The sequence below is a fragment of the Simochromis diagramma genome, unplaced genomic scaffold, assembly GCF_900408965.1.
Source record: "Simochromis diagramma unplaced genomic scaffold, fSimDia1.1 OVJJ01000176.1, whole genome shotgun sequence".
Taxonomy (NCBI): Eukaryota; Metazoa; Chordata; class Actinopteri; order Cichliformes; family Cichlidae; genus Simochromis; species Simochromis diagramma.
Genome location: NW_024386892.1, coordinates 2,401,024 through 2,471,626, shown reverse-complemented (window position 1 = coordinate 2,471,626; position 70,603 = coordinate 2,401,024). Strand labels below are relative to the sequence as shown.

The 70,603-nt window shown below is 43.3% G+C and overlaps 4 protein-coding genes across 9 annotated transcripts in view; 2 read left to right on the top strand and 2 right to left on the bottom strand.

The window, feature by feature from the left end:
* The window catches only part of slc2a15a (solute carrier family 2 member 15a), a 30,230-nt gene extending 9,215 nt beyond the window's left edge, over window positions 1–21,015 (bottom strand). The window contains exons 1-7 of one of the 2 annotated variants that reach the window (XM_040033906.1): window positions 20,148–21,015; window positions 16,550–16,648; window positions 10,234–10,394; window positions 8,322–8,446; window positions 7,880–8,025; window positions 7,451–7,583; window positions 4,710–4,906 (exon numbers count right to left, since the gene is read on the bottom strand). In XM_040033906.1, coding sequence (XP_039889840.1) covers window positions 4,710–4,906; window positions 7,451–7,583; window positions 7,880–8,025; window positions 8,322–8,446; window positions 10,234–10,394; window positions 16,550–16,648; window positions 20,148–20,192 — 906 coding nt within the window. In that variant the 5' untranslated portion in view covers window positions 20,193–21,015. The remainder of the gene's footprint in view (window positions 1–4,709; window positions 4,907–7,450; window positions 7,584–7,879; window positions 8,026–8,321; window positions 8,447–10,233; window positions 10,395–16,549; window positions 16,649–20,147) is intronic. The other variant, XM_040033907.1, reaches the window with a different exon arrangement.
* A 10,581-nt stretch (window positions 21,016–31,596) lies between these two features.
* nt5c2a (5'-nucleotidase, cytosolic IIa) lies at window positions 31,597–54,803 on the top strand. Of its 3 annotated transcripts, none has more exons than XM_040033900.1 (18): window positions 31,597–32,051; window positions 32,531–32,652; window positions 39,585–39,658; window positions 40,939–41,056; window positions 41,155–41,250; window positions 41,999–42,090; window positions 44,509–44,566; window positions 44,713–44,806; window positions 44,892–44,945; window positions 45,052–45,135; window positions 46,663–46,704; window positions 46,790–46,897; window positions 47,359–47,425; window positions 47,965–48,135; window positions 49,324–49,375; window positions 49,804–49,864; window positions 53,060–53,236; window positions 53,477–54,803. In XM_040033900.1, the coding sequence occupies exons 2-18, from the start codon at window positions 32,552–32,554 to the stop codon at window positions 53,702–53,704; spliced, it is 1,677 nt and encodes a 558-aa protein (XP_039889834.1). In that variant the 5' UTR covers window positions 31,597–32,051; window positions 32,531–32,551; the 3' UTR covers window positions 53,705–54,803. The 3 variants fall into 3 exon arrangements, with proteins under 3 accessions (XP_039889834.1, XP_039889835.1, XP_039889836.1); XM_040033901.1 differs by lacking the exon at window positions 31,597–32,051 and adding an exon at window positions 32,094–32,223; XM_040033902.1 differs by lacking the exon at window positions 31,597–32,051 and adding an exon at window positions 32,253–32,393.
* A 2,693-nt stretch (window positions 54,804–57,496) lies between these two features.
* On the bottom strand, window positions 57,497–61,394 carry borcs7 (BLOC-1 related complex subunit 7). Of its 3 annotated transcripts, none has more exons than XM_040033905.1 (5): window positions 61,125–61,394; window positions 58,207–58,269; window positions 58,004–58,047; window positions 57,897–57,913; window positions 57,497–57,808 (listed from the first exon to the last, which is right to left on the bottom strand). In XM_040033905.1, the coding sequence occupies exons 1-5, from the start codon at window positions 61,254–61,256 to the stop codon at window positions 57,774–57,776; spliced, it is 291 nt and encodes a 96-aa protein (XP_039889839.1). In that variant the 5' UTR covers window positions 61,257–61,394; the 3' UTR covers window positions 57,497–57,773. The 3 variants fall into 3 exon arrangements, with proteins under 3 accessions (XP_039889839.1, XP_039889837.1, XP_039889838.1); XM_040033903.1 differs by having other exon boundaries at window positions 57,897–57,917; window positions 61,125–61,305; XM_040033904.1 differs by lacking the exon at window positions 57,897–57,913 and having other exon boundaries at window positions 61,125–61,317.
* A 2,566-nt stretch (window positions 61,395–63,960) lies between these two features.
* LOC120734851 (steroid 17-alpha-hydroxylase/17,20 lyase) lies at window positions 63,961–69,570 on the top strand. Its single transcript, XM_040033899.1, has 8 exons — window positions 63,961–64,349; window positions 64,434–64,572; window positions 65,274–65,509; window positions 65,802–65,888; window positions 66,192–66,410; window positions 66,951–67,120; window positions 67,393–67,496; window positions 68,147–69,570. The coding sequence occupies exons 1-8, from the start codon at window positions 64,035–64,037 to the stop codon at window positions 68,425–68,427; spliced, it is 1,551 nt and encodes a 516-aa protein (XP_039889833.1). The 5' UTR covers window positions 63,961–64,034; the 3' UTR covers window positions 68,428–69,570.
* The last annotated feature ends 1,033 nt before the right edge of the window (window positions 69,571–70,603 follow it).

The following is a 70,603-nucleotide window of genomic DNA, read 5'->3' as shown; positions in this document are numbered from 1 at the left end:
CATCTTTAGTGTCTACAGTAAAGGCACTACAGAATATCAGTCATTTTGTTGAAGAAAAGCAAATGACAAAAGTAGTCCATGCAGTCAACTCGTTGTATGTTTTTTTTGTGTGGTTTATTAAAGAAAGGAAATTGGTCATTTTGATTAAAATTATATATATTATCAGGTTAATAATAATAATAATGATAATAATTTCTTAATAATAACTTCTGCTACAGAACTGCAATACAGTGCACAGAGAAACTCCAAGGGCTAAATCTCAGAGTTCTTGTTTTCAGTTCATAAATGTAAAATTTTAAAAAACAAAACTGAATATTTAGCTTTGAAAGAGTCACCAGAAAAAGCACTAACAGGAAAAAGAACATTGCAGTATGTTTTAGCTTTAGCTGCTGAACAAACCACAAAACCTCTGGAAAAATGTTGCTTGGACAGATGAGACCAAAGTGAAGATATGTGACAATAATGCACAATACACAGCAAAAACACCTCATAGTGCTTTGTAGCCACAAGACCCAGGCACTTTGTAGTCACTGAGTAATCCATAGGCTTGTCTGAATACCAGAGTATTGTAGAGTCAAAGGTGAAGTCATCTGTCCAACAGCTAAAGCTTGGCCAAAACTGAACAAAATAACAGGACAAACTCAACAGCAAATCTAAAACAGGACGGCTGAAAATGAAAAGAATCGAGGTGTTGCTATTGCAATAACACAACTTTTTCAGCTAATATTTTAAAATAAGTATCGAGTTATATATACACATTTTTGTTCATCTGAAGTTGTATTTACCTTATTTAAGTCCTTTAAGACCAGATTATGACTTTTTTATTAGAACTGGAATTTGCTTGTAAAAAAAAGGCAAAGCAGGCCATTAAGGTTATAATGACAATGGTTTTTAACATTTTTTTCTTTAAAAAATAAAATAAACATAATTCAACAACAACAAAAATCAACACTATTAACCATATAACCATTAACCTTTTTTATATATGTAAATTTTTATGTAAATTATTGACTCTCCTCATTTGTGCAGTTATTTACCTCTTTTTTTTAAACTTTTTTTTAGAAGAAGTACACACACACACACACACACACACACACACACACACACACACACACAACATATATACAAGGCATTTACCACTCTGATATCATTTTTTTTAACATTGGTGACCATTCATCCAGAGGCTGTTTTTAACTTTAGTCTTTCAGCAGTTTTTTCCACGACATAGACGGCCGTCAGACAGTTTTTTCACTCCTTCATTAAGATCACATTAAAATACATTACTAAATTAAAATACCTCCCCTCTGTAAATCTTTACCTTATCGTTGTAGAGGGGTATGTGTGTCCCTGGGATCCCAGGGGAATGTTGCTGGTGGGCGTTTTGCCCCCTGGTAGGTATCCCATGGGAAATTGGTCTTGGGTGAGAGACCAGACAAAGAGCGATTCAGAAAACCCTATGAGAGCCGTAAGGGAACAGTTCACACTGCCCAGGATGGGGTTACCGCGACCAGGGCACTGCCATGGAGCCAGGCCTGGGGGAGGGTGAGCACCTAGTGGCCAGGCCTTAGTCCATGGAGCCTGGCTGAGTGCAGCCCAAAGATGGGGCATGAGATCACACTCCTGTAGGTCCATCACCTGCAGGAGGCACCGTAGGAGTCAGGCACAGTGTGTGTTGGGAGTCGGACAAAGGCAGAGACCCTGGCGGACCAAAACCCAGCTTCAGAGGTTGGCAATGGGGACATAGAACCTGAAGGGGAAGGACCTGAACTAGTGTGAGAGGTGACAGATTGAGAGGTACTGGCTAGATATACTGTAGTTGGGCTCACCTCAACATAGAGCTTGGGCTCTGGAACCAATCTCCTGGAGAGTGGGATGGCTGGTTGAGGGTGCTCCACCTGGGGACTTCTTACTGGGAAACTTCAGTGCTCATGTGGGCAATGACAGTGAAAGCTGGAGGGTTGTGATTGGGAGGAACCAGTCGTACCTGATTCTTTGCACAGTTCTCTTCTGCAAACCACAGTTTGTCCATATTGCACACCATGGTCAAACAGAAAAGTGTCCATAAGTGTACATGGGACCAGACCCCCCCGGGCCGCACGTCGAGGATCAGCCATGGCTGCATGTTCTGGAGGCTCGGGTGAAGTGAGAGACTGAGCTGTCAGCTGATCACCACTTGTTGGTGAGTTGGATTAGGTGGCCAGTGGAGGACACTGGACAGACCTGGTGCACCCAAACATATACGGAGGGTGTTCTGAGAACTCCTAGCAGAGGCCCATGAGATCATCAACTCTCACCTCCGGCAGAGCTTTGACAGGATTCAGAGAATGAGGACACTGAGTGTCAATGGACCCTGTTCGACAGCTCCATGCCTGAGGCTGTTGCACTGAACTGTGACTATAAGCTGCTTGGTGCTTGTTGTGGTGGTAACCCCCGAACCAGCAGAAATTACATGCTTACTCACAGCAAAGTGGCTTTTCCCGGGCTTTCTCTCCTGCAATTGCTTTGCAATGCCTAATTAGTTCTTGGTATTTAAGAACCAGCTGTTTTCCACCAGATCCTTGTCACCATCATGGTGACCGTGATTCACAGTTTTTGTGTTTTTTGCTCCGTAGTACTCTGTTCTCATTCATTCCCTTGTTCCTTAGCAATTCCAAGCTCACTAACATGCATTCCTTGTAAAGTTTGAAGAGCACTGTCAGTTTAACTTAACTGAGTCAAACTGATAGCTGCCACTGCTTTAAAAACAAGGACACACCTGCTTTCCCACTTTCCACTGAACCACTCACCTTTCCTCTTGATTTCTGCCCATTCGCTGTAAACCCTCTGAAACATACTGTAAATCATGCAAGATACTGTCTCCAGTTTCACCATGGCCACAGTTAACTTCTCCTTTCATCTCCTACAGACACTCAGCTCTGCTCTGCAGATTGAGTTTTTTGGACAGAGAGGACAGCTGGTTTGAAAGAGGAGTGAAAGAAGCATCTATGTCCACTGTGAGCGACCATCTTTGAACAGAGGCGGGGCTTACGACACCAACTGTGTGCCATCTATAATCCAGTTTTGAGTTCCCTCCTCAGACGCCTTAACGCCCACTCACATCCTGGGCCATCTGACCTCAGGACATCACATGATAAGGTGGGGCCAGGTTTCACAATGAGCTCACCTGAAACCCTGGCTGATTGTGACCCACACCCAGTTTCACACCTTGGCCTGAAAATTCAGAGTTTTGTGTTGTGCAGGTTCACTCATTCACATCTTGGCGTTTACAGAGCCTGTGCCTGAGTCTGCCAACTTAAAGACTGTTAATTGTGCTCTTGGAACAGTCCTCTCAAAAAAAAAATTTTTTGTGTGAGCTGTGTGGAGGCTTTTGCTTCTCCCAGAGTCGAGTGCCCCACTAATCCCTGTCTGAGCCTGGGGCAGAGGTCTCCATGCAGCCAGCAGACTCTATGCTGTCAGCGTGTGAGTGCGAGCGCTTCAACGCCAGAGCCCGTTCCACATGGTCTCCACATTCCAAAGATTCCTCAGTCTGGGTCATTGTAGTCCCAGACTTCAGTGGACTCCACACTGCCAGGAATCCGCCCAATGGCAAGGGTTAAATGCCTTCCGCGTAAGATGAAAAAAGCAGACAGGACTACTGGGAAGTCAGCAAAGAGAGATGGCAAAGGAAAAGGTTTATGGGGAATTGTATGTGAGGCTGGACACAAAGAATAACAAAAGGATTTCTATTCAGTGGCTAGAGAGGGAGAGGTCAAGCTGGGTGTGCAGCAGGTCAGGGTAACACTGATTACATAGAAATGTACAAATGAGTACTTTGAAGATCTGATTATGAAAATGATGAAGACAGAGAGGAGAAGGAAGTGCAGAGGATTAGGGCAGCTAGGAAGAGGATGGAGGTCAAGCAGAAATCTGCACGGAGTATTATTTAATTCAATTACATTTCTATTAATTCAAATCAGAACAGCAGTCGCCTCATGGTGATATTTAGATATGTACTGTATTTATATTGTAAAGTAAAGAACCTATAATAATACAGAGAAAAGAGTGAATGCCAAGACATGATGTTCACAAATAACATCGTGATAAGTAGAGTAGGAAGCAGGTAGAAGAGAGCGAGTCAGTAGAAGTAATAAATAACACATGAAAATGACAGAGAGACAGGTGTAACAGTGTAGATGTAACATCATGTTGGGGCTGGTCCTAACAGCACTAGCTGCTTCAGGCTCTATTTGTGAAGAGCACATTAACTAAATAACAATGGTAGTAAGATAGTACTGCTGGGATGTCTTCTAACAAGCTAACATGAGCCTCATGAGTCATTTGACTTATTGCATTTTAAAAAAGGATTTAAATTAGGTTTTGTTGAGTGTTTAATGTTTTTTGTGTAAAACCCTTTTTTAATTAAATGATGGATGAATAATAATGTATTTAGAAATATTTATTTATAATTACACATATTATTTATTATTCATTAAATTCTCACATGATTAATTTAATGTGTCACTCCACAAATTACATTAAAAAGTCATTTGTAAATGAGTTTCATATTTTATATTCATATTTAACTGCAGACTTGCTGATCCATTCATAACATGCTTTATTTCAATGTGCGTGACTCTCTTGCTTCTCCATGCTTTAACACCTCAGCAGCTGTAAAAATGCAAAAAGGTTGATTTCTGCTACAACGTCTACATGTGTGTATAACTATTTACTGTTCTTACAGCGTCGATGCCAGACAGCTGCATGCCAATGTTGATGACCACCACACTCAGCACCTGCCATCGGACCGTGTCATCCAGCATCAGTTTCCATACTGACAGTGTTTCCACTGACAACAGGGAGCGCTGCTCCTCCTGCATCTCTTCAATCTCGGCCTGGATGTTACATTTAGCTCTGTACCACTTCAGAGCTAAGAGAAAAGAGTAGCGTGGTTATAGTGCATCGTTTAAAAATACACACACACCACATATACTTATATATATATATATATATATATATATATATATATAGTGAACTGGGGAGGAGGACTGTGGTCTGAGAAAAACTCCCTGGATTTATGAGATTTAAATATAAATAAAAAAATAACAATGTTTCTGTAATGATTGCAGACAGCTTTTGAACTCCTCTGGGTTTCCACCTCAACACCTGAGAACACTGGACTTTCCCTGGCCTCAGTCAAACCTAGAAATAAAATCTTGTTCCCTGCGACTCTGACTTCCTCATTAACATGCATGTTGCATTTCCTGTTTATTAGTGGAGTATTGGTGATCTGAATCTTATAAACAACGACAGCTGCACCTTTCAACCTGCCTGTATGTCTGAGTCACATGTTCTAACAGTTGTGTGACATTTTTGGTTGAGAAGTCTACGACACGTAACACTGGCTGGTTTTTAACATCTTTTTTTTTGATAAATAATATATACTGTAGCTAGGGCTGGATCAGGTGATGCTGAATCCTCTGTTACTTATGCTTCGAGGGGCTTCTTATTACGTCACATGACTAACATGCGTCAACGTTTTCGAAAGTCTCCGTTTTCACTGTCCACACTGCGACGCGAAAGCACCGTTTTCAAATGCGTGCGTTTTCGAGAGCGTTTTCCAAACGCTGCGTTTTCCTTGAGCAAAAACGGCGTCTCAGTGTGGACGGGCGGCCAAAACGGAGAGAAAACGTGTGGACGTAGCCTTCGTGTCATCTGCCCGTTGGTGAAGCGATTGGCCAGAAATGCAGTATTTGACATATTTGTTAGGGTTCATCACACCATCACTATCATGTGATTGTAGCTGCTACCTGAGCATCCCTCTCTGGCACGCCGGCTGCTGTACGTACCCGGGGCTTCGGTCACCTGACCTTCCTAGCTGTTACAGGTCACATCCATGCCGCTGCTACTTCAGTCTGAATATGGTTGTTGATTGAGGCTACTGGTCCTTTTGTTGTGATTGCCTGCAGATTATTTTCTCAGAAGCGTTTCCTCCATGGATTACTGGTATGTTCTTATTTTGTCCAATGAATTTAATTACTTTACTGGGGAGTAAACAGGTGAGTTTATAGGTCGTAGCTGCAGAAGCGTATCGTTGGCCGTTTTTTATCTGGGACTCGAGCAGAGCAATTTGATTGGTATATACTTTTGACTTGTCATGATCTTAGCATTACTTCTGTCACTATCATTTTTACTTTGAATGCAAATTTTACTACATATTGCAGGATGTTTGGGCCTCGGTGGGAGGCTCAGGCACAACCCACTGGATCTCTGTGGTGACCCAGAATGTTTAAGTCTTTGTAATCCCTCTTTTACGATTAGTTGATTTTGTGTTTTCTGTGGTATGCAGCTACTTTTGCACCCCTGGTTTAAGCTGCACCTTAGTGAGAGCTCATGTAAAGGTTGATGATTCTTCGGACGTCATCATCATCTGGCATCCCCACTAATAAGCCACAACTCTGAATCAATTACCAGTGTAGATGCAATTAAATTAACAACTTTTATTTGATGTCTGTTTTTTACGTAGCTGGCAATAAACTATTTATTTTACACCCTGAACCACATTTCTGTCTGAAGCATAACAGACCTGAGTGCCTACTAGCATAGTTTGAACTAGATATTCCCAGGGTGGCATTTTGTGGTGTCCTTGTGATTGTAAAGCCTTTAAGCTCCCAGTCACCACACCACCATCTCAGTGTGTGTAAATGTGCCGTGCTCATTGGTTTCTTTTCCTCATCACACCCCCTGGCCACACTAACAAAGTGGCCACAAAAGTGTATGCACAGTGGAGCTTACATTATCACGGCTTCATCATCACTGGTGTCCAATTCCAGCCTTCCACACTGTCAAACAGTCACACAGGTACCTTAGAGCTTTATGAAAATTTCCTGGCTGTAGATTTTAATCAAGACTGGTTGCCTTTTCTCAGTTTTAAATACACATGTTACTTGTTTAAAACTGCGAGACCACCTCAATCCAGGATTAAAACGGACTGATGAAAAGGAGGCTTTCTTTTCTTTTGAACTTCTCTCTCTGTCATGGAGGTACACGAAGCTTTAAAGCTTTTGGTCTTGATAAACTTGATCCTTATTTTCTTAAACTGGTTCAAGATTTTATAGTTGAGCCACTAACTGATATTTATAATCTTACCCCCATGAACAACAAGATTCCTGACATATGGAAAAATAGTTTTAAATACATAATTTTAATCTCATATATTCAGATTTTTTTTCTCAGAATATAGCACCCCTGTCCCAGCTCCATCATTTTTAAATCAGGTCAGCGTCTATTGCAGACCATTACTATAATACAATCAGCTCTACAGCTTTCTTTAAGCTGTCACACAAGCTGCTGAAGCACAGTAAAGAAATCAACGTCTCCACTGAACATTTCTGTAAGTCCAACCCTTCCTACAGACACGGTGCCACTGTTTCATCCTCCAACCTAAATAATGTTGAACTAAAACCAAACTGACCTCTGATGGTAGCGTGGATGTTGTGCTTCTCAATCAGCAGGTACCTAGGACTCTCTGGGAACCATGGCAACAACATCAGCTGGATGAAAGTGGGTACAGCAATCACTGAAAGAAAGAGGGGCCAGTGCTCCTCCTACAACAGTAACACAACAGTTATGCTTACCAACAGTAAGTGCTGAGAAAAACACCAGCAATAATTCATTAATAGCAACATTTTGGTTTGGCAACAAATCAGTCACAAGCCTTTGAATATGGGGGGACCATGTATAACATTGTCTTTGGTTCCTAAACAGTTTTTAGAGCACATTTTGTAAAACCTTCTGAACGTTTGAAATTGAAAGTCTTCAATCACATCTTGACTGTTTGATTTAAAGTATACTGTTAGCAGTGTATGCTGCAGTCCAGTCCGCACGCAGGTTGCTTGACTACCTTTCCTAGAAGCTCGTGTAGACCGAGGATTTGGGCAACAAAAACTCCAGTTCCAATGAAGATGCTCGGCACAAGGCCAAGGAAACCTCTCAAGTTCTTTGGTGCTATCTCACCCAAGTACATTGGTACCACACTTAGAGAGATGCCTGCAAGAATAAGAGCAAAGAAGAAGATTGTTATGATATTACTCTGATTCACTTTTAAACATTAATTTAATTGAAAAAATATATATAAAGAGTTGGGAATGAGGAGGTGTTTATTACAGAAGAGGATTAGGGCTACTGGGGAAAAAAGAGTTTTTTATCACGGTGCTTTGCCAATATTTCTTCCTCTGCACACAGGAAATGGCCTTCCTCAGACTGGTGTGTGTGTGTGTGTGTGTGTGTGTGTGTGTGTGTGTGTGTGTGTGTGTGTGTGTGTGTGTGTGTGTGTGTGTGTGTACCTGAGTGGATTCCTGTGATGAAACGGCCAATGATGATCATCTCAGGTGACCCACATATCCTGCTAAAGCCCATGAGTAAAGCAGCAATAAACACCAACACTGTTGTGTTTACCACTGTCCCCTTCCTGAAAGTACACGTACAAAGCACATAAAAGTCAGTGACCCAGAGGTTTATGAAACAGCAAGGGCAATAATGGAAACCCCATCCCCTGATACACACAGTCATAACCAACCCAGGATCATTGCAAAATGTTTAATAGACACACCGGTTCACTGCGTCGGTTTCACACTTTGCCTCTCAAAAGCATGAAATGGACATGCATGCAGAAGCTGCAGTAATAGCAGAGGGAGACACTTCATTTATTCAGTAATATAGGAATGTGTGTAAACAGGCATTGTTAGCACATGAACGTGTAAATACATATTAGCTGCCCAGATATTCTGGCAGTTCAGGACTCTGGAATGTAGTGATTTTTGTTCACTGCTGATTTCTTGGTTTTAAGGAGCTTTCTCTGCTGGAAATGCAACTCCTGCATGTGTGTTCACTTTGTCAGGGTTCCTGGGTCGCTGACGCTGCATTTTCAGTTCATGTTCACTGTTTGTTTTCCTCATGTTCCATTTCCGGATTCATTATGTTCAGCCGTGTACTCACCGGTCTCTCATTATCATCCTCGTGAGTCGCTGTATTTAAACCCTCAGTTTATCTCGGTTCAGCGTCAGTGTTGCTGTTAGGTTGTCGCCATATGCTCAGTTCATTCAGTCAGCCAGTCATTTCCTGTTCGTTCAATAAACACCAGCTTTCACCGCGAGTCCTGCATTTGGGTCATCTCTTCCTCTCCTCCACACACGAAACTCCCGACACATTTCATGCTTTGGATAGTGTGAAATGAACACGGTGGACCGGCGGGACTATTTCACGCTGATATCGGGTTGACACATGCAAAGCTGTTTAAGTCCCAAATAGCCACAAACTTTGCTCATACGCTGTGATTAACCATAAATCTGAAGAATGTGAATGAATGTGAAGAAATTGATCAGCTTATAAATATGATTTTATTTTCATTTAAATGTAGACTGACAGGAATGTGGAAAAAAGGAGAAATGTGTCACCAACCCATCATCAGAGATGGGCAGTAACGCGTAATCCGATTACTTTTTTCAAGTAACGAGTAAAGTAAGGGATTACTATTGCAAAAACGGTAATTAGATTACCGTTACTTTCCCGTAGGAACGCTGCGTTACTGCGTTACTAAAACCGTGATTTTTTTGCGAGAATGTCTCATGACAGTGACGTAAGCGAGTGCGCCGTTCGTGACAACAGCTGTGTGCAGATCAACAGTGGATCATATATCGAGTGCAGAGAGAGTATGAGCGTGCAGCGTTTAAAGCGTGGAAGCTACTGACCTTACTTTGAGTTTGATTCCATAAAAAGTGACAAAAACATTAGTGTCCGCTGTGCGTGGGAAGAAAACTTCTTTTTACAGCGAAAAAAACCCCTAAACTTCCAAACAAGCACCGAGTAGCTACGACGTAATGGGAAACTCACAGAGAAACTCGCGGATTCTTCCACTGACCGCGGCACACCTGCACCAGGGTAAACCTCCGCCACGTATTATGGTGTTTTTAAAATAATTTTGGGGGGATTTTTTATGGAATTATATTGTATGTTGCATATATGAAATTTCAGCCCACACATACCTGGACGGTGCTAATGCGTTGATGCCGTGCAGTCCCACGCACGGGCGATCCGCGCTAACTCGCTAATGGAGATTTGCCGCATTAATGCGGTTATGGCGTTAACGTCATTTTAACAAGATTAACACTGACAGCACTACTTATCATATGTACAGTAGAAACTGTTGTATACTTCTCAGTAATTAAGTTTTAAAAAAAATGAAGACGAGTGTTTTACCTGCCATAGCGTGTGACCAGCATCCCCACAATGAGTGAGCCCAGCAGACCTCCAACCGCAAATACAGACACAGTCAGAGAGTACATGAGGGTCAGGGTCTCCTCACTGAGTCCTGTTCCATTGCGTCCCACCACTGTCTTGTTGTAGAAGTCCTTGATGTACTGACAGTGTGAGGAAGAGCACAAATAGGATGCATTTAGATAACAGACATACAAATAAGATCAAATAAGAATAGAAACAAAAAAGTATGAAAGAAAGACATGCATCCACCCATCCATTCATCCATGACCTGTACAGCGTCGGCATCCTTCCAGCTGCTGTCTGCTGATCTCCCGCTCCCCTCACTCGTGAACAAGACCCAAAGATATTTAAAGTCCTCGCGTTAGGCAGTCACTTACCCCTGACCCGGAGTGGGCACTCTACCCTTTTCCGGCTGAGGGCAATGGCCTCTCCACCACTGATGAGAGCACGTTGGCATAAGAATTAAAACCTCTTCTTTCACTTTGAAACAAAGAGCCCTGACACAGCTGAGGCGCTTCCACCAGCCACTGCTCTCTCGTCTTCCAGGAACACCAGGTGAGGCAGGTGCTGAAAGCTGTGAACAGGAAAGCTGCTGGGCTGGACGGAGTACTTGGTAAAGTACTTTGTCCCTACGCTGACCAGCCAGAGGGAGTCCTGACCAGGATGTTTAACCTCTCACTGTCACAGTCCACTATCTCTCCACAACCATCATTCCTGTGCCAAAGTCATCTGCTCCAAAGTGCTCAGTGACTACACACCCACTGCCTTAATGTGTGTAGTCATGAAATGTTTAGAGAGGCTTATGCTGCTATCCGGTTGTTCAGTCTGACGTCACTAGCCGTGTCTGGGCCTAAACTCCGCTGCAGGTCCATATATCAAACGATCACTATGGCATTACTGAGAGTTGAAAAACTGTCTAAAGTCTTTCATCTTTAATAAAATGATCAGCGTTCTGCTCTACCAGGTGTAACAATTGAGTTTAACATCCAGGCATCCATGAAAATGGAATTTATGACATTTAACGGAGTTAGAAGTTAGCAGGAAGTTAGCTCGTTAGCTTCTATCTAAATACAATATAGCATGTCCTGACTGCGGGGTTTTGGAAACAAATTAAAACGTACAGCTCTGTTATCACTTCCAACATAAATGAAGACAGGAAACTAAACAGCAGTGACGTTTGTAGGGTTACTGAAGTTTGGCTAGCTGGTATATAATGATGTGCTACGTGACCGCTAGCGACACAGCTATGTTAGCATAATATAAACAAGCTAACTTTTTTTCCACTGGATAAAAGTTAACGTGAGTGTTCTCGGTGGTCAGGAACAAATGTAATCGCATGGCAGGATGCTGTAAAAGGACCAAACTTCAGCCAGGAGAACAACTGAGATAATCCATCCACAATACGAGGTTAGTCATTCATATACTGCTGCATGGGCTGGGCTGTAGTTACATCCTAAGGTTTTAAAAACTGAGCTTAAATAAATTAATAAATAGCGGTAATAAAAGCCGAGGGAGGTCAACAGTGATCACTGACTGTTTTAGGAGCTTTTTGAGATAAAATAGAAGAAAATACAAAACATTAAACATGTTAACAACACAAAAGCCATATTAAACACAGACTACTTTAGGCCCGGAAGTAGGATTCGTCACGTCATCACTTAATGACCGGATACATAAAGGCCTGTCTTCCACATAACCGGGACTCAGGGTAAAGTCAAATGGACAGGGGACACCATTCCCACAGCCCTGCACACATTCCAGAGCTTTTGTTGTATCTCTTTTTTTAGGTTAATCTTTTTGTTTATAGTAATCCTGCATTTTAATTTCTATTAGCTTTACTGTCTAGTTTCTGTTCGTGATTATTATGTGTATTGTGTTCTTTCCTTTAGCGTATCCTGCCTTCAGTGTTTCCCTGTTACCCTGTTGGTGTTCCCTGTTTAGTTATTTCCTGATAGTCATGTGTTCTTATGAATTGCATTCAGTTTTTGTCCCATTTGATTAGTCATAGCTGTGTCTCATCACTGCCTATTTAAGACTTTAGTTTGTCTGAATAAAAATGAATAAATCAATTCTATTACTGGCTGCCATTGCACAGTCTGCTCACGTAAATATTTTTTTGGGAATAGGTTTTTAAGGTCAGATTTTGTTACAGAAATAAAAATCATTTTAGAGCAGCTTGCTAAAGGTGGCCCAAAACATTCCAAGACCCCCTCAATATACTGAGGTGGTGTGGGATCATATTGACAACAAATGTTTGAGAACTATTCATGAAGTCTAAAAGAAATTACAAGAAAGCTTCCCAAAGGGTTCAGGCTGTGTTAAAAAACAAACGGGGGTAATACCAAATATTGAATCAAGCTTATTAGAACTGAACAGATTTAGCCTTGGATACTGTATTTCTGTGTATATTTGTACATTTCAATAAATAAATGCACAAATTTTCCATTTTCCATGCAAAATATAAGGAATCTATATATGTGTGAATTCATCAGATTCCTAAATACAATTCAGTAAAAAAAACCTGTGTTTGTATCATGTGGCTTCGACATCATGGTTACATAAGAGCAAGACAGACCTTCAGTTTTCACTCTGATAACAAGTCTTGTCTGACCTAAACCTCCTGATCATCAGTTTACATGTGCCAGCACGTGTTAGCGCTAACTTCAGTTTCCCCTGAACCATGTGTCACGTGCCGGGAAAACTGACAGACACATGCTGCTACTCGAGCATGAGCATGAGCAGCATGCCTGGTTTTTCAACAAAGAAGATCATTTTTATTTGAGATTTTCATTACCCCCGTGTGAACTGAGACCAGCCATGGACCAGCATTTTCAAACCGAATATTTACTTGTAACAGATACGAAAAGATCTCTCATGACTAGCAAGAGCACTCAAAGACCAAACTCCTTTGGGTTTCCTGATGATCATTATTATCAGATATATTTTTCAGTCAGTAAAAGCAGCAGTTTATTTTGTGAGAAATATACAGTTATCAGGTGCCAGCACCTACCCCTTTATGTGAACATTTATATTACTACATTCAGATAACTTTAGCTTGAGCAAGCAAGCTAACAGACTGAAGCTTCCTCTTCTTGACTGAGCTAACCACTGTTAGCTCAGATTCTTGGTTCTAACCCCAGCTGGGTTTATTCTCCTTTGGACCCTGACTTTTTTCCAAACGCCTACATTTTTGGATATCTAGTTTGTGTGTTTACATCAAGTTGAACAGTGCTGAATTAGCAAAACCAACCAGCTGCTATTGTATTTATATTTATATTTGTATTTGTATTTATTTCATCTCTCTAAATGTGACTATCCAGAGACCAGGAAACAGCTTCTCTCCTCCTGTTACCCCCCACCCCCCAAACAATTTAAACACTAAAACCCCCCACAAAGAAAGAACAATATAGTATCCACAACTGCACTAAAGAATAAAGCAGTGAAATGTGAATTAATAAACATTAGCTCTCTCTCTTCTAAGTCCCTGTTAGTGCCTGTGAATTAGCAATTATTTGCAAATTGATTTACTCTGCCTTCCAGAAACCTGGTTACAGCAGGATGATTAAGTTAGTTTAAATGAATCAACACCCCCGAGTCATTCTGATTGTCAGCTTCCTCAAAGCACAGGCCGAGTCTCTGATTTCTCAGACTTTTTATCTGATTTAGTTCTGAGCTCAGATAAAATAATTATTGTGGGTGATTTTAACATCCATGTAGATGCTAAAAATGACAGCCTCAACATGGCATTTAATCTGTTATTAGACTCAATTGGCTTCTCTCAAACTGTAAGAGAACCCACCCACCACTTTAATCACACTCTACAGGGTGGGCTGTTTATAGGGATACACCGTAATAACGTGGGAATGGTTGGTGATATTAAAGTCCTGTTTGTGGCACATTAGTATATGTGAGGGGGCAAACTCCTCAAGATGGGTGGTGACCATGGTGGCCATTTAGAAGTCGGCCATCTTGGATACAACTTTTGTTTTTTCAATAGGAAGAGGGTCATGTGACACATCAAACTTATTGGTAATGTCACAAGAAAAACAATGGTGTGCTTGGTTTCAACGTAACTTTATATAACATAACATTTACATTCACAATAATTGATTACACAGCAGTGGGGAGTAGACTTTATCACAGTAGATGTCTTCAATTAATTAATGCTTGAGTCTTAAATATGATCAACCTTTCTCTGTTAATGGGTTGTACCACAGGCCTTTACACACAGTAATTAAACCTTTACTTAAAAAGGCATTACTTGACCCAGTTTCTTAGCTAATTTAAAGCCACTCTCTAATCTGACTTTTGTCTGAAGATTTCTTGAAGGACAAGGCGTAAAACAGCAAACTGATCATCTGCAGAGAAATGCTTTATTTAAAGAGTCTCAGTCAGATGAAAGGCTACCAATGATCTTCTTATGGCCTATGTTTCTGAACAAAATCATTTTTAACTGCGCTGCTAATGTTCTTATATACAATACAAATTTGAAATTAAAACATACATTTAATTTATTGCTGGATGTTGTGATGCCCAACAATTATTGCAATGCAAATATTTCACGCAGAGATCATTCCTCGGGCTCTCTACTCGAAACTATTGGAAATCTTCACTGTTCACGCTTTCCAAATAAATGAACAGTTATAGTGGTAACGATCCCAGTCACATCTGCTTTCTTGGTGGAAAGCATTACTCAAGTTATCTGCCGCTAATCTTAGTATATCTTTAGTATATCACCTTTGCGAATTATTTTAATACTCTGGTTCCAAACCTTTGCACTGTGAAAGAGACACAAATCCAACAACTGGTACGTATCCCACAAATAAGTGTCCAGGCTGAAATATTTCTTTCTTCAATGATTTGGTTAGCTCGTTATACGTACAAAAGCTCTATGTGCTTACAGGTAGAGGATTAACCTTCAAATTCAACCTGGTCTTAGTGAGCGACAACGGATTCACAACAGATTCTTTCTTCACACATCAGGTGACCAAACAGCCACCACAGAAGCCAACGACTTCCACACCCAAATATTCCCTCTATCCTATCGCTGTGATTGTAACGTATGAAGTATTTACAAAACACTGGGAAAATAAAAAGAAGAGGACCGTTTTCATAACAAACTTTATCACAATGTTAAAATGAGGGACTTCTGCTTTTCTAATTTTTGTGCTTGTTGTTCAGCTGCCAAGTTTAATTTGAATTTTATTGAAATGATCGTTGCTTATTAATGATGGTGAGTCTTTCTACAGACAAGCAGCAAAGCCCCATCTCTGCATGTCTGGAAATCTTTCTTAGTGAATGCCATTGATGCGTTTTGACCTTTAATAAAAAATAATCACTGTTAAAATCCTGTTTTCAGAATTATGCCGTTCAGAGTGTGTTATTACAACTGTTCTTAATACATCTGCATTTTTAACAGAGTGTAACTTAAACATGTACAGAAGTAATTTCGACTTGATAGGATGACTTAACAGTCAGATGCCAGAACATACCTCTTCAATTTATTTAGATCCGCTGAGTCGGAGAAACAGTTTTCATGAAAACTGCGACATCAGAGTATGAGTCTTATTTTTATCTCGGGGTAACTGTGAGGGCACGTGCTCCCCTCCCTCAGACAAACTGTCGTTTTCAACAGAAAACACCAAAAATATATATATTTTTTTTACTAAATACCAATACTTTGTGTTTCAATAAAGAAAGAATTCCAAGTGCACCAATCACACATTTACACATAAATAAGCTAACCAATCAGCAGTTAAGGGGGTTGTACTGGCTGACTGGTTAAACCCAGTGGTTGTACCACAGCCCAAATGGACTGAACCACTACAGATTTAAAGGGGAAATGGCCCCAAACTTAGTTAAATATCAGAAGTGCACAGAAAAATGCAAACAAGTTAAAATTACACACAGCAATCACAGGAGCTATAAAAAAAATGAATAAGAAAAATCTTTGTCCTTTTCCATCTTGGAAGCTGTGCCAGAAATGTTTGGATATCTATGTTGGCCGAAAGCGGCAACTTTGAGTGGCTGTATGATTAATCGATATTATTGGGACCACAAATGGAAACTTAAACACACTGAAACCACAAAGCTTCCAAAACCAAATTCCTGGCACTTGCCAGGAGATCATGCAGATTCATATGCAATATCTGGCCATGCAAAATATAACGGCTGTTATAAACAAATGCACTTCAATAAGTTACTTTCCAGATGTGTGTGTGTGTGTGTGTGTGTGTGTGTGTGTGTGTGTGTGTGTGTGTGTGTGTGTGTGTGTGTGTGTGTGTGTGTGTCTTACCACAGCAGGGGAGTTTACCACAGCCAGATTGTACCCATAAAGCATAGAGCTCCCAAAGGAGGTAAGGAATGCCACTGCCAGCAAAGAGGCAGTGAGGTGCTGCAGACAGAGCAGGAGAGACGCATGCAGAATATGATGGTGAGCTCACAGCTTCTTAAAGTTAAGACAAAACATTTTATACGCTGTGTGAATAAAAAAATCAGTTAAGTTTTAAATTGTCATTTTTTCACCAACATTCACAAATCTCTGATTGTATGTCAAATAAGAAAGTTGGCATGTTTGTGTAAAGCAATCAGATTAAAAACATTACTGTGTGAAAGTCTTTCACACACACTTTCTTTATATTTAGCTCTAATGAGTCAGACTTTCTTGTACTTTCTGGAAGTCTTTCAGTGCTTTTCTTTGGACACCGGATACTTTTTATTCATTTTCAGTGCACTCATTGCACCTGACTATCTTATAGAGGACTGTGTGACTCTTAAGCTATTTAACACTGACTCTTGAATCGCTCAAGCACTGATAAGGCACCAAGCCTTTCCAAGGGAATGAACTGGTATGTCTATATGTAACAGACAACTCACCAAATTACTCATTTAAAATTGTATCTTCAGACTCTGTGTTTCTATATCATGTTGTAAAAAAATATATATAATGTATTACTGTCAGTTTGACAGGCATACAATTGTACTGTTGCACCAAGAGCAGTTAAATGAAAACTTGCATCAGCACGGTGTGTGGTGCACCTTAAAAGGTTATAGGGAATTGCACAAGTGGCGGACATTTAAAAAAACGATGATGAACATCATGATGAACAGAAAGTGATGGCCTTACATAATATTGCAAACGACAGATGCAGCACCAGAGAGATGCATTTGATCCATCTACTGTTCACCAAAGCTTGCTAAATTACACAAGAATTGACCTGAACATCAGTGCGATGGGTCTTATGGAGCGATCAGGTGCAAAAGTAGGTACGAGGTACAACAGATTGTCTACAACCATGTCTATAACATGATGCCGTGGCTGCTTTGAAGTTCACTGTTACTGAAGCAGTATAGGGTTATCTTAACAACAAATATAAAAATAGTCTGGAAACATGGAAAGAAGAGCTTTGGACTGTTCTTCAAGAAGCTTTTGTGTTTTGAGTCCTGGCTCCACCTGCTGCTGCACGGTGCTACATGACAAAAAGGGTTCAGACTGTGTTGAAAAATAAAGGTGGTCGTTCCAAATATTATCTTCCAAGCTGTTTTTCCCTGTACATTGTATTTCCATGTATCCTGACACATGCTTCAATCAACCACCATACCTTTCCCATTTTCCTAGCAAAATATTAAGAAATGAACAGTAGCTTATACACAATACTGTAAGTCTTAACAAGATGTACAAAATCTAAATATTTGCAAATGTCTTTAACTGTATATGAACTTAACACAAAAAGTAAAGGAATTTGTGTTTAGCTAATTATCTTGTTGTAACAATAGCTCTTGGCAATAAAACACATGTTTCAAAAACCTGCTTATTTCCCTTTAAATTTCCTCAGACACTGTGCAAACGAGCTGGCCCCAGTGTTTTCTGGCATTTTCAACTCCTCACTGCAGGCATGTCATGTGCCTGCCTGCTTCAAGTCCTCCACCATAATCCCTGTCCCCAAGAAACCTAGGATCACTGGACTAAATGACTACAGACCCGTGGCTCTGACATCTGTGGTCATGAAGTCATTTGAGCGCCTGGTTCTCTCCCATCTCAAGACCCTCACGGCCCCCCTCCTGGACCCCCTGCAGTTTGCATATAGAGCCAACAGGTCTGTAGACGACGCCATCAACATGGCCCTACACTTCATCCTGCAGCATCTGGACTCCCCAGGAACCTACGCCAGGATCCTGTTTGTGGACTTCAGCTCTGCCTTCAACACCATCCTTCCAGACCATCTCCGAGGCAAGCTTTCCCAGATGAATGTGCCTGATCCCATCTGCCGGTGGATCACTGACTTCCTGACGGACAGGAAGCAGCATGTGAGGCTGGGAAAGAATGTCTCGGACTCCCGGACCATCAGCACCGGCTCCCCTCAGGGCTGTGTTCTTTCTCCTCTGCTCTTCTCCCTGTACACCAACTGCTGCACCTCCACCCACCAGTCTGTCAAGCTAATCAAGTTCGCAGATGACACCACCGTTATTGGACTCATCTCGGACGGGGACGAGTCTGCCTACAGGAGGGAGGTTGAACGTCTGGTGTCCTGGTGCAACCACAACAACCTGGTGCTGAATGCCCAGAAGACAGTGGAGATTATTGTGGACTTCAGGAAGCACACAGCTCCACTCCCCCCCATCATCCTGACTGACACCCCCATCACCTCTGTGGACTCATTCTGCTTCCTAGGTACCACCATCACCCAGGACCTGAAGTGGGAGCCCACCATCACCTCCGTCATCAAGAAAGCCCAGCAGAGGATGTACTTCCTGAGGCAGCTGAAGAAATTCAACCTGCCAACACGGACGATGATGCAATTCTACACTGCAATCATCGAGTCCATCCTCACCTCCTCCATCACCGTGTGGTACGCTGGAGCCACTATCAGGGACAAACAGAGACTGCAGCGTGTTGTGCGCTCTGCTGAGAAGGTGATTGGCTGCAGACTCCCATCTCTGCAGGACCTGTACACCTCCAGGACACTGCGGCGTGCAGCTCGGATCTCAGCTGACCCTTCTCACCCTGGACACAGTCTGTTTGACCTGCTCCCCTCAGGCAGGAGGCTCCGGTCCATTCGCACCAGAACCTCTCGCCATAAGAACAGTTTCTTCCCCTCTGCTGTCGGACACATGAACAATAACCATATGACTGTCCCCGCAACTAACACATGACCCTACGCTGTGTTCACTGCATCATTCCATGTTTGGCACTGATCACCACCTGCACTCATGTATATATCATGTATATATCTATCCACTTAGCACTTTTAATTCTTATTCTTATTTTTATATTTTTATGACAGTATGTTGCACTGAAGCACCGCAGCAATTTCCTAATGTTGTAAACCCCCTCAACATCTGGCAATAAACCCATTCTGATTCTGAAAAAAAAAAAAAAAAAAATACAGCCACATTTGTAAGGACGATGACAATGTTAGTTTGAATTATGACCACCAGCCATAATAAATGGTTCGCTTTTTGTCAAAAATCCTGATTTTCCTTTGTCTGTGTTTGGGTCCCTAAAGCTTTATTTGGTGTAATATACAAATAAAAGTAAAAACAGATTCTTACAGCTGAGAGTTTTCATTGATTTTTTACGAATGTACACGACAAATTAAATTCAGAATGCTTTCTGTTCAGTTATTAAGCTCGACCCACTGAAAACATTATTTTGTTTACTCAGTTTCCACAAATGAGTAAATCGTGTAATAGCGATTTCTTTTTACCGCAATAAATTTGTTTCAACTTTCAACCTCACTTAAATAATAACACTAAATAAATTGTAAATAAGAAAGCAGAGGCCTCTTCTCAGTATTAAATGCTATTAGCTGCTATAATTAACGTCCAGCACAAGATGGGATCAGTCAGTTGATAGTTCTGCTTCTGTTTAGTGCCCGTCTGTCTGGACTTACCGAAGGGATTTTCCCCGACGGTGGAATTAAAACCTCCTCGGCCATTTAAGAAACGTGTCAGCTGGTCCCAAAAAGTAAAAAGAAAAATATGATTTCTCTACACTGCAAAGAATCTCATCTCCTTCGCAGCAGATGTGGTCAAACAGGCTCTCAACCACAGACTGAAGTATTCCAGGCTGTTTCTCCAATGAGCAGTCTGTTTGCCCCCAGTAACAAACCCACATCGTATCATCACATGACGGAGAGCAGCGTGACACAGTTGGAGAAAAGCCTGCTGGAAGCAATTAGCTCTAAGTCAATTCACTAAGAAAGAAATCGATGCTAGAGAGAGGGAAAGAAGAGGAGTAACAGAAAGGGAACACCAAGTCAAACAGGTTCCACATGTGAGACAAGACAGACGTCAAGAATGAAGGCAAAGAGGAAAGAGAAGATGAGAGACCGTTTAAGACAACATGCTTTCCAAAATAAACTCTGTGATCTGCAGTGCACGGCGTATATACTTATCGTGTCAGTAAAAGAGAACTGTCGGTATTTCTTCTGCATTTATAGGAACCACCACACAGTGAGACTGTTAATCTTTGAGTGCATTTGTCCTCAGTGAACCTTCCACCCCGCCCTACCCCCTGTAATCACAGTCATCATGTGCTCATAATTTTGGTTGTAGTTGAAAGAAGAGGGGCAGTGTTTACTGTGACCGTGAACAATCACCTGCTTTGCATTACACATTTCTTAATCCTGTGACTTTACCTCTATTGCTGTTCCTTGAAAAGCTGGTTTTGTTCTAAAATCCAGCCTCCTGGCACACACAAACTCTACTGCACTCGTTAACTGCGATACTGCTAGATATCTCTGAAATTTGCCCGAAAGTTAAAAGAAAATTTTTTTTGTGGTGTTGGATTAATAATAATGGATTGCATTTATATAGCACTTTTCGGGGCCCTCAAAGCGCTTTACAATTCCACTATTCATTCACTCTCACACACTGGTGGAGGCAGCTACAGTTGTAGCCACAGCTGCCCTGGGGCAGACTGACAGAGGCGAAGCTGCCATATCGCACCATCGGCCCCTCTGGCCAACACCAGGAGGCAGCAGGTGAAGTGTCTTGCCCAAGGACACAACAACCAAGACTGTCGGAGCCGGGGCTCGAACCGGCAACCTTCCGATTACAAGACGAACACCCAACTCTTGAGCCACGATCGCCCTAGGAAGGATTCAGAAGAATTCGGCTTACTGTACTTTTGTACCTGCATGTTGGTGTAAGCTCTAGGTTACATTAGAACAGAAGGCATAGTAGAAATAAGGTTTGAGACAAAGAATTGCAGAATTATGAAGGTTATATGTGCCAATTTCTGTCCTTTTTAAAACATGCAAAGGCCGAACAGTGTTCTTCGAGTACAACACAAGTCTTCATGCTGTTTTAACCGAGTGCTTAAACAGAACTAAAAGTACACGTTAGGTTTGTTTGTAGGACAACACACATCCAGAACAGCATTACCACTTTTTGCTTTTGGCAAATTAGTCCTACATGAAAATCATTTTTAGAAGACAAATATAGAAGAAGACATAAAGTCTGCATTCATTTTTGACTCCTCCTGGAAACTTTTTTCATGACACGTGGAAATTCATTTAGTATTTTTAGCCCATTATTTATTTTATTTTATTTATTTCAGGTTTAGCTTGCCACACTGTCAGGTACTAAAACTACTTGAACAGTGTTAGCTAAGGGACTGTAGTTTTAGCTAAAACACACCTTTTCACCGTGGTAACCACTAAGATTACCACAGTGGTTAGAAACTCATTTTCAACCCTTTCAGTACCAACTGTGACTCCTCCAGCTGACACACAACTTCACACCTCACCAACCGCTGAGTATTTAACATTCATTCAATTTTAGTTAACACTACACAGAACTTTAGGTTGAAAAGGTCAGTAAGGCTCCTGTTTCAAAAACACTGAAGTATTAAACAGTTGCCATAAATGTTAACCTGCTAGCACACATGGTAACATGAGCTAGTAGCCATCTGTTGTAAGTAGCAGCTAAGAGACTGTAGAGAGATGAATAATTATGGCAGACTGAGCAGGCGGCAGATGTAATATCGAGTACATTGTGGACACACAGAGAACAGACGGTTGCTTGCTGCACACAGCAGCAGAGGAACTCCAGTTGAACCGAGCAGAGAGTCCAGACTGTGGGAACGACACTCTGGGCGAGTAAATCTGGAGCAGACGAATCAGATGGCTTTCGGGCCTGAAGAGCTGAGTACGTGGAGGGGTGCAGACTAAGCAGAATGCAGCTGAATGCAGGATGAGAGAGAGGCTCCAATCATTTTTGATTTTGTTGTAACCACCTGTGTGTTTATCATAACTAATACAACACTTTATCCAAAGTTCATTTTTAGCTTTTCCAAAATGCTCTTCTTCGATCATCAATCAATTTCAATTTATTTAGAAGCACATTTAAAAACAACAGGTTGACCAAAGTGCTGTACAAAGTAGAACAAACAAATGAAAAGAAAACCTCAGCCACAATAATTAATTAGAATTCATAATTGAATTATGTAGCCGTGTTAGATACCGTGCTCTTTGTTTAGGTTTTACTTTCACAAACTGTAATGAAATTACCCAAATATTTTGTAAAATCAATAAAACCATTAAACTTCATTTTCATTACTTATTTCATCCAATTGAACTCATAATTGGAAAAAAGAAATGTTGAAATTTAACAAGTTACCTTTTTCAGGATATGACTTCTTTGCCATTACTTCTGTTGTTTTAGGACAGGGTCAGATCTTCCCCGTGTGTGTGTGTAGATTGCTTTCCTGGGTTTAGAGTCTCAGCATTACTATAACGACCCCGGTAAGCACAAATTAGAAGGACATTTTTAGTAAACTAGGAAAACCCTCCAGCAAAGCTTTTGCAAGCAGTTCACATGGGAACATTTTTTATTTAAAAAGTCAGACATGCTAGGAGGATTAATACTAACAATCTACCAAGAAATCAAAGTCTCTCAAATTTCACTAGCAATTAAATTCCTTGAGAAAAGCATTAAAGCAGCGATGTTTGCCTCTGTATGTGAAAAATACAAAAACACTTCAGAAAGGACCGTAAGTCATAAAAACTACTGATGCAGAACTGATGTACTGATGCAGTGAATAATAACCAAAACGGGATGACAGGCACATGCTCCAAGCTGTGCTAGGCATGTGACACTTATCTAAACCAGAGAGACTGCAAACATCAATCGAGACCAGATAACACTCGATAAGGACAACAGAGCTGTGTGAGGGAAAGCACAGCAGACTAAATAAACTGTGAAAAGCAGTAAGACTCTCAATTCAGGATTTTAATTCCTAATTTGAAATTTGAGTACATGCAAATTAAAAAATGAATGAAATGAAGTTTTTTTAAATAAAATGTTGGGCTACTTTAACTCAACAAAGACACAAAGTCTCCAGAACTCCAGAAGCAAGAAATGTCAAACTAATTTTACACTGTGGACACAAACAGCCTGCTTTGATCTGAAGTGGGCCAAACTAGTGAAACTAGTGAAAAACAACAACAACAACTCTAGTGTTGAGAAGTAATGACACATTTAATGTCAGGGTGTGCTGTGTGGCAAGCAGAATAGGGCCCAAGTGCAGGACTCGCAGACAACAACATAATGAAATGAATCAAAGGTGACGGCTTTAATGCTGTCACTCTGAAACCTGAAAAGAAATACAAAAATACAGAAACTAAGATCCACGAACTGGGAAACTATTCGTACGATCATTGTAATACATAAAACAAATTTAACAAACTTTCAAGTCAATTTTATTTATACAGCAGCAAGTCACTCTGAGACAGGATATTTCTAACTTTAGAGATGCTGCACAAATGGAAGAAAGCCGTCTTACATATTTGTTTAATATGTGCGTTGAAGGACATGTCCTGGTCAAACATGACTCCAAGGTTGATAAGGTGGGGCCAGGTTTCACAATGAGCTCACCTGAAACCCTGGCTGACTGGGACCCACACCCAGTTTCACACCGTGGCTCATGTGATTAGGTAGAGGAGCATTAGGGGGTCCTTTTGTCCCTCTGTGGGGGGAAACTCCCACTGAGTTTAAATCTGGGACTCTCCACCATTTGACCTTAGAACTGAAGAAGCTTCTCGGATGAGAGGTGAAACGTCTTCAAGTAACTTAAAGAAGTCCAGACGCTTTTCTTTGCAAGCTCCTTTGATTGTAGCCAATGCAATTTACCCAACAGTCGCTTACTCGCTTTCTTGTTATGATGGAAGCGACTGCTTTTCACTTGGCTTGTAGGATCTGCTTTTATCTGATTTTATGTACTAATGGTTTATCTCTAGGTAAGCTAATTTCAAACTGATATTACTTTTTGCCTGGAATAATAAAAGAGAACACTGTTTAACACAGTCGTTTGACACACGTAAGTTCTGCCACACAATCATCTCCATCACAGCACAGTTTTAGGTAAAATTCATCAAACATCAGTATCTGTATTTGTATGTTTCTACATTCACCATGTTGCCAAACGTATTCGCTTGTTGTCCTTCAAACGCGTTTGAGCTTGAGTGACATCCCATTCTTAACCAACAGGGTTTCATATGATGCTGGTCCACCTTTTGCAGCTTGAACCCTTCTAGGAAGGTTTTCCACGAGGATTAGTGTGTGTGTTTATGGAAATATTTGACCATTCTTCTAGAAGCACATTTTGTGAGCTCAGACACTGGATGACCTGACTTGCAGTCTCCAGCCCTAATTCATCCCAAAGATGTGCTGTCGGGTTGAGGGGGGGACTCTGCAGGCCTCTGCAGTTCTTCCACTACAGACTCGGTCATCCCTGTGATCTTTGTGACCTTGCTTTGTGCAATGGTGGTCACTGGAACAGGAAGAGGCCATCACCAAACTGTTCCCACAAAGTGAGGCGCATGAAGCGTTAATAGCTGGTTTCACAGGAACTAATGGCCTGAGCTCAACTCACTAAAAATGACACCAGACCATAATCACCTCTCCACCAAACTTTACACTTGGCACAGTGCAGTTAGACATGCGCCTTTCTCTCAGCAACTGTCAAACCCAGACTCATCTATCGGCTTTCCAGTCAAAGAAGCATCATTACTCACTCCAGAGAACATGTCTCCACTTCTGCATCCAACATTTTGCATCATTCTTGGTGATTCAAGGCTTGGATGCAGATGATTGGCCATGAAAACCCATTCCACGAGGCTCTCTGTGCACTGTTCAGAAGCTAAGTTTGGAGGTCTGTAGTGATTGACTCTGCAGACTATGCACCTCAGCATCCACTGACCCTGCTGTGGCTGAGTTGTTGACACCCAGTGTGTTATAATACCACTAACAATTGCCTGCTGAATATTTAGTAATAAGGAAATTTCACGATTAGACTTGTTGCACAGGTGGCATTGTCACGGCGGGGTACGCCGATGTGTTGTGAGCAGGACCCAGAAGCAGATACTGAGAGAAGAATTGCAGGTGAACAAAAGGCGAGCCTTTATTTTGGCTGAAAGCAGCAAAAACCATGAAAACTAGACAAACTATGAAGAAAAGTGTGAATGCAATGAGAAACTATGAAAACTGTGGCAAGAATAACAGACGACCTGACAATGAAACACAAAAAACAGAGGACTTAAATACACAGGAGGTGATCAGGGGAAGTGGGAACACATGGGGAAACAGCTGACACACGTGAACCTAATGACACTACAGGGGGGGAAAGTCACAATGAACAAGAACACATCAGACCTTTTCAAAATAAAACAGGAAACACTTTGGCTTTCAAGACATTTGCTTTCAGATGATGTGACTGTCCCCTTCCACCACATCCCAACATGCTCATAACCTTTTTGGGATATTCAAGGGTCATAAAGGGATGTACATGGCTGACAACAATACTTAAGTACGCTGATGTATTTAAAAGATTCTCATTTGGTAGTCAGAGGCCCAAAGGTACATGTGTGACCTTCGTCACTCATCCAAGTGACTTCTTCAGTCTGACTGAAGAAGTCACTTGGATGAGTGACGAAGCGTTTCGCCCACAAAACGCTACGTCCAGATGAACACAATCAACATGTAGCCTCGGGGGGCTGGCCAGGCAGACACAGGGAGCATGACAGATGTCTTTAATGATGGTGACATTGTCGACATGTCATCTGATGTACACGAGTACAGTAGTTTTGTGAATTTAAGAAGCTTGGAAAGAAAGGTGACTGGTATTCTTCTAGGTCCTGAGATAAAACTGATTCCAGTTTGTGCACTGGAAGCGGTCCTATAGGTGTGAAGTTGCTTCTCAGGCCGTTTGCTGTTTGCTGGATTGGAGTTAGAAAGGTGACAGGTGCTCTAAAGGTTTGAGCTCCAGATGTTTTTTGAATAGCCCCAGGTCTCATAAGATAATTGTTTATCTTTACTCATGCATCTGCTTATGACCGGCCTGGTCACACGTGACACACTCCCATCTGCGTCTGACCAAACTACCCGAATCATATCAGCACAGCCGATCATCCCTCTGGTCCGTCCAACCTAATATCAGCATCTGAGCTCACGGTTCAACAAACTGAACTGAACAGTGTTTGTGCTGCCGATCTAGTGATGATTAGTTAGCAAAACGTTCAACAATGGACAGAAGTCTTCTTAAAAGCAAATGAGAATAGGTGAGGTGGAGAAGGACCTGCCTTTGTTTGTTGTTGCAGCAGACACAGGGCATGAGATGTGTCTCAGATACAAACTCAGCTCAGTGAATCGGAGGCCTTCAGTGCTTTTAAACAGATTATTGTAACAGGTCAGTGTGCCAAAGTTTCACACACACGTCCATTTTGTCATGTTTGCCTAATCAAAATATTCATCGCTCATGACAAAGTTATAAAGAACATCAGGGGGACAAGCGATCACTAAAGGGTGAGGTTGTTCAGGCTGCGGGAGTCCTTGCATCTGCTGTTGTGGTGTGTAACATCGCCTGCTAGTTTGATAGCTGCGTCTCGGTCATGGCTCCATGTGATGCTGTCCCCACCATCCTCCACTGTAGTCACAGCATAGGCCTTAGTTCCCTCAGACCATGTCCTGAGAGTCCTTCAGGTGCCTTTTTGCAAAACTCCTGGTGGGCTGTAATGTGCTTTTTACTGAGGAGTGACCAGGCCTGACTGGTGTTGCAGAAATAGATGTCTTTCTAGAAGGTTGTCCTCTTGCCACAGAGTAATGCTCATCAGAATTACTACCTGGTTCACTTTGCCCTTCCACCCTGATCCAGACCTACAGGCTCTTCTACTTCAGTCACTTGAGCTGGTCGTGTGGCCACTGAGGTTTGGCCATGAATAATCCTTTTGATTCCAAACGTCTTGCATTTACAGATGAAGAAGGCCACTGCGTCATACTGTAGAACTGTTTCTGTATCATTACCAAGATCTGTGCTTTGATAAGATCATATCTGATGTTGTGTTGGGCTCTTGAATAAAACTCCCGCTCAAGCGATAACATGGAGCAACAACAATCTTTCTTTAATACAGCTTACTCTCGTGCTGTTTTACATGCCACACACTTCCCGTTGAGTGGGTAAGTACTGCCGCCTAGTGGCGCATGATGTACATCAGTATCGATTACACCACATCCCCCTTACTGAAGTTAGGCTGGTACATTCGTTTGCTCTTCAAACAAAACATAACTGCATAATATTTTTTTTCAATACAGACATACCCCAGCATTTCAGGAAACATAAACTTTGGTATTTTCATAAACACCTTCTCTTACACTCTTAACACAAGTTAAACCTTCTTGTCCTTTTAAACATGCTATTCTCAAAAACAAAACTTAGCGTTTCGAAATACAACTTTTCCCTTTCCAAACAATTAGCTTCACAGATCAAGTCTTTTCGGTTTAATCACTTCCCTACAGACCGGGTTCTAACCACACCTGCTGTATGGGGTGCGCTTGGCTCAGAAACAGCCTCTATAGGGGTGCACTGGATCTGTTTTGCGTCGATTTGAGTCTCTGTTTGGGGGATCGGCACAAGATGACCGCAGTTCCTTCTGATTGTCCCTTCAGGTCCACTGATGATGTACGATGTATGATGAGAAGTTGAGCCGGGCTGTAGCCATTCGCCAGTGCTGTTGTTCTGTATGCCAGCAATGCCTTGTATGGATCGCTGGCTTTCTTGAGGAGATTTTTGATGGTCTGGACGCCTCTCTCCGCCTCGCCGTTGCTCTGCAGGTACCTGGGACTACTGGTGACATGCTCAAAACAGTAGTCCTTTGCAAAGTCTTTCATTTCTTGACATGCAAATTGTGGGCCATTATCGGTAATCAATGCTTCAGGTATTCCATGGCGTGCAAATATTGACTTTAAATGCACAATCACATTGGCTGAACGAGTTGGGCTGAATTGAGCAATCTCGACATATCTCGAGAAATAATCTACTACCAACAGATAGTTTTTGTCTTTTAGTGTGAACAAATCAGTTCCTACGTTCTGCCATGGCCTCTCAGGTAAACGTGTGGGCATAAGAGGTTCCCTCACGTTGACTCTCTCCTGTATGCACAGCCTGCACTTAACTCATTCACTGCCATTGACGTCTATAGCCGTCAATGGCAGTGAATGAGTCAATGGGTTTAACTCATTCACTGCCAATGGCTGGCAGTGAATGAGTTAAGGACAAGTTCACGGATCTGATTACTCAAGCCTGGCCACCACACTGCTTGTCGGGCACGTTCTCGGCACTTAACTACCCCTTGGTGACCCTCGTGTATTTTGTCCAAAACTGCATTTCGCATGTTTGCAGGTATGACCAACCTTGTGCCTCGCAGTAGTAGTCCATTGTGTACACTCAAAACTGCTCTTTCAGACCAGTAGTGTTTTACTACTCCCTGCAGCTGGTTCCTGTCAGGCCAGCCCTCTGCACAGAACTTCATGACTTGGGAACAGACACTGTCAGACTGTAGCTGCTCACGGAGATCTGCAAGGTATTTGCTGCTAGTAGGAAGGCCCTCCAGCACTGCGTCCACGTAAATATCGGTGTCCTCCATAAGATCATTGTCTCTGGGCATCACGCTGCCTGCCAGCGGTACCCGTGACAGCGTGTCGGCTGTGGTGAGGCTTTTGCCTGGAATGTGCCTTATAGTGTAAGAATACCTCATCAGGCGCATGCGGAATCTCTGTATCCGTGGTGGAAGCAAATCCAAGGCTTGCCCTCCAAGTAGGCTCACAAGTGGCTTATGGTCGGTCTCAGGCTCAAAGTGTAGCCCTAGAATAAAGTCACTGAATCTTTCACAGGCCCAGGTGAGCGCCAGCGCTTCTTTTTCCAGCTGGGCATAGCGCTGCTCTGTGGCTGTCAATGATCGTGAGGCACACGCGACTGGTGACCACACGTCATTGTCTTTCTGTAGTAAGACTGCCCCCAACCCGTATGAAGAGGCATCTGCGGAGATCTTTTGGGGTTTGTTTGGGTCGTAAAGCTGCAGTACTGGAGCGGATGACAGTTCTCCTTTTAAACTGCCAAACGTGTTTTGTTGCTCGTGCCCTCAGTACCACGTTTTTATTTGAAAGCAAGTCTCTCAGTGGTTTGTTTTTTTCGGAGAGGTTTGGGCTGAATTTCCCCAGCTGGTTCACCATTCCTAAGAAGCTCCTAAGCTCACTCACGGTGCTTGGCTCTTTCATATTCTGTGCCGCACTAGTTTTGTCAGGGTCAGGACTCATGCCTTCAGATGACACAATGAATCCTAAGAATTTCACTGCTCTTTTGCCAAACTCACATTTTGACATGTTCAGGGTGACGCCCGCCTTCTCTGCACGGTCGAGGACAGCGTGGAGTCTCATGTCGTGCTCCTCTCTCGTGGATCCCCAGACCAGGATGTCGTCCATGTGGCACACGACTCCCGCGAGGCCGGCTGTCACTTCCGTCACCATCATGTTTTGGAAATGCTCCGGTGCACTGGAAATACCAAATGGCAAACGATTGAAATGGTACCTACCAAATGGCGTAATAAATGTGGTGAGGAGAGCAGATTCTTTGGACAGCGGTAGTGATGGGACGTTCTGTATCGAGGCTTCGGAGCGTGTGTCGAGTAATGGAGGGGGCGTTTCCGCGAAGCGCGTATCGAGGCTTGCTTCATTTATGGGAGGAGCTGAAAATGATGACGTCCGAAGCCTCGCTGCCCGGCTGTACCACGTGACTGGTTCATGAAGTGGTTCAAACTTTGCCGCGAGATATGACAGCGATATAAACCCCTCAGACTTCATTCAAAAATGTGGGTGTTTGATGGAGAGTTGCGGTTAGTGAGAGTTTGGAGGTTTATGAGAGTGAGGAAAGTCAGGAGAGAATGGAGCCAGCTAAGAAGAGGAGGATGTCCTCCCCTGTGTGGGAACATTTTGATCTTATTCCTCCCAACAAGGTATGTAGATTTCTACAGAAGATGTATTTTCATAATACTGATGGTGCAATACAATTTATGTTAAGCTGTCTTGACTTTTGTACAAGGTGAAGTGTTTGCTATGTGCCAGGGAGCTGGGATATAACAACAACAACACCTCATCCATGCTTAGGCACTACAGAGCTTTGCATGAGAATAAGGGGGACACCGATTGTGGAGCAAGACCAGGTGATCCATCAAATGCAATGATAATATAGGATGCAGTAATGTTACTAAATGATATAACAATATTATACAACTGTTATAAGTTACATGTGTGATATTTATATTTGTGCTTTATCTTTATTGTCTTTCCTCAGGAGAACAATCTCAAATAGATGAAGACCTGGTCAGCATGGTGATTGAGGACTCCCAGCCATTTAGCATTGTGGAGGACAAAGGATTTAAAAGATTTGTTAAATCATTAAATCCTAGCTATGTTCTCCCCACTAAAGGTCATAAAAGCAGTGAAAATTTAGTTTTTACAGAATAAAATGTGAACAGGCAGGACTGAGGCCTCAGTGTGTAGCTGTCCATACCTCAACGTTACAAAAGCACAACTACTGTCCACACCCCAACCACACCTCACCTCACAGTAAATGATCATTTCCATTTTAAGCATTTCCAAATAATCATTTTCCATACTGCCAGTATAAATATACACAGTGTACTGCCATCACTACAATATACATGTTTTACACACTCCTTTTGTTGTTGACATTTACAGGCTGTGTGCAAAATGCCACACTCTTCAAATTCATGCCAGCTATTGTTTTTACGTCCAGTAGGTGTCCTGCTAGAGCAAATGAAGCTTCATGAAGCTTTGCGTTGGGGTGAACCAATTGGATGAAAAGCTTCAGTGCTTCATGGGGCTTCATCTGCCCATCACTAGACAGCGGTATTTGCCAAAAGCCCGTGTTAGCATCGAGCTTGGAGAAATACTGCGCACCTGTGAGCATGCCTAGTGTTTGGTCTACAGAGGGGAGGGTCTTTCACGACACACTGACTCATTTAACGGTGTCATGTCCACACAGATGCGGACTTTCTCTTTGTCCTTTTTGGGGGCTACGACCATGCCGCAACACCAGTCTGTTGCTCTTCCACACGACTGCGTGTTTGAGAGAAATAGATAAAAAAGAACAATGTTTTTTAAATGCAGAAATGTTTAAGCAGATTTTCAAGGCTTAATATCCTGAAAGTAATTTTCTTTGATCATTTTAAAAAGGGCTCAAGTTGGTTCAGTGATTTATGAAAAAAGCAGAAAAACATTGTCGTTTGTGGATTTTACGGCAGATTTTGTGCGTGTACATTTTTGTCCACGGAGGTGTCGAGGCGGGCACACGGGCCAAGTATTCAGAAGCTCCAGGAGAGGGCGGTGAAGTCATTCGGTGCAAAAGGAAACTGCAATAACAACAGAGAAGACCAGGAAGCAGCTGCAAAGATTTGCGCATGCGCCATACACTGTACCAAGTTAAAACTGTAGAAACGACGGTGAGTTGTTTGTCATTCTCTGCATAAAGTGTAAAACTGCCTTTTATCTTAACAGCGTCTGGTCTGTGAAGTTGTTGTGACTTTGTTCGAGGGCAGCTGGAGCTCTCAGTGCGTGGGCGCTCGGAGTGTGGTTACACGCCGTGCTGTCAGCTGCAGCATCGGAACTTACTCTGTAAGATGAAGCTGAACTTTACCGGAACCTGCCTTCTGCTCTTGTTTAAAATACGCATGTGCCGTTAACAGTCCAATCCACATGGCCTTAATAAACAGAGGAAGCCCCTAAACCCGAGTGGGTGATGGTGGAAAAGGGCTGTGTGAGAGGGTGTGGGTCATCATCAAAAAGTGAGATTTGAGGCGTTACGACGTTAAAGGACGTGAGGGGCCGTGGGTGTAACAGGGAGACGCTGAAGCGTCCTCGTTAATGTGCGACGCAAAGAGCCAGCTGGGCTGTTTAAACGATTCGGTGTCTTTTCTTACAGAAACGTCAGTAACGGTTAAAGATGACGACCTCGTGGAGCGACCGTCTGCAGAACTTCGCTGCTCTTCCAGCCAACATGGACGGTGTGGCCATGAAGAAGTATCGTCGTGAAGCCCACCACAGGTAGATGGTAGTCTGTCCGCTGATGCTCATAAAATGTGCAGTTACACAGTGCTGTGTAGAAGTCTTGAGCCGCCTCTCCTTTAGCATAGTTTGCATGGAGAATGTGTGCAGTTGTAACAAGCTTGGAAGTCCACGTCGGAGTGAGCACCTGCATGCTTTCAGCTTTCCGGGCTTCGTTCCCGAGCTGTTCTCCTGATCCTGGCCGTCTTTGTTGTGTTCTGTCAGCATCACTCTGCTACAGGATGCTGTGTGTTGTTCTGTGCAGGTCTGCTTTTACCTCATTGTCCAGTGTTTTGGGACTGTGCTGAATGTATGTTTGTGAGTACTCTAAAGTTGCACACATTTGTTTGTGGAGCATATATTACACAACTGTAACCAGTATTCCAACCAGCGATGCTGGGGATGTTGATCACTTGCGAGTTATGAATGCAGAAAATCCACCCTCTGGCAACAGCTGCAGTTTTTAGCCGCCAACCTTCTGATTAGTTGATGATCTGCTGCCCCTCCTGAACTACAGCCACCCAACCCCAGGCCAGTTCTTGTATATATAGAATCCACAGCATGAACACAGTGTTTTAAACTATTCACAAAATGTGCTGACATCCACACATAAATTCAATACAGTTTGACTACATGTAAAAGTATTTTGCAAAGACCAGTTCTGCGTTCCACGAGGGTACATCTGTCACCATCTTACAATATTGTGATTGTAGCCGTCCCCAACTCTCTGTGAATGGGACTCATGGCCATTGATTCAATTCAATTTTATTTACACAGCGCCAAATCACAACAACAGTCGCCTCAAGGAGCTTTATATTGTACAGTAGACCCTACAGTAATACATACAGAGGAAACCCAACAGTCATATGACCCCCTATGAGCAGCACTTTGGTGACAGTGGGAAGGAAAAACTCCCTTTGAACAGGAAGAAACCTCCAGCAGAACCAGGCTCAGGGAGGGGTGGGGCCATCTGCTGTGATTGGTTGGGGTGAGACAAGGAAGACAGGATAAAGACATGCTGTGGAAGAGAGACAGATTAATAACAAGTATGATTAAATGCAGAGAGGTCTGTTAACACATAGTGAGTGAAGAAGAAACACCCAGTGCATCATGGGAATCCCCGGCAGCCTACACCTATTGCAGCGTGCATCGAGATATCGGGTCGTTAGTACGCTGCTGCCCTTTTTATGTGTTTCATGCAGCTTTAGTGCCTGCAGACCAACAGACCAGATTTAGAAGATGGCGCCTGTGTTTGGCTTTGCTGACCTTTGACTTTGTTATTTTTACTCTTTTGTGTCATGACTTTAGACATTTTTCTCTGTACCCAAATATTCAAGTTCATACTTGCATGTTTGCTCAGAAGGCTGTGGACTGGGAGGATGCAGTGTCATCATTCTTTAATGACATCACATCGGGTCACATGGGTTTTAGACCTGCCCCTTCTTCTTTTGTCCAGTTTCCTCAAATATTTTGAAGATGGACACAGTGTCAAGTTACGCTAAGTTTTAGCTGACTGGCTGAAACGTTCCTGTGAGAATGCTGGATGGAGTGAAATGGGTGAAAAGTGTTGTTCAAAATCACATTTAAGAAATGATCAAGTCGGGCTCCTTGGAAATAAAACGTAACGAAACTAGCACTGGCTCAAGACTTTTGCACAGTACAGTATTTCAGATTGGATATGTGATTAAAAAAATGGACGTACATTTAAGCAGCTTAAAGAAACACGGCACATAGTTAACTTCAAGCAGTTGTAGCTGAAGTTAAAGCAAGTTGGTAGAAAATACACACGAGTACTTTATGTACAGTTTTCCATCCATCCATCCATCCATTCGCTTCCGCTTATCCTTTTTCAGGGTCGCGGGGGGCGCTGGAGCCTATCCCAGCTGTCATAGGGCGAAAGGCGGGGTACACCCTGGACAGGTCGCCAGTCTGTCGCAGGGCTAACACACAGGGACAGACAACCATTCACACTCACATTCACTCGCACATTCACACCTAGTGACAATTTGGATTAATCAATTAACCTATCCCCACAAGCTGCATGTCTTTGGACGGTGGGAGGAAGCCGGAGTACCCGGAGAGAACCCACGCAAACACGGGGAGAACATGCAAACTCCACACAGAAAGACCCCGGCCTGATGGTGGAATTGAACTCAGGACCTTCTTGCTGTGAGGCAACAGTGCTAACCACCGTGCCACCGTGCTGCCCGTACAGTTTTCCACTTGTCATAAACACGGGAAACCTCACCCGGCCCGGACACGGAAAGGATTGACAGATTGATAGCTCTTTCTCGATTCTTTATGACAAGTACAGTTTTCCACTTGTCATAAATAAAACGGCAACATTTAAATTTCAGCATGAAGTGAATTTTACGAGTGTACGGTGTCTTGGATGGGAATCCATTAGAGTTTAGTGATTCTGATTCCCTGATCAATATCACGCTCTCTCATTGTGTTCTTATTGGCTCTGCTCGGAGAGCCGCCGCCATTTCTGCAGCATATCAAAGGCTTGAGTTGCATGCTGCGTGGTCAAATGTTTGTGCACGTTGGAGGTCTTTCCCGTCTTTGTTGTGCTCTGTGTTGGGTTTATTACGCAGAACACTAAAACGTAATGCAGCACATTGTTTAATTACTCCCAGGAGAAATGAATCCATTACACTGTCTCCCTAAAATGACACGAAACACGTAACATAATTACCACTGAACAGTACAAACCTAAGGCATGAACACAAAGCCAACAACCGTTTAAAGTGATCGTCACAGTGATTCTACATAAGAAACACGAACAGTAGAAACGAAGGTTGCAGCCTCATCCATTTGTTTCCTGTTCAAATTCAGGGCTGGTCGCTGGGCTGGGGCCACCGTCGCTCTCGGGCCCTTTTGTGTAATGGTCACATCCACACTGTGTCGCTGCTCTCTTCCTCTGGCACAAGAACTGAAATCAGCCGATTGTAACAGAGAGCACAGAGCAGCAGGGCGACAGCAGGGCCAGCCTGGCTCTTGTAATAAGGGGTTCTGTCTGACTTCAGGTTGTGCACTGCCCTACCAATCGTTACTCTGTCATTCATACCCAGTGCATACCATTCAGACATGTTCATGAAGAAAAACACACCAGTGCTGTAACAGAGGCCTCGTGCAGTCAGCTGCTGTCAGCTGCAGTCAGCTGTGAGCTAATACAGGAAGGATCTAGTCTTTGCAAAAGAGGAAAAAAGGGAAACAGAAGTGGACGTCTTCCAGATATGTACGGCTGCAGCAGTTCTCTTGACTCATTCTTTAAATATCCAAAGCATCAAAGTGACAGTATTACTGCAGGGTCTACTGTACAGTATAAAGCACCTTGAGGCGACTGTTGTATAAATAACATTGAATTGAATAGTTATGGTTAATTATTCAAATAAATAATGGTTGAGCATAATAACTATGATTTTTAAGGCCTTTAAAAATCATAATTATAACTTATACATATGGACTATTAACCTTACTGTAGATTCACAGTTCAATTACTGTCACCTCAGATTAAAAACATTCATATCGGTCTGATCAGTTTGTCATTATCCTGAGTCTCTGTCTCCTAGCACAGCTGCTGTAGCATCGGGGGTTTGCTAGAGTTGGTGTCGGTTTTGTTGAGGCGCTCTCAGCCAGGCAGGAACTCGGATGGAAAACGTACAAGTTCAAAGGAAAGTCCTTAATCAGCTCTTGTTTTCCACTTTATCATTTAGTCAAAGCTCAACCTGTGATATCACTCTGGCATGACCGAAGGATAAGAACAAGCAACCAAAATGAAATAAGACTGTTTCTTCTCATTCATTCTAACCCAAACAACACACTGACTCGTCTCAGATGTGTCCTTTATAAAGCCACAGACCCGGGCTTTGTTATATTGCTACTCAGATGTATTCAGAACTGTATTAAAATGTCAGCTGTGCCTGTTTCTTGTATGTTCATAATTTTAAACTAATAGTAGGTAATGAAGGCAGATCTAATTGCTTTTGTTAAGAGATAAAAAGACTGTCTGCAGTCAGAGAGCAGCAGGAGTGGTAATATTAGCACTTCTGTGGTAATACTGCGTGTATTTTCTATTACAAAGCTTTCCAAAGGATCTGGCTCAAAACCATCCTGCAATGAGGTATGCCGTCCTATTGTTACTGAAACTGTGAATGGTGACGACGTTACTTTTGAGTTGTGATGTCTGTGATTTGGTTTGACCTTCCATGAAGCTCTCAGCTCATGGAGCTCCATAATATTAATGATTGGGATTTCTCACTGTGAAGAGAGCAGCTCTCATTGTGGGTTCTTGGATTTGCATTTCTCTTCTTTCTCCATCTGCCCTTTTATCCTTTTATTCCATTATTATACATCAGATGAACTGAAATCCAGAATTACAAGTTATTGTCAGTTCCAAAAGTGTCTTCTGTCGTTATTTCGCAGTGTGCCAAATGTTTTTAGCAGATGAAACGTCTCGACTGCAGAGAGGCCAGTTCTGTACTTTCTGCTGCCGTGCTGGTATAGCTGTACTTTGCAATTTAGCATTGTCATGCCTAAATATGCAACACCTGAAGAAGATGTCTACTTCGATAAATCACTTAAAGCACTTATCGAAGTAGACATCTTCTTCAGTAGACATCTTCTTCAGGTGTCACTTAATCACTTAAAGCACTTTCTACTACAAGTAGAATCCAGTCACACATTGGTACGGCCCTTTATCTGTGCTTTTTTTTTTTTAAAGATTTGTTTTGGCTTTATTGGACAGAGAAAGTTAAGACTGAGGAAGACATGAGGCAAAGGGCCGCAGGTCGAATTCGAAGCCGGCCGCGCTCAGCCATGCGGCATGTTCATCCAACTGAGCTAAACTGGTGCCCTGCTTAAGCACTTTTAACTTGAATCTACACGCGCACTAATAAATTGTGGGTTCAGTAGTTTTATTTCAGTAGATTTGCATGTTATTGCATTCTGTTTTCTTTTTATGTTTTCAATGTCCCCAAACTTTTGACGTTGGGTTTGAATCTCCATCCTTTAATCTGTACGTCTTCAATTATTTCCGTATACACATATATTTGGATTTGGATGCTGCTTCATGGAAAATGTTGTCAAGTCTTTCAGATTTTTCCCATTCCTGCTTGGATAATACCTGAAACATCCAATTTTCACGTTCCGCAAGTAGAAAAATCCAAGATTTCATTTGGGATTGTTGAAAATGGTTGATGGCAATGTGCATGAGTTTGGTTCTCTGTTGTGAGCTCCCACTGGCTCATCTATTAAACTGCAGTTTGTGGCTGGTTAGCTGAAGCCAGCCTGTGTGATATGAGTGGCTTCCATGTGCTAAAGTCATATGTTGCCTTTATGCAGCATGTTGGTGTTAGAACATTCTGGTAACAATGTTACCAACAAACTGCAAATGGCAAAAATCAACTGGAAACACTGGATCTGGTACATCTGGATTTCTGCTTTAGCTCAGGTCACATTATCAGTTCAGTGAGGACGATATGAGCTCACACATTTCTGCTGTTTGGGTATTTGGTGGCTAATCGGAGCTTTACATCACTTCCACTTCTCACACTGTAAAGCTCATCACTGACATCGCTGGTCCAATCATCTTCCTGCTCGCCTTCTTCAGGCCAGTCAGCCTCTACTCTGCATGTTCACTGCTTACCCGTCATTCTCCCTTGCAGACGCCTTCATGCAACCAACTCCGTCCCATTTCCGCCTCTCCCATGTTACTCAGGCTCATTCAAGCCTCCATCTTTATCTGCACCACCTGTGTGTAGACTCTGGGGGGTCCTGCCCTAATTCTTATAACCGCTGGGATTCCATTCTGTGATGGGCCATCAGTCTAATGGCCACATAGCTTCATTTTTACATCGCGGGAAACTCCCCCTACTATCAGTGTAGAGAAGTTACATATTTACCAGTTTGTCTACATGATAAAGAAAAAGCAGCTGTGACAAAGACAGAAAACAGTCAGCACGACTCTTTGGACTTAAACTGTAAGAACCAGTTAATTGACTGGTTCTTGTTAATGGACTGGTACTTATAACGCTTTTCTACTCTGAGCACTCGAACACAACCTGCCTCATTTACCCAGGAACGTTTTCTGTGCTCTTTCTATGTGACTGCTTTCTGGCTAACATTCATTCTCCAATGGATGCATTGGAAAGCCGGGTTATTATCTTGCCCAAGGATATTTGGCATGCAGACTGGCACAGATGGGAAATGAACCACCAACCTTCCAGTTAGTACTACCTGAGCTACAGCCACCACGCCAGCTCACTGCTCAGACTGTCCAGGTTTTTTTTTTGGTTTTTAACTGATTTCGTAAGAACAGAGGGGCAGAAATTTCTGCAGTTGAAAGTCAAAACAGAGACTTTTCTCTCGTGTAATTGTTCGTTGCATAATGACTTTGTGTAGTACGATTGGCAGTAAGGGATGTTTTCATTAGAAAGTAGTTGGGCATAGAAGAAATAATTGAATGGGTGAGTGAGGCTTGCAGTATAAAGTGCTTTAAATGCTCGAGTAGAGTATAAAAGTTTTTATATAAGAAATAGTCTGATGACATTTTTCTGACCCCTGACCTTGAGGCCGAGGTCACTGAGATTCAAACTCATCTCAGATTTGTGGTAGATACACGTATGATGTTAATTTGAAAGTCCTGCATCACATTACCTGCCCAGCAAGGTGACATCATCAGCCTTTTCCAGCTGATGGTAATAACAAGCGTGAGTTTTATCTGAGGGACTGAAGCTCGGCCTGCATCATGCATTAAGACTTTGCACTGTTCTGTAGTTTCTGTCCTTGCAGACTGATTTGTTAACTGTTTACTGTGGTCTGGGTGTGTGTTGTGGGAAAAGTAAGCAGTGTAGTTTCATTTGAGTTTTAGATTTCATGACACTTTCATCTGCCGTGCAGTCGCTGACCGAACGATTCTCCTGTTTCAGAGTGTTTGTTAATCGAAGCCTGGCCATGGAAAAGATCAAGTGTTTTGGTTTTGATATGGATTACACTCTTGCAGGTGAGTGAGTCTTTTCTTTAATGTAAATTCCACTTATTTATTTTAGGTCATCCTCCTTAACTCCACATATATGTGTGCAGCGGTGGTATCCCAAACTGTTTGGACGAATATGTCGACCATCAACGATGGTGGGAGAGAATCGAAGAGAAACTGGCTTCTTCTGTGTTTATCTGTCTGACACACTCGACCCAACAACAAATACAAAATTAAACAAAAAGTTAAAAATCAAAATGTCTCTTCCAGTGATCTTAAAAAAACGCTGTATTATAGCTATATTAATACTGAAACAAACAAGAAAAGAAGGTCAGATGTTCCCTCCAAACAAAACGTAGAAATTCTTTGACAGAAAAACGAGCATGTTTTAGCCGCGTGATTCACAGTGTTAGCTGCGGTAAGCTGAGCACAGCAGGATGGTGGACACGTACATGCTCGTGCAAGTCAGCCGTGCTTGAGTCCTTTGCTGGCACCGTGCGTCTGCACCGCTTTGGTTACATCCTCAGGTTTCCCTCTTTCATCCAGTTTAAAGTCAAAGAATTCCCAAATTGGCGACTTTGTATTTTTTGGCAGCTAGTTCCTCCATGTTTGGACTTCTTCTGTGTTCTAAACAGTCCGTGCATGATCACGTTGCCCCGCCCATCAGAAAGTGGCCTGCGTATCGCCTATCGTCAGAAGAATATTACAGAATGTTATTAGCTGTAAACAAAAGCCCTCCCTGCACCTAAATCTGCTGTCAGAGAACACGACTGATTTAAAGCACCGAGCTGAAGGAACTTTCTAGATAATGCCATCATCTACGTCTACCTTAATTACTTGATTATTTAAATATTTAGACAAAACCTATGACGGTAGGAGCCTGAAATGTTCCTTTTTTTTGCATTTTCTGTATATCAGTCTCTGAAGTTAACTTTTAGAATTCACATTATAAAATAATAACAGACTATTAAGTGGAAATATCCACCCCCACCCAGCCACAGGAACCGCTACGTTTTATGTAGAGTTTAAATAAATATGATCCCTAAAAACGTTGCCAAAGCACAAATGTGTTTGTTTGAATGTATGGGCATCAAGCATGCAGTGTGCTCGTGGGAGATATGACCGCGATGCAGAAGAAGACCTTGCTAGCTTGTTGTTTAAACGATAGAAAACACAGTTTGGTTTTGTTTGGACCGTTGTAGCAAGATACCAAAGACATGAATAAGACTCTTTCCATGGTGGATACAACAACATCCGTTACTGGAAGGATTGTTGTGAACCTGAGCTTGTCTCTCTGCTTTTTTTAGTGTATAAATCTCCTGAATATGAGTCCCTGGGCTTCGACTTGACAGTGGAGCGCCTGGTATCCATTGGATATCCACAGGAGCTGCTGAACTTTGTCTACGATCCCTCCTTCCCCACCAGGTAGGTTCACAGATCCCAGCTTTATTATTTCACTTCACCATTGCACCGAATGGTGAATGTCAAGTGTTTATGTTTTCACCTATTTCCGTGCTTCACAGAGGTCTGGTGTTCGACACAATGTATGGGAACCTGCTCAAAGTTGATGCCTATGGAAACATTCTGGTGTGTGTGCATGGGTTCAACTTCTTGAAGGGGTAAGGTCCATTACTCCCACTTTGCTTTAAACTGGGCAATTATACAAACCTCTGTCTTTAAATTCAGCTTAGGCGATAAAAACTGTTGAAACTTGACTGTCCTGTCAAGCGCCGCTCAGAGGAAGTGCTGCATGCCGGTGTTTCTTCAGAGCACGAAACCTTTCGCTGGTGTTCACCAGTGCGTTCACTGGTTAAGCCTGTTGGGGGGATTGTTGACGTTGTCGTTGTGCTTTCGAGGACGTGATTGTGGATCAGGTCAATATTTCTCTACTTCAGCAACCAATGAATTTTTCTGTGCTGAAGGTCAAAACTCAAATACAGGTGCTGTGGACATCTTCCAAGTACAGCTGAGGCAGGCAGGAGTTTGATTACAGATTCTAGTATGATGGTGCTGCTGAGCTAAAGCACCCAGGAGCCATTCAGTTCTTTAGCAGCTTAATTGTGGCTAAAACTCCGCTACACTGGTTTGTCTGTGTCTGGCTCATGAGCAGCACATCTGGGTGAGCTACACACCAAAGAACTGAACACTGGATTTAATCTGCCAGCAGTTTTCTACCTGTGACTGACTTCTTGGACTCATCCCTGTATTCCTGACATCTTCCCATGCTGTGTGCCACACTCACATCATGTTAACAAGCACGCTGGTTTCAGTGTAGAGTTTGGACCGCTGCAGAGGGAGATAATAATGTTGTGAGGTTTGTATGCTTGTATTTATATTTGCTACTTCTTGGTTACTATTTCTGCTCAGACCTGACATCAGAGAGATGTACCCGAACAAATTCATCCAGCGTGGAGACACAGACCGCTTCTATATCCTCAACACTCTCTTTAACCTCCCCGGTAAGTAAGCAAAGCAACTCTGGAAGTTTTCTGATCTTAAAATTCAAACCTGAGCCTGATGCACTCTGTACAAAAAGGATATAATAAAACAAAACATGTCTGCAGAAAGACTACATGTGCTTTATCAACCTGGGGAAGGCCTTTAACTGTGGGCCAGCTGTCAGCCAGCTGTTATATACCATTTACATACAGCTGTGGTGAGAGCTGGGTTTGCATTGGCAGCATTAATGGGGACTCTGTAGGTCGGGTTCATCGGTGGTAGCACGTTGGCGCTCCATGCTAAAGATGGGACTGCCTGTTTTAACCACAGGGAGCATCTGTTGTCAGTCTGTCAGAGGCAATGTCGAAAATATAACACGTGTCGGGCTTGTGTGGAGAAGAGTAGAGGTATGACCCGTCTATGGTGTCAGCTTCTTAGGCACAAACAAAATCCCGTTGACATGCTGGATTGAGCAAATATATTTAGCAATATCAGTAGATCGTCTAATCCAAAGAGAAGCAACCACAACGGAAATCTGGAGTTTTCTGATGGTGCTCAGGAAGTGATTTCATTCATTAAGTGGATTTTTTTTGGTGTCCCTCCATTTCTAATGTTTTTTTTTTTGTTTTTTTAGAATATTTTCTCATGAACAATCATTGCTTTGTCTAAAATATCATAATCCAAAGTTTCAATTTATATCCAATGATTGCTGTTTAATTTTAGCTTATATGGCAAATCTTTTTTTTAATCTAAAGACTCATCATAGTGATAGTGTGAGGAAGCTCGCGCTGGAGCACTGACACCTGCTGGTCATTCGATGTACTGCATCATGTGCTCACATGTTTGTGATCCTCAGAATCACCTCAGGTCCAGTTCACACAAAAACAAATTCTTGCATCTTTAACAACCTAAATAAAAAGATGGGTTTTAAAGCTTTCAGTACATGCAGATTTTTATAAATACCCCAATAAATTAATTGCAGTAAATGTTTATGTAATGATTCAAAAACAAATAAAAGCAAAGCAAAAATAACCAAAAACAGTTTGTTACACTTGTGCATAATGTTAGTGCAAGGACAAGGGCGTTTACTGTCACAAGTGACCTCAGGAATCAACCCTGCAGACTGAGGATCAGCTGTACACTGCTTGATCCAGCCTATGACGCGTGAGTCAAATCCAAACGTATGCAGAGCTGCTGATGGGATTTCCAGTTCTTTCTCTGTATGCAAAGAAAGATGTTCAGTAGCGTTGGCTGAGTGCACCTTTGATGCTGACATGAGTGAGCGGTGGCTGGATGGGAGGGTAGGATCTTCGCTTGTGTTAAGAAGCAGAGTTGATGTTTAGCGCGGCCTCCTCTCCATCTGTCGTGTTGTTTACACCTTTGTCTGTCTCTGACTCCTGTTGGGACTGCTGCTGCTCCTCCTGCACTAGTGTCAGCAGCAGCGACCGTTGGTGACGGCTTTGTTTGAGATGGTGCAGCCGCTCACACGTCAGTAAATGTGATTTCATTTCTGTCTCCCACGTTTACTTTGCCCTTTTGTTTGTCCTTCTTTATCAGCCTCTTGTTCCACATCAGACTCTGCTCAGTGTGTAACGACACCAGACCCGATGACAGTTTGATTAACTCACACGGTTGCTGTTACAAACACTGCAGCTCGCAGCGCCACACAAACACCACCACAGACAGACGGCTTTTTATGCTGTCGAGCGTGATTGCAGATGCCGTGCAGGTGCGTCCGTCAGCATCCAACACTCCACACTGAGCTTTGCTGCAGGGAAGAAAGGAGGCTACAGACTGTTGACTGGTTACAGGCAGATATTACTTTGAACAGACGCCCACATCCACAGCTCCCTCACACACTCAGCCAAAGAAAGAGGGATGGTCGTGTTAATTCATAGAAAACTGTAGACGTGAAACAACTAATACGAGTTCTAAATACGGCTGTGAGGAACATTATTAAACAGTACGTGAGTGAGTTTGGTCTTTGCTGGTGTCACCGCCCTCGCACCAGTGCACCACTCACCGCCCTCGCCAGGACTACTTGTTAGCTGGGCTTTTTTCCTGCAGCAGACTCAGGTTGTGTGCAGGATTTCAGCTCATGACTCAGGCAGTTCATAAACTCCAAGCCCAGAGCTCGTCGCTCAGGACAGCTCAGAGTAGAGATGCAGGTATTTATCCTGAATGTCTCCGGGGTGAGGTCATTAGGGCGTGTCCGCCTGGGAGGAGGCCCCAGGGCAGACCTGAGCCACACTGGAGTGATTACAGCTCCCGGCTGCCTTTGACGGCTGGGAGAACTAGAGCAGGGGGCTTTGCCTGGGTTTCTGCCTGTGACCCGTGCCCTGGTATCCTGCAGAAAGTGAACAATGACTGCTGTGTTTCTGCTGGTTTTGGTTTGTTTTTCCAATGAACGGGTGCAGACTCACTCTCCCTTTCCTCAGAAACCTACCTCTTTGCCTGCCTGGTGGATTTCTTCAATAACTGCTCCAGATACTCCAGGTACTGTAGGCTGAGTGATTCAGGCAGCGAGGGGCAGCCGCTCCTCTGATGATGATCTGTTAATGACTGATATTGCTGTAGTGTTTCATCATCATAGTATTCTTTGAGAAACATGGAAACGCTGTAAACATAATGTGTCCCTGTAGCTGTGAGACTGGATTCAAAGACGGGGACCTCTTCATGTCCTACAAGAGCATGTTCCAGGATGTCCGAGATGCTGTGGACTGGGTTCACTTCAAGGTAGAGACTCCTGTGTCCTAGTCCCACGTCCTTCAGTCCCTGCTTGGTCCATGAATGTCCTCAGTAACCTGATTTACTGTCACAGGGCTCCTTGAAAGAAAAAACAGTTGAAAACCTGGAGAAGTACGTGGTGAAGGACGTAAGTGGAGCAGCTCTGATTCTACAGAGTGAAGCTGGTGACACATATTGTTGAGAAATGAATAAATGAAATGATTTTAATGATTCTGTTTTTGATGTGTTTGTAGCCGAAGCTTCCTCTGCTCCTGAGTCGCATGAATGAAGTCTCCAAAGTGTTTTTGGTCACCAACAGTGATTATAAGTACACACAGGTAAAGCTCACAACAATAAACAGCTGTTTTCATCTTCTTCTGTAGAAAACCTCAGAATGAAGAAGTCTGACGGCTGCATGAACAACATCATCGAATTAGTGCATCATTTATTAACTATTAAACTAGTCTTTTTTTCTTTACAGTTTAACTATAGGTCAGGCTTATCTCCAACCTTTTAATCTCAGAGATTAGTAGAAAAATCTCTACTACAGAGAAATTGATGCTGGATGACAAACACCAATTAGTTAAACCACAAGAATTGTATTCAGCCCGAAAACCTTAGAAACAGGGTGTCTAACCAGACACTTCCTGGGATTAGCTTTGTCTCCAGTAACGCTGTGAGGAAGCTCCCGCTGAAGCACTGACACCTGCTGGTCATTCGATGTACTGCAGCCCTACTATGAGGCGGCTTCGACCTGGATGCTCATCGTAAACAAATACGAGTGTCTGCTTTCTCTGTAATTAGAACCTCCGAGTGATGCTGAACACTTACTGGTACGTTTTCAGCTCCATCAACTCTGAGCACGCTCGCTGCTTCTGCCATGGAGATGCTGCCACCAGCAGTTTCCCTGCAGGATGTTTACCAGTGTTGGTGTTTGTCACTAAACTGGAGAAGCTTTTTGTCCCTTTCAGAGCTTTCAGTGCAGTTTGACTCCCAGCAGGCTGAGGGAAGAAGCCTTGTAGGCTGTGAGTTAAGGCCTGATACATGAAGCACTGCTAAGATGCTTCCAGCAGGTTCTCCCACCTCTGCAGAGGATTTGTTTTGTTAAAGTGATTTTTGGAGTCACCTTCTCGTCTAAGGACCTTCTTCTCCGGTTCATCAGTTTGACCGCAGAGCCAAACGTCTTCAGCTTCACAGGTGCTGAAGCTGCTGTGGTCTTTAGATCCCCACAGTCTTTGACACGGTTTCCCTCTTCTGTCATTTACCAAGTTCTTCCTTCAGCTTTGATCTATCCATCGAGGGAGGGAGGGAGGAAGAGAGGGAGGGAGGGAGGGAGAGAGAGGAGGGAGGGAGGGAGGGAGGAAGGAAGAGAGGAGGAGGGAGGGAGAGAGGCGGGACGGGAGAGGCCGGAAGGGGAGGGAGGGAGAGGAAGCGGGAGTGGGGAAGAGGGAGGGAGGCAGAGAGGGAGGAAGAAAAGAGCGTGGAGAGGAGGGAGCGAGAGTGGAGGGAGGGAGGGAGGGAGGGAGGAAGAGAGGGAGGGAGGGAGAGAGGAAGAGAGGGAGGGAGGGAGAGAGGGAGAGAGGAAGAGGGAGGGAGGAAGAGAGGGGTGGGAGGGAGAGAGGGTGGGAGGGAGAGAGGGAGGGAGGAAGAGGAGGGAGGGAGGGAGAGAGGAAGAGAGAGGAGCGGAGGAAGAGAGGGAGGAAGGAAGAGAGGAAGAGGAGGGAGGGAGGGAGAGAAGAGAGGGAGGGAGGGAGAGGGGGGGGAGGGGGGGGTCGTCATTGTGGTGTGAAAATGGAAAATTTCAAACATGATTCATTTTAAATTGGATTCAAACATGATTGATGAAAAAAACTCTTGTCTTACAGAAAATTATGAGCTACCTGTTTGACCTCCCTCATGGTCCGAAGGTAACACGGATGATTAAAGCTTACGTACACATTTGACCTACACGCTCAGACTGATGTGTTATTGTGTGTGTGGATGACCTTGCAGCCGGGCACGCCCCACCAGCCCTGGCAGTCCTACTTCGACCTGATCCTGGTAGATGCCCGTAAGCCCGTCTTCTTCGGGGAAGGAACGGTGCTACGACAAGTCGACACTGTGAGTGTACTCGAGTGTAGCCGGCTGCGTTGTTGCCGTGTCTTTGATACGACTAGCATGATCACGAGTGCTGTTTCCAAAGTAACGTCCTGTGCTGTCACACGCTCGATGCATCTTCGCCACACGACCGTTCCTGTGACGGTGCTACAGTTAGAGCCACTCACCGGTGCCCGAGTGTACGCTTCCTCCCACACAGTTACACCAGCCGCTGAAATGTGGCTGATGACCTGCAGCTCACTCAGCACCAGGCCTGTAAAAACATGAGATGTGGTTTTGCCTGGGCTTCCTCTGTGAGCTTTGGGTTCTCATGTCAGGGGAAATTCTTCAAAGTACCTGTGATATTGAGCTTAACCCACGGATGATGCTCGCTGGCTGCCCGCTGAGCGAGAGCAGGAACTTTCATTTGCACAAAAGATAAGTTCAGTAAATGCTGCTTATGTGACGTGTTGTCTTTCTTTCAGAGCACAGGACGGCTGAAGATCGGCACATACACCGGACCTCTTCAGCACGGCATCGTTTACTCTGGAGGTAAATTTAAAACACAGAGCTGTGCTGATGTTGGACAGGATCTCATGTTTAGATGTTCTGATCAGTCAGGACTTTGTTGTATTTACAGTCCTGACCTGTTTTTGAGTAAAGGGCTCGTTCCTTAATCCGTGACTCTCACTGCATGATGTAAGAGGTTCGTCTCTGAAACAAACAGAAGTGATGTGCAAACATGTGTGAGCCGAGTCACAGCTCCAAACCTGAAGCTGATGGTTGTTCCTGGGAAGCTTGCGCTTACAACAGCTCAGTTTAATCAGACCGAAGCTTTGTTGTAGAGTCAGGTTCTGTCGCTGTGGTTCGATGGCTGTCCTCGCTGGTTTCCATCATGCATCCAGTGCTGTGAACATTTTTGTACCCTCCTTCTGACCGATCCCTCTGATGCTCTGTAACCATCTGCAAACCTTTCGCCTTTTTTGGCTCAAATTGTAAATAATTCACATTCCAGGTGAGAAATGTTTTGAAATGATTGATTATGGTCATTTTAAGAAGTGTTTTTTTCTATCCTTGTTTTTGTGTCTCAGGTTCTTCAGACATCGTCTGTGACCTGCTGGGCGCTAAAGGAAAGGACATCGTCTACATCGGAGACCACATTTTTGGCGACATTCTCAAATCTAAGAAGCGTCAGGGTTGGAGGACGTTCCTGGTGATACCTGAGCTGGCCCAGGAGCTGCATGTGTGGACTGACAAGAGCTGTGAGTCTGCGCCCACACGTGTGCACACGCACATAAGAATAAGCATGTTTATCCTGTGGGCTACAGGCAGCACAGACGGAGAACTGTGTGTGTTTGATTCTTTCTTTTGTTTAAATCCGACACCGTTGCAAAGCCAGTTTGTTCCTGCCGAGGTCGATGCTGCAAAGTGTTTGTAGAGTCAAAGGTGAGACTGTGTAGAAACAAACTGCTCAGCTGCACCCGGGTCTCAAATTCACACATTCCCCGGTGCGTTGGTCACTCTGGCATGAACAAGTGTTCAGAGGGTGAAGGTCAGGAGTGTGGGCAGGCCGTTCCTCCTGCAGGTACAGATGAACTGCTGGGCGTGCGGGGGCAGAGGTGTGGTCATCTGGGATGACAGTTTGGTCCCAGACTATGGACACGTAGGTTTGCCACTGGGTGCAGGCTCTTCTCTTCACATCCCTCTGCACTGAAATTGCCTCCAATCACGACAAACCTGTTTCCAGCGAGGGAGATGCTGCCGCCACCTGTTGTTGCAGCAGTCGCTCCGGCATTCTCCACCTTTGAACCTACGATCCAGCTGCAGTAGGCAGAACTGAACTCATCACTGAACATAACGTTCTGCACGTGTTCAGGTTTCAGTAAGTACATGTTGCCGACAGCGGCGCAAACAGGCAGCGAGGCCAGAACAGTCAGATACCAGCTGACCGGTGCAGCAGGCGCCTCAGCGCCCGGGTACCGGAGGTTTAAACTGTGACAGGAAAGATTTGGTATGTTCATGGGTTCGGCTCACACACTCGTCTGCTGTCCGGCCCACAGATGCATTGTGCTTCCAGATGTGGCTCCGTGCACGGAAACATTCCCACAGTTTAAGATTGATTTCCAAGGAGCGTTGCTGCAACAAAGAAATAATCAACCGCACACAGTTCCTGTGCTAAGTATGTATGAGTGCAAGCTTTTATACAGTTTGTTCGTTTAAGCAAAATAATTACTGTTAATATTTAATTCATATTAAATGTTGACTAGCCAGCTCGGCACCACCTCAGCCGATCAGTCATGCGCGTGCCTTTGAAACATCGATGAGGCCGTGATGAATAAAGTTTTCTGATGTTTCACAAACTGTAGATTCAGTGACTGTGTCCATCGTTGATGTGTGGTCTGTGGAATAGCTCAGTGAAGGAAATAAACTGACACTGTTTTCTTTTCTAGCCTTATTTGAAGAACTTCAGTCACTGGACTGTTTTCTGGCAGAGTTTTACAAGTAAGGTTCTTCTTTTGTCTGATAAGCAATTTAAAAACAACAAGAAAACATGTTGTGGGCTCGGATGGGCCTCAGAGTTATATCTGCAACACTGATATTTACAGCAATACAGAAAGAAATGTTGAATGTTTTACCACCGATCACAGCAAACAACTACATTGATGACAGATGAACAAAGTGTGAGTCTGAGGCTACAAGCCTCCAGCAGCATTGTGTTGTAGTAGCAGCGGCACAGCATAAAATGCAAAGTTAAATATAAGAACCAGTGTAGCCTGGGAGGTTGGGCGGGTATCGAGCACAGATGTAACAAACCTAAATATATTATATTGCCTTTAACCATGAATCATTTCGAGCTGTTAACAGAAAGATCAGTGCAGAAGCTTCAACCTTCAGCTGTGGAAACTACATTTCAAATGACTTGTCCTCAGGCACATGGACAGCAGCAGCAACGAGAGGCCTGATATCAGCTCCCTGCAGAGACGCATTAAGGTACAACTTCCTCTGAGGCTGGCTCAGCACAGCATCACTTCTGTTATCAAATGCATCAAATGTAAGTCGGTTCTTTTTCTAAAGACATGTTCAAGAAATGCAGCGTTTACAGAAGCACGAGTATAAAGGTTTTTGCACCTACAGTTAATGTCCAGTAAAGTGAAGTGTATGAACAGTGACAGCATTGTTAGAATTTCCCTCTGTACGCTTCCCCACTGGATTTGTAATCCACCAGACGGAGGCATCAGTCTCAGCTCATTCACAGCAACAGTCGCCTCAAGGTGCTTTATGTTGTAGACCCTACAATAACACACACAGAGAAAAACCCAACAATCATGTGACCCCCTATGAGCAAGCACGTTGGCGACAGTGGGAAGGAAAAACTCCCTTTTAACAGGAAGAAACCTCCAGCAGAACCAGGCTCAGGGAGGGGCGGGGCCATCTGCTGTGATTGGTTGGGGTGAGAGAAGGAAGACAGGATAAAGACCTGCTGTGGAGGAAGCGCATCACTCAGTAGAGCTGGCCTGCTGGTCTTTAAAGCACAATGTTCCCTGGCTTAGCACGCTGTGTGTAGCTACGGTTGAGCATCGTAGTCTGGGCTGGCAGGTGAACTGAAGGGGTGTGTCAGTGGGATGGCCATGGGCCGGACCTGTTCCACAATCAGTCTCCTCAGTGTGTGGTGTGTGTCATTTAGGGTCATTTAAACGTGACCTTTTTTTGGCACAGGCACGAGGCATGACCTCTTTCACAGCACGGGAATCCTTTGTAGATTCATGCTCGCCCTGAAGATGTGATGCGACTGTGGAGTGGAGGTGTGGATCTATACAGCGTTCCACAAAGTTCCACAGTTTCCCAGTTCTCAATCAAAGTTTTCCTGTGGAACGCCCCCTGAACTAGGATTTAAAATTGGACAGGAGTTACAGTCTAGTGAATCAGACACAGAAACAGGTGTCAAACTAAACCTGTGTATGTATGCAGAGCACTGAGCAGGCTCTGCTGCAGCCATGTTCTTAGGTGCAAAGACAACAAGTATTATGGGATGTTGCTAGTGATACATGAATAGCTCTACCTTCATAAGAATCGAAACCAATCCTGTTTTCCTTGTTTTGCCAACTTTCCTGTTGGAACACACTTGAGTTGTGCACTATGGTGCAGAGTGCAGTTGGAGAAGGACACATTAAAAGGACTTTAACAAGAAGAAGAGGGACTGTGAGGTGGGGGAGGGAGAGAAGTGTTTATATGTATGCATGTGTATATACAGTGGATGCAAAAGTATTCGGCCCCTTGAACATTTCCACATTTTGTCACATTACAGCCACAAACATGAATCAGTTTTATTGTAATTCCAGGTGAAAGACCAACACAAAGTGGTGCACACGTGAGAAGTGGAACGAAAATCATTCATGATTCCAAACATGTTTTACAAATAAATAACTGCAAAGTGGAGTGTGTGTAATTATTCAGCCCCCTGAGTCAATACTTTGTAGAACCGGCTTTTGCTGCAGTTCCAGCTGCCAGTCTTTTAGGGTCTGTCTCTACCAGCTTTGCACATCTACAGACTGAAATCTTTGCTCATTCTTCTTTGCAAAACAGCTCCAGCTCAGTCAGATTAGATGGACAGTGTTGGTGAACAGCAGTTTTCAGATCTTGCCACAGATTCTGGATTGGATTTAGATCTGGACTTTGACTGGGCCGTTCTAACACATGGATATGTTTTGTTTTAAACCATCCCATCGTTGCCCTGGCTTTATGTTTAGGGTCGTTGTCCTGCTGGAAGCTGAACCTCCGCCCCAGTCCAGAGAAGCACCCCCAGAGCATGATGCTGCCACCACCATATCTGACAGTGGGGATGGTTCAGAGTGATGTGCAGGGTTAGTTTTCCACACACAGCGTTTTGCATTTTGGTCTCATCTGACCAGAGCAGCTTCTTCCACATGTTTGCTGTGTCCCCACATGGCTTGTGGCAAACTGCAAACGGGACTTCTTATGGTTTTCTGTTAACAATGGCTTTCTTCTTGCCACTCTTCCATAAAGGCCAACTTTGTGCAGTGCACGACTAATAGTTGTCCTATGGACAGATTCCCCCACCTGAGCTGTAGATCTCTGCAGCTCGTCCAGAGTCACCATGGGCCTCTTGGCTGCATTTCTGATCAGCGCTCTCCTTGTTCGGCCTGTGAGTTTAGGTGGACGGCCTTGTCTTGGTAGGTTTACAGTTGTGCCATACTCCTTCTATTTCTGGATGATGGCTTGAACAGTGCTCCGTGGATGTTCAAGGCTTGGGAAATCTTTGTGTAGCCTAAGCCTGCTTTAAATTTCTCAATAACTTTATCCCTGACCTGTCTGCTGTGTTCTTTGGACTTCATGGTGTTGTTGCTCCCAATATTCTCTTAGACAACCTCTGAGGCCGTCACAGAGCAGTTGTGCAGCTGTTTTGCAAAGAAGAATGAGCAAAGATTTCAGTCTGTAGATGTGCAAAGCTGGTAGAGACAGACCCTAAAAGACTGGCAGCTGGAACTGCAGCAAAAGCTGGTTCTACAAAGTATTGACTCAGGGGGCTGAATAATTACGCACACCCCACTTTGCAGTTATTTATTTGTAAAACATGTTTGGAGTCATGTCTGATTTTCGTTCCACTTCTCACGTGTGCACCACTTTGTGTTGGTCTTTCACCTGGAAGTCCAATAAAACTGATTCATGTTTGTGGCCTTAATGTGACAAAATGTGGGAAAGTTCAAGGGGCCGAATACTTTTGCATCCACTGTATATACATAGCTTAAGTGACCAATCACAATAGGTTTGGTCTCCAAACTAGACATCACTGAAAGACAGGAGGACGAGCTGCAGAGCTGAATATGCTTCGATTTTTATTAGAAGTGATCCAGATGGGAAGGATTAGAAACCAGTATGAGAGGGACGGGCTGAGGGGTTGAGCTGGTATGGACGTACGCAGAGGAGGATGCTCTCCTGTGGTGAACTCTAAAGAGAGCAGCCAATAGAATAAGCAGGAGGTTATCCAACCAACATATTACTGTACTGTTACCAACCGGTTTTGTCTTGGGCATCACACCACCTGCTCCATAATGCTGGGATGAGGAACTGCGTATCCTACTGGTTTGATGCTAACAGCAGCTGGGACCTTTGACTCCGCAGCACCAGCGAGTCTGACGTGACTGTGCATGTTTGTGACCTTTTCAGAAAGTGACTCATGACATGGACATGTGTTACGGCATGATGGGAAGTCTGTTTCGGAGCGGATCCCGGCAGACTCTGTTCGCCTCCCAGGTGATGCGCTACGCTGACCTGTACGCTGCCTCCTTCATCAACCTGCTCTACTACCCCTTCAGCTACCTGTTCAGAGCTGCACACGTGCTGGTGAGAAACCTACACCCGTAGTTGTGAATGCAGTAAGTCGAAAAGCTCTCAGGAGCTTCAGATTCACACGAAGGTCTATCGGTGGGTTCAGTTCAGTACGTTAGACATTTAATACTTAGGCAACCATTTATGTCGAGTATAAAGACCCCCCCGTGCCCACCCACACCCCATGGGGGTCGTTGTTACAGACGAGAAAGTGATTCTTGATTTCTGTCACTCACTGAACCGTGTCCCTCCCAGATGCCTCATGAATCCACAGTGGAACACACACACGTCAACATCATGGACATAGAGTCGCCGCTGGCCACAAGAAACCGCCACGACGTCGACTTTAAGGAGATCGAGTGCAAAAGACACCAGCTGACCCGATCCATCAGTGAGATCCAGCCGCCGCATTTCTTTCCTCAGGCCCCGCAGGAGATTACCCACTGCCACGATGAGGATGATGACGAGGAAGAGGAGGAGTAGGGGAGGGCCGTGAGCCTTTCCCCAGAAGAGCCTGTTTCCATTTTTACGTTTGTCTTTACTTTGATTCGTAGCTGCAGCGAGCGAGCGCTCTCAGAGAGGGACTCTCAGTCCACGCTCTGCTTTTAACTGGGCTTATACGTGCTGTGCTCCATGCTGCGCAATATCAACGGTTGGTTCTCACGTGTACGGGATTGTGCACCGAGAGTTGGTCCCACGCTGCAGTCACGGCGGACTTCTGCTGTGACTGTGGGAGAATATCAGAAGTTCAAACTGGGTTTGTTGTTGCTGAATATCACGGTCTTCCACTGATGTTAATCTGTGACCAGTCTGAAAGGGCTCTCATTGGTTCAGCTGTCAACATGTTGCAGATGTGCTGTTCCTGGAGTGGGCTGAGATCAAAGTGCCTCAGTGTTATTACAGATGCTGTTCAGTGTACACGTGCTTTTCTTTTCTCATGTTTTTATGCTGCTGCCTTGATTTTAAAGAAACTACAAATATGTCCGACCAATAAAGCTGCAGCGAGGGCCTTAAAGGTTGTAATTTGGCTGTATGCTGGAGTTTTCAGGGGCAGCGTTCCTGCATTGGTACAGATGTGCCAGAGGGAGCAAGACTGGTGCCGACAAACGGGGCTCCTAAAGTATCAGGGTAAGAAGTAAAAGCGTAGATCTGACTGCCAGAAGAGGGAGACAGGCAGCATGTTCAGGGTCGCCAACAGGGTCGGGCTGCTTCGGCTGCTACTAACGAGCGACTGCAGTGATCGTGCTGCTGCAGGCTGAGACGGTTATTCGTCCTCTGCTCTTCTTTTCTCCTTCCTGTGGGTCAGTTTGAGTGACGGTCCTGTGAGGTCTGAGCTAAAATCAAAGGATGCTTTTTGAACCTGGACGTGCCCAGGAGGACTTTCATAGGACGGACTCATCATAATCCATGAAGCTGAAAGCATGTTTTTATGTTTTATTCAAATTTCATATGTCAGCAACAGAGAGTGCAAATGCTTTTTTTATTTTGAATTATGCTGGGGGGGGGGGGGGAGAATGATAACATGCATTGTTCTGCAGTTGACACGCTTTTTCATGACTGTAATAAAATATATTACATTGCTGCTGCGTTTTGATTTTGCTGTTAAATTTGCACTTAGAACAGAACAGAACAGAATAATCCTTTAATTGTGCCACAAGGGGAAACTTGGTTGTAACAGCAGACAGACAGACACACAAACAAACCGCACACAGGACACAAACATGCACATTTCTTTTACATATTTACATCAAGGACAGCAGTTACCAGAGTACTGCACTGTTATTACATTAAATAAATACAGATAAGAGGCCGACCTGGTTGTCGTGTGAATCAGTTGATAAAATAGTGAAAGTTACAGCACTGATGTAAACATCTGTTTGTTGGGAGCAGTTCTGGTTGTGCAGTCTGGCAGCTGCAGAAACGCTCCTTCATGCATCGAGGGCGCAGCAGTCTGTCACTGCAGCAGCTCTGCAGCAACACTTACATGCATGTAAATGTTGGGAGACTCTGTCCATCAGAGATGTTATTTTGGCCAGAGTCCTTCTGTCTCCCAGCACCTGCACTGGGTCCAGGGTGCATCCCAGCACAGAGCTGGCCTTCCTGATGAGTTTATCCAGCCTCTTCCTGTCAGCTGCTGGTAAACTGCTGCTCCAACATACAACAAGTGTTCCTGTAGCTCCTGATAAGCCTGGTTCATGATAAGAGGTCAGCTCTTAGCTCTGTCCGCTCACACAAATCACTGCTGTGCTGTGTTATCAGACTTTATCTCTTTCCTACTAATGTTTCTCCTCAGTAAAGTTTTCCTTGGTTAATTTCATTGTAACTGGTTCCAGTTGTCCCTTAATGGGACGGGTCACTGCAAACAGCTTTTATTTTTATTCTGATTGTGACAAACGTGTGAATCTCGTGCTGCGACCTTTTCACTCATTGAATCTGAACACGCTTTGACACTTAGGGAAGGTTTGGAGCCAGTGAGAGACAGAATGATGAGATTTCTTCTGCACTGCTGATCTTCATCCCACCTTTAAACGTCCTCATCAAAGGTCCACTTAAAAATGGCAAAAAATGATATTTTTCATGGTTGGATCTCAACAAGCTTCAACAAGAAGAAATGGAGGGAGACAAAACGTTTTTTCAAGCATTTATTAAAAACAAAGCTTAACCTGAAACAGGCTGTTTTACAGCTGATCAAGGACCACACCTCCAGAAAAACATAAACCCCCTAAAACAGCTGTGCAGCAGTATATACACATCTGTGCTGGAGGCCCCGGGGCAGACCCAGGACACGCTGGAGAGATTGCATGATGGGTGGATGTGTGGTCTGTTGTTGATGGTGGATAATAATGACTGAAACACAAATCAAGCTGTTGCTATGGAAAAGTGAAAACTATTTTTCACAGAACTATACATGAACTATGAGAGTGAGTGAAACTCAGACAACCTTGTGATTGTCTGGAACCAGTAACGACACTGAAGTCTCGAGCTGATAACAGCATTGAGGCCGTGGGGACGGTTCCCACAGGACGTCCTGTTGGCCTGAGCTCGTTACAGACATCTGACAGAATGTACTAGAGAAGGTCACAATGATACTGAGGCCCCCGGGGTGAGATACTCAGAGCTGGAGTGAATAAGACTTGTAGAAGGAAGAACTTTGAATGCTTGAATAAAATGGTACGATGTAAGTGCCTCTCCCGTCAGGTCACAGTTGATTTACTGTGAGCACATGATCTTTCAGGGAAATTCTTTTGTAACAGCAGCTGAAATGATCAGTCGTTCTTATTATTATTGGTGTTTTATATTCTTCTGCTCAGAGTGGCGGGGATGCTGGAGCCTGTCCCAGCTCCCTCAGAGCGAGAGGCCGGGTACACTCCGGACCACAGCATCACACGACAGTTTCTGTAGTTTTGCAACAACCTGCACACAGACTGTACTGATGGCCCCGCTACGTGCCTAGCCTTGGATTTCGCCTCCTCAGCAGCGAATTGTGAAGTCTTGTTGAACACGTGTGAACTCAGGAGCACGGCTACAGGGACACCGGCAGGGCCAAGGAGCTGTTTGGCCTTCAGCTGCTGATAAATTTGTCCTTTTGCTCCGCGTCATCAGTCAGGGATGATGAAGAGCCAGCGAAAGAGAAAAACGTCCCTCAAATCTGAGGACTGTTTTTGATAAAGGCTTTGCCCATAATTTCATTTTGTTCCGTTGAGGTTGCCAGACTACAGCCTGGTATGTGGATAAAACACTACGTTTAAACTTTAGTTTAATATCCTATCAGATGAAAACGTGGCCACAAATATCCCTTCCTGTTCAAGAACGGGCACAAAAGTGCTGAAGCTGCAGGTGACTGCAGGTCCCAATGACTTGGCTTCACTTCAGCCTTTTATTCGATTTTGACAGATTTTGTATGAGCGCTGCGTTCTGTGGTGCAAGCAGAATCATCTGCAGCTCAACCTGATAAAGCAAACGACTGTGGACCAGCTGAGGTCCTTTAACATGTGTAGGGTGACGCCCTGTTGAGGCCAGTGCGTCCTGGATGCTGTGACGTGCTGGAGCAGCAGGTTGAGGGTCGCAGATGCCAGCACACTCAATGCACTGATCCACAAAGCAGGTGATGCTGTGGGTGTGGAGCCGGACTCTCTAAAGGTGCTGTTGAAGAGGTGGATGTTGTCCAAGATGAGGAGATGCTGAAAAGTATCTCCCACCCACTCGGTGACGTGCTGGCCGGTCACAGGAGCAGCTCAGCGTCATGTTTCTCCTTAATGCAAAACAATGGACCAGCTCATTTAGTACTTTTATTCAGGTCTTTGATGTTATTGTCACACAGCCGTCCCACAGGTGTACATATAGTCCAGTATGACAGAAGCATGTGTGCTGTTTGATGTAACGTTAATGAACACAACATTTATGTTAAGTATCCCACGGTGGTTCACTGACGCAGAGACGCGCCTCCCTTCAAATGTTATTTCGTTTGAACTAAAAGTCCAACAGTGTCCTGAGACGCCGTCTGCAGACCGTGTAAACACAGCATGTCCTCTCCGTTACTTCAACAGGTGTCTCAGCTGGTCCTGCAGGTTTTTCGAGTGCTCCACACTGGAGGACAGAGGAACAGAACCAAGCTTACTGCTGAGAAATGCTCCAGCTGTTTCTCTGAGGCATAAACAGCTGTGGTCACACTTACTTCTTCTGAATGGCCTCCTGCCTTAGACAGAGACAGAGAGACTTTACAGCAACCAGTTTAAGCAAAGCCAACAGGTTTCATACATGAAAGAGACGAGTGCTACTTACTGGTACTGTAAATGTGTGGTGATAATGGACATTTTTCTCAGGCTCTGCAAGAGATGAAGAGAGAGAGCAAGAGCACACACACAGTTTTGGACCTCAGCGAACACCGAGTGTAAAATTGTTTTTGAGGATTTTCTTTCTCCAATAATGAAGCACATCTCATGTGATCGTGGAGATTTCCTCTGACCTATCAGAAGACTACTCACGTCCTCAGAGTGCAGGATAGCATCCTCCTGAATCACCATGCTTCTTGCTGCTTGACCGAGAAGCTGGAAGAGACATCCGCGGCAACGCAATCGTTACGATTATTCAATCAGTACTTCAACTGAATAAACAAACCTCTATCACCATAGTAACATCTCACAGCTGTTTGCCACAGAAATATCAGGACAGCCGTCTGCAGCTGGAAACCCTGCGACAGACGGGCAGCGCGTCCAGGGTACGCAGCCTGTTGCCCTGTGACAGCTGAGCTTTGCTAAAGCAACCGTGGAAAACTCCACACCCACAGCACATTTAACAGAAAATCCTGAAAACAGGGAAACTCCTCAGGAAAAGGACAGCAGGGTTTTGTTCACTAGGCAAAAGTCTGTTTATTCCACATTACATGGCATCCTGGGATTTGTATCTGCTCCTGGGATCAAACTGGGATCAGGCAAACACTCAGACCCACTGGGTCGTGTTAGCGTTGGACCAGAAGAGTCCGTGTTTGTTTAATATATCGATTTGAAAGATTTGGTTAACAAAACAAAACAAAATTAAACCAGACACCAGCTGTGCAGACGCACACTAACAATCAGGACTTACACATTTTTAACAAAAACTTCACTTCTCTGGCTTTTAGAAACAGATCTGTTAGGAAGCTTCGTTGAACTTAACTCTTAACTTCACAACAAAACAAGATTCACACGTCCGTGTGTTCGACGAATATCACAAACCTGACTTCCTACTATTATCGTGAAGCTGTTTTAAAACAAACCTGCCCAAGTACCTGGAGGAGTTACTGAGATAAGTACACTGTGGCAGCGTGCACACACAGACCTGCCACCAGAGTCGGGGGATTTCTCCCCACAGTCCAAAGACATGCGTGTGACGTGTAAACACTACGTTCACACGGTGCTTTCACATGAGTCATCTGCTTTATGTTCTTTCATTACAGATGTTTGTAGTAACAGACGCATCACATTTAGAGTTGAAAACACTGAGTTCATACAGGACAGTAAATGTCTCTGCAGCTCAAAACTCACAAAGCTGCAAACTACCAGCAACAGAAGACCATGAGTGAGCGAGTGAAGCACTGCAGCAGGTCAGTGCCCGAAGCATCAGGATGGCCCCAAACTTCTTCCCTCAGGCCATTTGGACTAATGTCACAGTGACATGTTCATGATCCCAGCAACATCCGCTGCTTCCTGCTTTAACTGTTAAACCTAATAATCCTCAACTTTCTACATATGTTCCACTTTTAATCAGCAGGATTTTCAGTACAATACACACACGTGCGTTTAAATGAAGTCAGGACACCACGTGTCGAATTTGCCAGAACAACAACTGTCAGCTGTTCACATCTGAAACACCTGGCGCCATAAGACAACTGCAGCTGTCAGAGCAGCCGTCCACTCGTGTCCTGTTTGATTAATAAACAATGATCGGCTACAGTAACGCATATATTACAGCAGCGCTCGTCTTTTGGTGGGTTTTATTTTCTTGGTCAAATATTGAACATAACAGGCTGAATCCTTCCAGCATACACACTGATCTAGTTCCTGTAGTGTTTCCGTTAGCTAACAATGGGCTTTCCATTAGCTAGTTGCTCAAAGCGGACGCTAAAAATTAGTGATGGGACGTTCTGTATCGAGGCTTCGAAGCTTGTGTCGAGTAATGGAGGGGGCGTTTCCGCGAAGCGCGTATCGAGGCTTGCTTCATTTATGGGAGGAGCTGAAAATGATGACGTCCGAAGCCTCGCTGCCCGGCTGTACCACGTGACTGGTTCATGAAGTGGTTCGAACTTTGCCGCGAGATATGACAGCGATATAAACCCCTCAGACTTCTCTCAAAATGTGGGTGTTTGATGGAGAGTTGCGGTTAGTGAGAGTTTGGAGACAGTTTGGAGGTTTATGAGAGTGAGGAGAGAAAGTCAGGAGAGAAAGTCAGGAGAGAATGGAGCCAGCTAAGAAGAGGAGGATGTCCTCCCCTGTGTGGGAACATTTTGATCTTATTCCTCCCAACAAGGTATGTAAATTTCTACAGAAGATGTATTTTCATAATACTGATGGTGCAATACAATTTATGTTGAGCTGTCTTGACTTTTGTACAAGGTGAAGTGTTTGCTATGTGCCAGGGAGCTGGGATATAACAACAACAACACCTCATCCATGCTTAGGCACTACAGAGCTTTGCATGAGAATAAGGGGGACACCGATTGTGGAGCAAGACCAGGTGAGCCATCAAATGTCATGATAATATAGCATGCAGTAATGTTACTAAATGATATAACAATATTATACAACTGTTATAAGTTATGTGTGTGATATTTATATTTGTGCTTTATCTTTATTGTCTTTCCTCAGGAGAACAATCTCAAATAGATGAAGACCTGGTCAGCATGGTGATTGAGGACTCTCAGCCATTTAGCATTGTGGAGGACAAAGGATTCAAAAGATTTGTTAAATCATTAAATCCTAGCTATGTTCTCCCCACTAAAAAGGCCATAAAAGCAGTGGAAATTTAGTTTTTACAGAATAAAATGTGAACAGGCAGGACTGAGGCTCAAAGCCTCAGTGTGTAGCTGTCCATACCTCAACGTTACAAAAGCACAACCACTGTCCACACCCCAACCACACCTCACCTCACAGTAAATGATCATTTCCATTTCAAGCATTTCCAAATAATCATTTTCCATACTGCCACTATAAATATACACAGTGTACTGCCATCACTACAATATACATATTTTACACACTCCTTTTGTTGTTGACATTTACAGGCTGTGTGCAAAATGCCACACTCTTCAAATTCATGCCAGCTATTATTTTTACGTCCAGTAGGTGTCCTGCTAGAGCAAATGAAGCTTCATGAAGCTTCGCGTAAAATCACTAAACTTGAGTTAAAATCACTTGCGTGGCGATACCTCCTGGCTGCGGGATCCTTTTAGCACTTGACGTGTCAACGCGATAACATCCCCGCTGCAGGAGCCCACTTTATCGGATAACAAGCCTTTGACAGACTGTCCGAACCGCGGCTGGGAATCAGCTGAAGCCATTTTCCTATGTTGGCTAGCGATGGTGCGCGGGAAAGGACAAACTACACAGCAACGAGTTCAGTAGATTAGATAGGGCTCCGGTGCAGACGCGCAGTCTGGCTGTGTGCAAATAAACTCCGTGTTTCTTTCTCACTTGCATGCAGTAAAATCATTTTTACTCCATTCTGTTCATCTAGTTTATTATTGACACGTTTCAGATGCGTGACGCTGATTAAAGTTGTACAACATCCAGATTTAAAATGAAACTGTGGTCACATCATATCTTACTGCAAATCAAACTAGGAATGCTACAAAGCAACACATACTCCACCACAAATTAACTTCGTGCATTCGGCGTTTTCCTGCGTGGTTCCCATGCCTTTAATTAGCTAACTGGGTCTTCTTTATGATGTCCTGCACAGTTATACACGCTTTTACATGCGCGTACTCGCCCATTAAACTGACGTAATACTCACTCTACTAAGTAACTAAGTCCTTTCACACTGTTTCCTGTGTGTGCCTTTGTCTTGTTTTCTATATATTTCCTTTGTTTGCTATTTATTGATTTTACTTTTTCACTCCTGCACAGTTGGTGTGGAGCTCCTGTAATTTCTTTGTACATGTACAAAGTCAATAAATGGCTATTCTATTCTATTCTATTCTATTCTGTTCTGTTCTATTCTGTTCTGTTCTGTTCTATTCTGTTCTGTTCTGTTCTATTCTATTCTATTCTATTCTATTCTATTCTGTTCTGTTCTATTCTATTCTATTCTGTTCTGTTCTATTCTGTTCTGTTCTATTCTATTCTATTCTGTTCTGTTCTATTCTATTCTGTTCTATTCTGTTCTGTTCTATTCTATTCTATTCTATTCTGTTCCGTTCTGTTCTATTCTATTCTATTCTATTCTATTATATTCTGTTCTGTTCTATTCTGTTCTGTTCTATTCTATTCTATTCTGTTCTATTCTATTCTGTTCTGTTCTGTTCTATTCTGTTCTGTTCTGTTCTATTCTGTTCTGTTCTATTCTATTCTATTCTATTCTGTTCTGTTCTATTCTATTCTATTCTGTTCTGTTCTATTCTGTTCTGTTCTGTTCTGTTCTATTCTATTCTGTTCTGTTCTATTCTATTCTGTTCTGTTCTGTTCTGTTCTGTTCTATTCTATTCTGTTCTGTTCTGTTCTATTCTGTTCTGTTCTGTTCTGTTCTATTCTATTCTATTCTGTTCTGTTCTATTCTGTTCTGTTCTGTTCTATTCTGTTCTGTTCTATTCTATTCTATTCTATTCTGTTCTGTTCTATTCTATTCTATTCTGTTCTGTTCTATTCTGTTCTGTTCTATTCTATTCTATTCTATTCTGTTCTGTTCTATTCTATTCTGTTCTGTTCTGTTCTGTTCTGTTCTATTCTATTCTATTCTGTTCTGTTCTATTCTGTTCTGTTCTGTTCTATTCTGTTCTGTTCTATTCTATTCTATTCTGTTCTATTCTATTCTGTTCTGTTCTGTTCTATTCTGTTCTATTCTATTCTGTTCTGTTCTATTCTGTTCTGTTCTATTCTGTTCTATTCTATTCTGTTCTATTCTATTCTATTCTGTTCTATTCTATTCTGTTCTATTCTATTATGTTCTGTTCTGTTCTGTTCTATTCTATTCTGTTCTATTCTATTCTATTCTGTTCTGTTCTATTCTATTCTATTCTGTTCTATTCTATTATATTCTGTTCTGTTCTGTTCTATTCTATTCTGTTCTGTTCTATTCTGTTCTGTTCTATTCTATTCTATTCTATTCTGTTCCGTTCTATTCTATTCTATTCTGTTCTATTCTGTTCTGTTCTATTCTATTCTATTCTGTTCCGTTCTGTTCTGTTCTATTCTATTCTATTATATTCTGTTCTGTTCTATTCTGTTCTGTTCTATTCTATTCTATTCTGTTCTATTCTATTCTATTCTGTTCTGTTCTGTTCTATTCTATTCTGTTCTGTTCTATTCTGTTCTATTCTATTCTATTCTATTCTGTTCTGTTCTGTTCTATTCTATTCTATTCTATTCTGTTCTGTTCTGTTCTGTTCTATTCTATTCTATTCTGTTCTGTTCTATTCTGTTCTGTTCTGTTCTGTTCTGTTCTATTCTATTCTATTCTGTTCTGTTCTATTCTGTTCTATTCTGTTCTGTTCTGTTCTATTCTGTTCTATTCTATTCTGTTCTATTCTGTTCTGTTCTGTTCTGTTCTATTCTATTCTGTTCTATTCTATTCTATTCTGTTCTATTCTATTATATTCTGTTCTGTTCTATTCTGTTCTGTTCTGTTCTGTTCTATTCTATTATTCTGTTCTGTTCTGATTCTATTGTTTATATTCTGTTTGTTCTGTTCTATTCTATTCTATTCTTCTTTCTATTCTGTTCTATTCTATCTGTTTCTTTGTTCTATTCTGTTCTTTCTGTTTCTATTATGTGTTCTGTTCTAGTTCTATTCTTTCTGTTCTATTCTATTCTGTTCTGTTCTGTTCTGCTCTGTTATTATATTCTGTCCTGTTCTGTTCTGTTCTGTTCTGCTCTGTTCTATTCTATTATATTCTGTCCTGTCCTGTTCTGTCTTGTTCTACACTTTTACAGCATCTTGTGTAGTTCTAGAAAGACTGAGTGTCATCTTATCTTGTTTGAGTTGTCACAGTCCTACAGATTCAAGGACCTGGCCTTGAAGTTGCTGCATAAAAGCAGCGCTCCGCAGTGGTTGGGAAACCTTGAACAGATATTTCTTGGGATGTTTCAGCTCTGTTGAACCAAGCGCCTCTGTCACTGATATGGCTTGGTTTTGGTGTCTGTGTGTGTTCATGGTGGTGGGCCTCACTTTGTTAGCACTGCAGTTCAAGTTCAGGATGTCTGCACACGGTTCTAGGGAGCCGCCACACCTCCCTGCACTGCCACTGATTGGCAGCCTGCTGAGCCTGCAGAGTGAATTACAACCGCATGTGCTTTTCAAAGAACTGCAGGTAAAATACGGACAAACATACTCGCTGATGATGGGCTCCCACAGCGTGATTGTCGTCAACCATCATGTGCACGCCAAAGAAGTCTTGCTCAAGAAGGGAAAGACGTTTGCAGGAAGACCTAGAACTGTGGGTATAACTCTCTCCTAAATGTCCTGTTCTGTTTGGTTGTTTTTTGGGTTGGTTTCCATTCATGTCGTGTTTGTGATGAAGGTAACTACAGATATTCTGACTAAAGATGGGAAGGACATTGCATTTGGAGACTACAGTGCTACGTGGAAGTTCCACAGGAAGATAGTCCACGCAGCCCTGTGCATGTTTGGAGAAGGCTCTGCCTCTATTGAGAAGACCAGTGAGTACAGTTCACTCCTCTAGTTTGATACCACTCTCTGATGTGAGACTGCGTATGGCAGGCAGATCAGCAGCAATAAATCACAACAAGCAGACGCACTCATTTAAAGGAACACACTCGGGGACTTTTTTTACTCTTCAAAGCATTTAAGCATAAATTTAAGTTAAAGAGAAATATCTAATGCAATGATCAGTCAGCAGGTGGAAAGGACCTGTTTTTACAAAGTGATTGGTCGTTCTACTCTCATTCTACTCTCGTTCTACTCTCATTCTACTCTCATTCTACTCTCGTTCTACTCTCGTTCTACTCTCGTTCTACTCTCGTTCTACTCTCGTTCTACTCTTGTTCTACTCTCGTACAATGAAAATAATAAATAGAAACAATAACGTTTATTTATATAGAGCTCACAACAAACGTTTGGCAACAGTAGGAAACTGTGTGTGTGTGTGTGTGTGTGTGTGTGTGTGTGTGTGTGTGTGTGTGTGTGTGTGTGTGTGTGTGTCCGTGTGTGTGTGTGTGTGTGTGTGTGTGTGTGTGTGTCTGTGTGTGTGTCCGTGTGTGTGTGTGTGTGTGTGTCCGTGTGTGTGTGTGTGTGTGTGTGTGTGTACAGAGAGACTTTAAATGCTCCAAATGCAGTAATATCTGCTGTAGTGTTTCTAAGTATGATAAATATGGAAGGTAATGAACTTTGTCTTGCCCAGTTTGTGCAGAGGCCCAGTCTCTGTGCTCCGTGCTGTCAGGGGCAGCAGACGTGGGGCTGGCCCTGGATCTTTCTCCTGAGCTGACTCGCGCCGTCACCAACGTTATCTGCTCTCTCTGCTTCAACTCGTCCTACTGCCGAGGCGACTCAGAGTTTGAGAATATGCTGCAGTACAGCCAGGGCATTGTGGACACTGTGGCCAAAGACAGCCTGGTGGACATTTTCCCCTGGCTGCAGGTAAGCAGCAAGAACTCAGAGCAGAAACAATCAGACCGCAGTGTAAATGTAGGCAATCAACAGAAAGATAAAGGCCGCCTCGTTGTGTTTCCTTAGTGGGATTACTGCCACTCTGGTGTTTCTTAGAATTTATGGTGAAAGAATGTGAAGAGTGTCTGATCCACACACATTTGCAGTGCATGTTTATAATGATGCTAGCACGATCGAGCTCTCGCAGCACATTGTGAGCGATGAGCAAGAAGGTGACAGTTGGACCGTGATGTTTATCAGGCTGTTTTTGTCTTTATCACAGATCTTTCCTAATGCAGACCTACGTCTCCTGAAACACTGTGTTTCCATCAGAGACAAACTTCTACAGAAGAAATTTGATGAACACAAGGTAACCCTTTAACCACGGGGCCATTAGTGTTTGAAATTTAAAGGTAGTGTACAGTACAAACTGCTCTCTTAGTCATGTGTCCCGTACCTTATACCACATACTTGGTTCCTTTCATTTGTACAAATGCATCGGCAACATTTGAGGCAGAAAAACCACAATGTTGTAGTAGAGCTGTGATCCTGTGCGGCTGTGAGATGGTGGACATTATCACACAGAGACATACTTGACTACAGCGGTCACATTAGGTTGCTTTGCTAAATAAATACAAAGCGTTCTGTACGCTGACATGCTGCTCCCTCACAGGTGAATTACAACGACCACGTGCAGAGAGACCTGATAGACGCTCTGCTAAGAGCCAAGCGCAGTGCGGAGAACAACAACACATCAGAGATAAGTGCAGAGTCCGTGGGCCTGACTGATGACCACATTCTCATGACAGTGGGAGACATCTTTGGCGCTGGCGTGGAAACCACTACCACTGTGCTCAAATGGGCCATAACGTACCTGATTCATCACCCAGAGGTAAGGCTCGATCAGCAGCAGTGTTTCCACGAGGCGCGTGGCGTGGGTTTCAAAGATGTCTGATAAAAACGACCCTTCTCCTCCTCTCTGTCTGTGGTCTAAAACATGTTTAAAACTCTGAATCTAATTAAGTTTAAGCATCTTTTTACAAACTATACCTATGCAACATCATCAACACACACAGTCATTAATAAACTCAGTTGTTGTGAAGCTGCAAGAAAACCACAGCTGAATGAAGCATACAGACTCCAGGTGGCTGCAGCTGCAGATCAGGTTACTCACCTGCCCGGAGTGTGAATGTGAAAGCACACATATGAAAACATGCCAAGTCTCACAACACATAAGCGATGGTAATCTGAACTTGTGTAGTAGCATGCCACGCCCTTTATTCCCATTAATGTCCAACTTGCAGCAGCCAATGGGAATAATATTTTTATTGATTCTAATCAAATGCAACAGAGAAAAACGTGTGAATCCTGAGTGTGTGAAGCTGTTAAAGAGCATCTCCGATGCACAGTGACTCTACTGCTTCATGTTTAGGTGCAAAGACGTATCCAGGATGAGCTGGACAGGACGGTGGGTGACAGCCGCTCTCCTAAACTCACCGACCGAGGCAGTCTGCCCTATCTGGAGGCCACCATTAGGGAGTTATTACGGATTCGCCCCGTGGCACCTCTACTCATCCCCCACGTGGCTCTCTGTGACACCAGGTACAGCGATGCTCACTGAGTTCACCCATTTAATAAAGCCATGTTGACACACAGCAGAGGTGACTGCTGACTGCATCGATCTATTAAAATGACACACTTCTGTGAAAAGTGACCAGGCTGTTTATTAGGACAGGAAGCTTACTGCTCTGTACTGACAAGTAGGACTGATCTGGGATCTTCTGTTTCTGAATGAAGTCTTAAAAATACATTTACCTGATGCACAAACACCATTGTCAATCCCATGAGTGAACTGGGAGCTCTTGTCTCTGTAGCCTTGGAGATTTCACAGTGAGGAAGGGAACTCGAGTCATTATCAACCTGTGGGCTCTGCACCATGACGAGAAGGAGTGGAAGAACCCAGAGCGGTTTGACCCTGGTAAGAGCAAACATCTGTCCACAGTTTAATATCCAGTTATGGAAACTGATTTTATTCTCTGAGGCAAACGTCTGTTTGGTTTCTTCCCTCAGTCAAGGATGATTAATGGTGATAGAAAGGCAGACACTGTCTCTGGCTCCTATCATTGTTATGGCTTTTGGCTACTTAAGTTAATACACAATAACAGTGACATCAGGGTGCTTTGAATTGTATGTTAAAGACCCGACAAACACCCTGTTTTTGATCGTTTTTGGGTTGAAGAAGTCACCTGGATGAGTGACGAAACGTTTCTCCCACTAAAAAAACGGCCACGTCCAGATGAACAGAATCAGCCTTTGGGGATTTACTTACCTGGATCATTGAGCATGCATCAAACGATAGTTTTTGGACTTTCAAATTCTCCAAGGAGTCTGAAAGTCCAAGGAGAAAGGACTCTAATAGCAGCAAGTCAGTGTCTCACCAGGACCTCACCTTAGGGGATACCTGGAGTCTTGTTCCCGTTTGATTCACCGCCACTGTTTTAAGATCGAGACATATACATGAAATCCTGAACCAACATATGTATACAGGCTGGATCTGACAGTTCTTTTAGTTTAGCTTCTGTGACCATCACAGCTGGTGAACTTAAACCTGTTGTTGTTGCTCTGCAGGCCGGTTCTTGAATAGTGAAGGCACAGGACTGACGATCCCATCACCCAGCTACCTGCCCTTCGGTGCTGGGCTGAGAGTATGTCTAGGTGAGGCCTTGGCCAAGATGGAGCTCTTTCTCTTCCTGTCCTGGATCCTGCAGCGCTTCACTCTGACTGTCCCACCAGGCCATGATCTGCCCAGTCTGGAGGGAAAGTTCGGAGTGGTCCTGCAGCCGGCCAAGTACAAGGTGAATGCCACAATCAGACCAGACTGGGCAAGACATAAGTGCCAGGCAGAATAGTCCTATGGCTGTGAATACGTACGCACCATCAAGAAGGAAAGCAAGCTTGCAGCAGTGCACTGGACGTTTTTATGTGACATGAAATCTTATTTTTCTGAAGTGTAACACAGTCTCCTGTAACAGCTCCAAACAGTCTCTTTATTTTTCTCCTGTGAGGAGAACGTATCGGCCGGTGTCGCTGACTCTGATATGCTGACATCAGGAGGCAGGATGCTTTCTCATTTTCAAATGTACAAGGTGACGTCTGTGATGAGATCATATAACACAGGATGTACACCCAAAATTTACTGCAAAAACTAACCCACAACACAAAGATGTAACCAGGTAATCTCAAAATGTAACCACTTTATTGTGATCCTGAGAACACAAATGAAGGTTTACACGGTAGAAATGTACTGCAGTGAAAGGAAAAGGATGTCCCTTGTGGAGATACAGAAATTCTTTTATTGCTGCCGTATAACCTGCATCATTATAACTGCATTAATAACATTCTTTACAGCATCATTCCATTTAATAATATTTCTCACAGTATTGATACTGCATTACAGTTGTTGATTGAAGATGTTCATTTGAGGATCCTTCTATTATGTTAACTTTTATTACAGGTACGGTTGGAAGTATTTCATGCACATTGCATATTTGTGCTTATTTCGAGTTGATGTTCGGTTCATTAAAGGTTTTAAGCTTCACTGGCGTGACTGTCCAGGTGATCCATGCTGAGGGAAACTAGAACATAGAAGGATAACTGCAATGCATGCTTACAGTACATATAATACCGTACATATAATCTAGGAATAGGCCTGAGGCCTTAACTCATTTGGAGTCTTACTATATTTTACTCTACTTGGTAACAGATGAGCAGAGTCAATAATTAGCCCCAGAGACCCTGAGGGCTTGAAGTTTACTACCTTGTATGGAAGGTGTTATAGAAAAGAGAAGTTCTGTGTCTGTTTATAGCCATTAAAGATGTACAAGATGTACCATTAACTGTGACTAATGTCTGGAACCTATTTTAATCTGTCATTGACGCCATGGGGGGGCGTGTACCCCACTGCTTTATAAGTGTCCACAACATGTATTTTGGTCAGAGGACATATGCTGATGTTTTCTCCTGGCTGTTAATAAACTCACTGTTTGATTGCACTTCTCTGGAGCCTCCGTGGTTTGTCTCACTGCTCTGCATTGATTGATTTCGCGACATCCTCTATCAAATGTAAATTATGTTTACTCAATATAGTAAATATACTTGCATATACATATAAGTAGGAGAACTGCTTAAGGACAAGGATGTATACATAAACATATCCAGACCAAGCTCGCAGGAACCTGTGACAACAGTTTGTCTCCTGTTGCTCCGGCTTTTCTTTTAATTTGGTGTTGAGTCATAAACGAATCATCGTCCTGCATCTGCACCCTTCATCAGTGTGACTGCAATCACACCTGCAGCGTCACATCAAACGTTCCCATTTTATCCTTCTCACCTTACTACTCTACATTGTTGCTCTGTCCATTAAGGGCCATTCTGTTTTATTTAAAGAGCAAATATTGGGCCCATGTGGAAACGTATGCTCTAAAACGACCTCTTTCTATGTTTTTATGTCTCATTAGAATTAGAATTCAACTTTATTGTCATTGCACATGCACAGGTACAGGGCAACGAAATGCAGTTTGCATCCATCCAGAAGTGCTTTAGTGATATAGATATATTACAATATATATTAGCAATAATATAGATATGTGAGTATATTACAGAAATGGGTCTATTATGGTATGTTATAATGTACACGGTATGAAGTATGTTGTGAATATTCTATAACTATAAGTATGTACAGGCTATGGACAGGATATGAACAGGATATAAATATGAAAAACTATACAGAATATGAAATAAATAACTTTACAGAATCTGAGACTCATACATGTAACTGCAAAAGCACTTCAAACCAGTTTGTCATACAAGAAAAATTTAATATGACACGAGAAACAAGTTAAAAGAATTACCTCACAAAATACTTCAATGTGGCATCACCAGGTTTTCACCCAACAAGAATCAGATGTTGCATTTAGACTTTGGGCTTCAGGATTTATATCATACAAACCCTGGTGTCATGTTTCTTGAAGAACTGGATCATAAATGTGATGCAAATATAAAAATGTCTTTTTCTGGGAAGTTTCT

Coding starts and splice junctions, on each gene's coding strand:
- LOC120734851 (XM_040033899.1), top strand. CDS start 64,035: ATGGCTTGGTTTTGGTGTCTGTGTGTGTTCATGGTGGTGGGCCTCACT. Junction 64,573..65,273: donor TGCCTCTATTGAGAAGACCA/GTGAGTACAGTT, acceptor TGTCTTGCCCAG/TTTGTGCAGAGGCCCAGTCT. Junction 67,497..68,146: donor CCCAGAGCGGTTTGACCCTG/GTAAGAGCAAAC, acceptor GTTGCTCTGCAG/GCCGGTTCTTGAATAGTGAA.
- borcs7 (XM_040033903.1), bottom strand. CDS start 61,256: ATGGCTTCAGCTGATTCCCAGCCGCGGTTCGGACAGTCTGTCAAAGGC. Junction 57,918..58,003: donor ACCACACATTTACAGTACCA/GTAAGTAGCACT, acceptor TCTCTGTCTAAG/GCAGGAGGCCATTCAGAAGA. Junction 57,809..57,896: donor CAGGAGGCCATTCAGAAGAA/GTAAGTGTGACC, acceptor TCTGTCCTCCAG/TGTGGAGCACTCGAAAAACC.
- nt5c2a (XM_040033900.1), top strand. CDS start 32,552: ATGACGACCTCGTGGAGCGACCGTCTGCAGAACTTCGCTGCTCTTCCA. Junction 46,705..46,789: donor ACCTCCCTCATGGTCCGAAG/GTAACACGGATG, acceptor ATGACCTTGCAG/CCGGGCACGCCCCACCAGCC. Junction 48,136..49,323: donor TGTGTGGACTGACAAGAGCT/GTGAGTCTGCGC, acceptor TTTCTTTTCTAG/CCTTATTTGAAGAACTTCAG.